General features: G+C 51.2%; 1 long non-coding RNA gene across 1 annotated transcript; it reads left to right on the forward strand.

The window, feature by feature from the left end:
• Positions 1-3,853: 3,853 nt before the first annotated feature.
• On the forward strand, positions 3,854-27,338 carry LOC123377097. The gene is made up of 3 exons (XR_006582083.1): positions 3,854-4,116; positions 12,330-12,413; positions 27,036-27,338. It is a non-coding gene; the product is annotated as an uncharacterized LOC123377097 (long non-coding RNA).
• Positions 27,339-71,435: the final 44,097 nt, after the last annotated feature.

A 71,435-nucleotide genomic window follows, 5' to 3' on the forward strand; every position in this document is an offset into this window, starting at 1 on the left:
TGTCTGCAAGGGACGTTGTAAAAACTGTTTAAATTAAGAGGTGCTTTAAGATCTTCAGATGCAAGGTTCTGTTTAAGTGCTTGGTGTTATTACACGGTCAGTCACAGAGCACACCAGGTAGGGGAGAGGATCTGTTTGGCTAGAATGAGTGCAAGCTGGTAAGAAATGGATTGAAAAGTGGCTAAAGTATTTTGTGACAGCCCAACCCCCGAATGGAACTGATGAATACGTTGTATTCTGTACTACATACACTGGGAGGCCACAACCTCCCAAGCGGAAGGCAGCAACGCGAATGCCACGGTTCTTTAAATATATGTCAAGATGAGTCAAACTCCCTATCTGGCCGTCTAATTCTCTTCCATTAGCTTGTGCTGGAAAACAGACGGTCTCCTGGCTGCCCTTTCCCTGTTGTTGGTCTCCAATATGTAATACAATGTAATCATCCCATTTTCCAGTCCTTGGGCATCAGCCAAAACCAGCATTATTAAAAAAACAACCCCGCAAACAGTCTTAGTGGAGGCAACCTTCATCTAGGGGAGGAGGCCGGATGGCTATGCAGGGAGAAGAGATTAGCTTTACATGCTACAGAGTATTTCACAGCAAACCCCTTAGCAAACCGTTTAGGAGGGTGGGACTTTGGTGCAGAGAGATTGTGCTAGTTGTGCAGAAGAATCTGCTCGTTGGAATGTGCCACCCCACTGCTCTCCCCCGGCTGTGATAGCAAACCCTGTGGGTATCCGGCCAGGGGAGACAGAGCGTACGTGACAGTGGGGTGTGGTGAACAGTTTTTATTGGCACTCACTCGGGGTGACCTGCATAACACAGTCATGGCTCTGCCACTCTTCCCAAACAACACCAGGGCCAAAGAAAACTCTCTACCCAGGGCCGCACAGCACTGCGCTGTGGCAGGGTTTGCTAAGGCCCCAGACTGCAACACAGAAACTAGTTCAGAACGGGCTTTGAGAGTTTTCAGAATGTGATTGGCTCCTGTTCCTGAGCCCATCCTGCCAGGGGCCCCGGCATTCTCAGGCACCCGATTCTGCAGAAGTGAGAAACCAGGCCAAACACAAGCCAAAACCAGATTTTCTGCAGAGCCTGAGGCTGGAAAGCCACTGCCCTGCAGCACACTGAGCCAGTGCCCTTCTTAGCTTCTGACCCAGCCTGTGATCCTTCATGGCTCCCCAGCAGGGCACACTGCCAGCCATCCGGAGGAGACCGCAACCCGCTCCTGGCAATGTAAAAAGCAGCACAACCTCCCCTGCACGGTATTTTTTCCCCTAAGAAAAAGCCGGGCAGCCCTTCTCTCTACATCCCGGAGAAGCTAAGCGGGCATGAGCCCAATTCCTTCTCCCTGTGTAGCTCACCTTTCAGCACAGCAATACGCCCTCCCAGGCAGGAGGAACGCGGCGAGTGGATGTTATTGCACACTGGCAGCAGGGTGGATGAGCTGGCTGCACAGGAATGCTACAAGGAGCCCAGGAGGAGTTAGATGACTAGGCAGCATGAGGTTGCAAGGGCAGAATAAGGTCAGTTTATTCACTGGGCGGCAGTTCATTTAGCATCCTCTGCCATCCTCTGCTGTAAAAGGCAAAACCTCAGACCCTGCAGACTGACAGTGTTTGGTTGTTGGTGACTGAAATGGGGCTGCTGACGCGAGTAACATCATCAGGATTGGCCCCAGTCTGTGACGTGTCTGGGATCTTTCAGAATGAAAGGCCCAGGAACATAAAGAAAATCAACCCCAGCATTAAAAACCAAACGTGGATGTGCCCTCAGCAAAGAGCAAGGCAGTTAGGATGCCTGGGTCTCATGTCAGCAGGCAGACAGGGGCAGGGTGACTGGAGTCATGGGATAGCAGTCACCAGCGGTCACATGGAGAGCAGGGAGTTGGTGCAAATTGTAAAACCTTTTTTTGCATTAGGCTATTGCTAGTGTCGTCTGATAACACAAAAAACGGCTGTTCCCAGTCCTTGGTGACGTGTCTGGGAGGCCAGAGCAAGCTGGGCCATGTCCCTCCCTGGACTCAGCCCTCCCCAGCCTTGCAAGGCACTGAGGCCTGACGCATGGCGGGCGCTTGGTTCAGAAAGCGGGCGGGAGAAGGGCTGTGGTGCTGGTTCTGGAAGGCTGGGTCCTGCTCCTGCTGAACTGTGGCAGAACTCTGAGTGATGTCAGTGCCTGTGGGGGCCGGTGCATTTTCTCTGGCCACTGGTTGGGGATAGATAATGACTGAATCTTTGAAAACCCTGCTCGGCAAACAGGCTGCAGGCTACACTGGCCACAGGATTGCTGACATGGGCCCAATCCTGCCTCCAGCCAGCCAGCATGACCCCGCAAGGTGCTGAACACACACAAGTCCCACTGAGGTCAATGGGGGGCTGAAGGGCCTCAGTATGACAGATGGTGATTTCCTGCAGCACCCTGGGAAATCTTCACTGAATTAAATGTAAGTGTCTCTGGGGTCCATTGTATTGAGTGGGAACGTGCTGTATTGTTGTGGGGCTGGAAGATCTTCAAAGAACTCCACTGAACAGTGTGGCACACCACAACAGGCTTTTGGGATAATGTACATGGAGTGGATTTCCTGGGAACTCTCTAAGGGGAGGTGAATGGAAAAACCCGCCTGCCCCTCTGGGTATGCAAAACTCCAGCCTTTTCCAGCTATGCCCTGAGGAGGGGACCAGCATCTGCTGGTTATTTGTGACGGGTATCTGAAGAGAAGAGCCCACACTGCAGAGAGGAGAGGAGAACCTACTCACGGGGGTGCTTGTTCTGATCGGAGGCTGTTATGAACTTACGCCTGTTGCCGGCCCAAAAGGCCTGAGGCAGCAAACAGTGATTCGTTGCCCGGAGTGCCTCGCTCCAATTAGACACACCAGGGTGGAGAAGCAAAAAAAAAGTTTATTTGAGATCTCAAAGCGCAGGATGCTTGGAGGAACACACCTCAGATCAAGCACACCCCAGAAAAGCAGCTCTCTGTCTTTATACATGATCTTAGCTAAGCATGTCTATTACCCCCAATGCCCAGCTCCTCCCTTCCCCCCCCTCTTCTCCCTCCTTTTTAGTTCCCATACAGCAAATACATTATGAAGCAGCAATTACTCTAAACAGGTTAGATCATTCTTGGCAAAAAACATTATCTCGTTAGTAACTTTTCTTGACCGGTCATTCTGTTTCACTCCCTTTAGCCAGGTGCAAGCAGGCTGTATAATTGCCTCCTGGTACTGATAACTAGTTGCCACACATTCCATTCTTTCCATCTAGCCTGTGGGGTTAATTAAAGTTTAAACATGGAAGCGGTTCGGACAAGCAGAGGCCTAATACAGGGAGCCTTCATTGGCACTGTCATTTTCCACCCCTCTGTCAACACTGGGTCATGCCTGGTGCCACCAACACGCCCACAGGCAGAGCCCTGTGGGGTTTGAAGGACTGACTCCCGCGACTTGCTGGAGCTGGGCTGATCGCTGGTAACTTATTAGCAGGTGGGTAGGTTCTTTTCTGGGTTTTAATGTTTTCTCTGTAACGTTTTCACCTTATGAATAAATGTGCTGGCATAGAAGACCCACCTCCTAGGGGACAAACCAATCGCCACATCCATCTGCTCTGCTCTGCCTTCTACACAGGCTCGTTTATTCTCCTGCCACACAAGGGCAAGAAATATGGAGAAGTGAAAGTGACAGTCCTGCCCTCCCTTTTCCTTAGGGGCACGGGCACCGCAGGGTCTGCCTGCCACTCAGGGGAGTGTCTGTCTCTCCTGACCCCCCCTCTGACCCAGCTGGCTCCTCCCTAGAGCTTCCAGCTGGGAATCACTGAGGGGAGCCAGTCATTAGCTGCTGCTGCTGAGCTGGATCAGCTGATTCCCACCTGCCTGCTGGGCGGCTCCTGAGGCCAGGGCTTGCTGCGTCCTGCTGCGCAGGCCGGCCAGGGGAGAGGCCACTGCTGCAGCTTGCTTAGGAAGGCTGGTGGGGAAGCTCTGGCCTACGCTGGCCTCTGACGTGCTGAGAAGATCACAGGGCAGGCGGGGAACTGTGCAGCCTGGAAAAGCCCCGACAGCAGGAGGGCGATGCGGGTCTCTGCCAAAGAGAGGTGACATCTGAGGCACCGTGGAGGGGAATACAGGTGCAGTTGCCCTGAGCGGTGACTCAGCGCTGTGCAGAATCAGGCCCTGGGGTAGCAAGCTCCCAGGCCCTCGGGCTCCTGGTGTTTCTCAGGAGAGAGCTGGGAGGAGGGTGACTGCAGGGCAGGGGAAGGGAAGAGGGGGAGACAGAGGTTGGAATGCCGCTGCGTCCCATTTCCTTCTCTCCAGGAGATGTCCTGGAGGGCCTGGTGCTGCCATCTCCCCAGTCTGCAGCCAGAAAGCAAAGGCCCCCCGGTCTCCAGCACGCTGCCTGTGCTCCCCCGCCCGCTCCCGGGAGGCGATGTGCTGTGTGCACCTGGCGGGGCCTGGCCCTCAGTGTGTCGCTGTTGCTGAGGGAAACACCCCAGGCCCGAGGAACAATGGGCTGGTGCTGTTCGGTTTGAGTTAATTACAGAGTCGCTGCTGGAAGCGAGATGAGCGTCTCCGGCTCGAGGAGGTAATTATGGCGTGTGGCAGAATGAGCCCAGACTAAAATAGCCCGGCCCGGAAAGCACAGCACACAGCGTCACCGCCTGTCTCCAGGAATTCATTTTCCAAAATGGTGCCTCACTTAGAGATGGGCCGAACCCCAGCCCTTGGCTCCGGCCGACCCCGACCCTGGAGGAGGGGGCAGGGTTCCTCGTCTGGATGGGAATCTCCTGGCCAAATGCGTCGCTATCGTGCGGCCGTTCAAAGAGCGTGGGGGTTGTGGGATCAGAACGGAGCTAATGGCGCCTCTCCCCTTCCCCCGCAAAGCGAGCCAGGAAGTCGATCTTAGCAGCACTGGTGCATAGGGGCTGCTGCGCGTGCCCCTCACAGCGGGCGCCCCAGTGGGGTGGGGGGAGGGGCGGAGAATCGGGGGGGTTTGGGAGAATGGCGCAAAGGCAGTGGCTCATGTCAGGGTGGGCAGGAGGGAGCAGGATGGGACCAGTGTTCATGACACAGGAAGGCCTGGGTTTAATTCCACAAGCCAGGTGCCTGGCATGGCCCCTTTGATCACAGGTGAGCCAGATGCCCTGAGCATTGCGTATGTCGTCCCCTAACTGTAGCCAGCAGGTCCTTCTCCTGGCACTGTACCGATGAGTTCAGCATTGGGGACTGCACTAGCTTCTGCCCCACACCTGGGACCAGATCCTCCAACAAGCCCCGTAAATTGGATGTGTGTGTGGGGGGGGGGGGCGGGCGGATTATAACAGATCATGCAGCTGTTCCTTTGCCGTAGGAGACGTATTTCAATGATACAGAATGTCCAAGTCTGGGGAGACATTGGGTACGGCTGCGCGTTGCTCTGCCAGCAAAGCCTGCTGCCCCCGCACCAGGGCTAGCTAATAAATGCTCTCCCGGTGATGGGGAAACCAGGTATGTACATGACCATTACTTTAGGAAGGACGTTTGAAGGGTCTCTCCTTTTTTAAATTTGATGCTCAAACATTAATCAGAATCCTCTCCAGTAGCGTTTTTTCTATGTGACTTTAGCTTAGTGGCTTGTTGTGAGTATTTTTATTGAGGCGCAAAATGCAAGAAGACAAACCCTATCTCCACCAAAATAGTCTGAGGCCGAGATGTGAGGGTCATTCCAGGCACAGAGGGGTATTATGAAGAATTAGCATCCATTGGCAAATGGGTCCTTTCTAAGAACTCTTATCTTCTTATCAGACAACTAGATTAGTCAAGATCTGGAGTGCCCTGGCCAGTTTGTATAACAGTCATTAATTTCTGCTCAGCTTTACAGGCTATTGGAACTGTAGGTATTATTTACTTCTTGTGCATTCGTTGCCCTGCCTTGTAGAACACATCCCCAGAAGGCTGTTCAGTGGATATTTATGCCTGTGGTTCCTTGTAGGATCTTTGCAAGTAATGCAATAGAGAGAGAGCTATTTTGGTACCCAACATGACACTCTCAAATGTCAGGTCTAATTAGTTATTTCTTACAAGAAAAAAACGCATCTCACTAAAACCTGCTCTGGCAGAACAATGCCATTAAGCAGTGCGTGCTGCTCATCTTGGCTTCATGAGAAAACTCTGAGAGCTAAATATGGCCCTAGAAAGATGCAAGGAGGCTATCGCTACAACCCGCTGCAGACGATTGTTCTCCAAGGGAGAGCCTCTTAAGGAGGTTTGTTCCTGCAGGTGGGGTCACTTCTATTTTGTAATCCGACCTTCTCTTCATCTGCGTCTATATATACTGTGGGCCAGAGCCTCACCCAGCAGCACTTCAGAGGAGTCACACCAGGGAGGAATTTGGCCTTGTGTTTGTAGGACCAATTTATCACCTTCACTCCTGAACATTCATCCTGATCTGCACAACAGCAGCTTATTGGCTAATGGGCAGGGAGGAGGCAGGCTGGGATATCTGTTAGCTTCATTCTCTGTTTAAAATGCCAGCTAAACTGTCCTGATGTGGCTGCATTCTTTATCAATCCCATGCTGCTTGCATGGAGTGGCTGGAACTGGCCATGTCCCCCAGTGCACCCTGGTCAATGAGTTCTCGGCTCCAGTGGGGTTTCCAGGATACACATGCTGGAAAAAACAAATTAGTCAAAACAGTGAGAGACAGAACGTATCGGGCATGTAACGTTTCCTTTGTCCCCTCCTCCCCTCGGCCCCCAGAATGAGCATTCGCTAAATATACATTGAGTCAAAGACGTAACAAACTCTCTGGTGCCCCAGAATAGCCCAAGGGAAACAAATAAAGGAAGCTAGGAAGGGTACGTCTGAAGCTGTGGTTGAACAGTTGGAGTTAACTGTCGGCTCTGCATCTAACCAAATGCTTAGATCTGAACAATGGAGCTTTGCCGAGTTCTGGATCTAAATCTAGGGTTTTGAGGGTTCATTTGTGTTTGTTTCTGCTTTCCACAGGCTTTCCAGTGTTTCATGGAGCCATCTATTAAGCTGAACTAAAGCCAGATTCAGGGTTTCATGGTGCTGCTGGAATCTCCTCCCAGTATTTCCATAAATAGCATTAAAAAAGCTTGTGGCAACCTACACACCAATATAAATATCGAGATATTTAGGTTCCCGTGGATCCTGAATGCACAGCCTCAGTCTGAATCAAGAGCTAGTGTTGCAACCTTTACTTGTGCGAGTAGTCCTCACTCATGCAAATAGTCCCACTGAAATTGCTGACACTGGGTATGAGTTAGCAGGTCTGGGTCTTGTGAGCTCCTCATGGAAGGACAGGGCAGGGAATGTTCTGTAGAGGTTTGCACTGTGGCTAATGCACTTATGGTGCTCTAACATCGTAGTAATAGTGAAGGATATAGAAGAGGTACCATGTCCACAGGGACACACTTTCAGCTGTTGGGTCCCTGCACTGCGACTTGACTATCTGAAACCTTCCAAATGCTCTTAGTGGCATGTCCATAGATGCACTTCAGCTCTGAGTCCCACACTCTGCAACAGGCTGGGAAGTTATTTAGCCAGATGGCTCTGGCTGGATCTTCCTGCAGCCTGGTACCACATGTTTTCATTTACAGGGGTGCAAAGTGGATGCAATGCCACATTTTGATTTAGCAATATTTTACCCTCCCTGTCAGGGGCGGCTCTAGGAATTTTGCCGCCCCAAGCACGGCAGGCAGGCTGCCTTCCGCGGCTTGCCTGCAGAGGGTCCGCTGGTCCCGCGGCTTCGGCAGACCCTCCGCAGGCAAGCCGCCGAGGGCAGCCTGCCTGCCGCCCTCGCGGTGCCGGCAGAGCGCCCCCTGCAGCTTGCCGCCCCAAGCACGCGCTTGGCGTGCTGGGGCCTGGAGCCGCCCCTGCTCCCTGTGCACCGGAGAACCTGATGACCCACAGTGCAAGACAGCAGAGAATCAGGCCTGTAGCATCTATGGGGCAGCCTAACATCCTACCATAGCAGTGGGATTCTCTAATTCTGGCAGTCTGGCTCCATGGAGTGAGGGGAGCCTGCATATAATGTGCTGAGCTTTAACAAGCAGGCAGAGCTGATGGTGCCACCTCTAGTTAAGGCTGCTAATGTGGTTTATTATAAGAACCTGTTTTCAGTTGCTTATAACTTTGCCAGACTTTAAACTGGGCTGCAATTTTTGTTGCAGGGTATCTGTTTCAGATTGAATTTTTGGAAGGTTTTAGCTAAAACATTTCAGCTGTTTTTGAGACAAAATTAGGAAAAAATAGTTTCTTTTACCCGGTTATAAAATTCGGATCACTATTTATTTGTATAGTTTTAGCATCTCCAGGCTTTGGGGTGGGTACTCTATATTTGGCAGAGGGGTGTCTGCAGTCGGGGTGCTTTTTGCTGCCTTTGTGAAAATCCACCCAGATTTGGCTGAGTTATATGCCTCTGGAAAAATCCCCTGCCACGGAGTCCCCGGGTGATGCTCTGGAACTGCTCCCCACCAAGCCAGTCAGGACTTTGGGGCACCTCCTCTCCCTTGGAGCAGACTTTTTCAGGGCAAGAAGCTCCCACGGCTTCACCTCCTGGGTCTCTCCTTGGAGCATTCAGCATCCTTTGCCCCTCCGTGCACTTCCCACAGCGAGCCCGCCCCAGCGGGGTCCTGGGGAAGCCACAGGGTCCTGCCCCCCCACTTTGCAGTCAGACGTGACTCTCAGCCAGCCAGTGACACAGAGGTTTATTAGATGACAGGAACAGGGTCTAACACAGAGCTTGTAGATACAGCGAACTGGACCCCTCGGCCGGGTCCATTCTGGGGGGCAGTGAGCCAGACCCCCACGTCTGCACTTCACTCCTCGTCCCCAGCCAGCTCCAGACTGAAACCCCCTCCAGCCCCTCCTCTCTGCTCAGCTCCTTTCCCCGGCCAGGAGGCCACCTGACCTCTTTGTCTCCAACACCTTTAACATCCCCTTGCAGGGGGGAAGGGCCCGGCCATTAGTTGCCAGGCGACAGAGGGTCGGCCAGGAACTGCGGCCCCCCCACAGTATTCAGAGGAAACATGAAGAACATTCCCAGTTCGTCACATCCCCATTTGCCTATGCGCTGTTAGAGCTTGTTACAAGATGGGCACCAACATTTTGGAACATTTTGTCTGCAGCGAGCATGCTCCACCCCACAGAGGGCACTGAGCATGCTCCCAGCCCAGCTGTCTCAGGCCCCCCAAGCCCCCAGCTCTCTGCTCTCCCCCACAGGCTGCCAACAGCCTTGGTACTCCAGCTCCCCCCTGCCCCGTCACCCTGGGCCCACAGACCATGTGTGAGGGGCAGAATCCCACCTTTCGCCCCACTCCCATCCCATTGCACACCAAGGGGTACGTAGACTCCCTGGCCACTAGCAAGAGGCCTCACGCGGAGCCGCCCAGGGCTGGCAGGAGTGCCCAGCTGAGGGGAGGCTGGGCAGACGAGAGGCAGAGCAGGAGCCCAGGAGTTCTTGCCCCAGCGCTGCCACTGGCGAGCGTCAGTAATACTGTGCCCCTTGCACCCGTTACTGAGCACGGCCAATATGGCGATCCGGGAAGTCGCTCCGTACGACATGGGGCTTCTGGTCGATGTGGGCTCCACCGTTCACTGGCTGGGGCTGGAGCACGTCTCTCCCAGACCAGGGACAGTGGAGAGTTGTTAACCTAGATGTTAGGAAGCCTGGGGTAGGAGAAGGAAAGAGATGGGCATGCTTTTGAGGCAGTGGGGTCTGGTTTAAAGCGGGGACCAGCCCAGGTACCAGAAGGCACGTCTAGCTGAGCCCAAAAGGCTCCATGATTCTGAGGAGAAGCCAGGAGCTCTGGGGAAGATGGACATCCCAGAGGACTCTGCCCAAGCCCCCAAAACTCTCCAGAGAGGTGAGGAACCCGAGGCAGCAAGATGCATACAGGTACACTGCTTATTTTGTATCGCTACATGCATCACTCATGGGAAGTCAAGAGCCATGCTGGTTCAGAATCCTGTGCAAAATCTGTCCATCCATCTGTTAGCTTCACTATTGCTACCCCAGAAGAGGTGACCTGTATACCAGGAGGACTCTCGCCTTTGATGGGAAACTGGAGAACATGCAGGCGCTGCTGGGAGGCTGAGGGAGGCAGCACTAGTTTCAGAGCCAAGGCATTAGAGCTGCAGAGTCCTCACTGCTAAGAGGGGTGTGCGACACCTGAGTGCATTCGAGGGGCCCCCGGCCTGGGACAATGCACAACTCTGCTCAGGCCCAGCAAGCTAAGGGCACATGGGATCCACTCTTGGCAGTCCGGCAAGTGTCCAGTAGGAGGAGCTTGACCAGATCTGCAACAGCCTCGTCCCCCACCTTGGGAGGCAGACAAGTATCGTTTCCCCATTTTACAGATGGGCTAACAGAGGCTGCCTGAGGCCATATCAGGCAGAACCAGGTCTCTAACGTGGCAGAGCCAAGACTCAGCCTCCTCCCGTCAGAGTGAATGTGACAAATCGATGATGTGTGTTTGGCGAGGCTCTCTGGAGCCATCAGACCACAGGGACCAAATTCAGGCACTTCCCAACTTTTTGAGTGCTTGACTTTTGCCTTCTTAACATTCTTTTAATGTTGGGGGGAGAGGTAATTTCTAATATAATTTCCCTTGGCCAGGAAGGCACCGCTACCTCAGCTCTTTGGAAGTGCAGTGTCTGATGCCCCTTGAAATGGTGAGCCACATGCACACTGCCGGGGCTTCAGAAAGTTCCCTGGGTTGCTATCAAGATGAGTATTTCATGAGTGCATCAATATTTCATGACCCTCTCTCTGCAGCTCCTTCACTCTGCCCGCTGTGCTGCCTTCCTTCCTTGCTACCCCCTGGACTGGCCGGGGTACCCCGCTGCTCTGGGGAAGGTGGGCAGCAGACAGGCACTAGAACAGATAGGGTTTCATGTGCCTTAAAAACACAGGGCAATTTCATTTCATACCTACATCAGCAAACAGAGCCCTTCTCCCACGGCAAGCTCGATTTAAGGATCATCTGAAGCCACAGTCAAACATGAATTCTGCTGAAATATTTAAGTGAACGTGAGCTGCTTCAGTGGCAAGCTTTCCTTCCAGAGACCGAGGGGAAGAATCTAAGAGTGAGTTAGTTCATTTTGGTGCATCCAGACCTAAGACATGATCTGGAAATGCCTGCTACAAAAGTTGTTTGCAGTGTTGTTGTGGCCGTGTCGACCCGAGGATATTAGAGAGACAAGGCGGGGGAGGGGATAGCTTTTATTGGACCAACATCTGTTGGTGAGAGAGAGTCCCACAGAGCTCTCCCTCAGACAGACATTGGTCCAGTGCAAGGTATCACCTCACCCACCTTGTTTCTGCTGCCAATGGTAGCAGCTCTTCCCCTACCTAAACATGGCTTTAATTGCCTAGAAAAGCACCAGGCCTGGCAGGAAACGCTGGAGGAGCAGAACTCTGCCTACCCCATTTTTATACTGGACAGCGACTGTGCAGGGAGCTGGAGGTCTGGGCCTGCTGGCTCTATTCTCAGCTCCGTCCCTGATGTGGTGTGTGGCCCTGGGAAGATCACAGAGGTCAGCATGCGTCAAAGACCCCACTTGCTTTGGGGAGGTCTCAGACTTGGGAGCCCAGCTGGAGACGCCTAGGGCCTGATTAGCAGAGGTGCTGAGCACTTGTGGCTCCTGTTGAAGTTGTGGGTGCTCAGCACCTCTGATAAACAAGTGGAAAACTTGGGCCTTACCCTTGTCTCTGCCTCGTGTAGCACTGAGGACGACCAGCACCGTGCGGGAGCATTGCGAGGTCTCAGGTGTTATTGGGTGTGAAGCGATCTGAGGGGCTTGATCTTCTCTCCGAGGCCCTGCTCCTGCGTTGTGACCTGCCTGGGCGGAATCAGTCACTGAAAGCAGTAGGGTTCCCAGCGAGGCTGAAGTCCGCCTGTGTGAATCATGGTGGAGGAGTGGGGCCTTAATGCAAACCATGGTTATTGTAGCTGAAGTGACTGATTTTGCTGGAAGAGCATCAACTCTCCATCTCCAGGGAGTGGCTGGCCAGTTCTCTACCATTGGCAACCCTTTCATTGACCTAAGAGAAGGAGAGGTGCGAAAGGCGGGAATATTCTCGGACACATACCCTGTGCGGTAGTTCGGCATTCTGTGTATCTTAGGAGTGGCTTTGCCTTGCCCTCTGACTTGAAGGTTGATCGTTGGCTGTGGCCACGGAGCCGAGTAATGGTGGGTGTTATTGATGCTCGTGGCGTAACATCCATTACTTCTGTTACATCCCTTTGGGGAAATTTCTCAAGCAAAAAGGTATAATATATGGAGATGGCGCACTGATAAAAATAACCCTGGCATCTCTCTCCGTCTGTTCCAGGGTTATTGTCCTGTCAATCCGTGGTCCCTGAAGTGTCATCTGGCTGAGTGAGCACACAGCTGTCATTCTGCAAAGCACCATGAGGTATGTTGCTAGGACGTTGTCATTTCGTAGCCCTTTCTGCTGCAGTCCTTTGCCCTCTCTCGGGTTGAGCAGGGCGGGGCTGGCATGTGGATGGGAGACCTCGGAGGACCCGGGGCTGGTGCCAAGGTCTGGCTCTTCCTGCGTCAGTGCAGACCCCCCCCCCCAGCCCGGTGGTAGAGGTCCCCCATCGGCAGATGCTGGTTTTCAGATGAAGCTGTAAACCCGAGAATCTCGCCAGCTTGTGGGCTTTAAGGATCCTGTGGTGGCTATGTCAGAGTGCTTGCCTGGAGCCATGCCGCCCCCGTCTGAGCTAAACCTGGGGAGGAGGGTATGGAGGGGGCTGCCCTATTCCATTTGGAGCAGGGCTGGGAGTGAATCATAGGCTCCCCTTCCCTCTGTGGCGGCCTTGTGCCAGCCCCACATCCCCTCGCCCCTGGCTGCAGCTGCCACCAGGTTCCCGCCTTTCAAGGGTGCAGGGGTGGGGAGCTCCTCAGTGCAAAATGGAAAACTCACTAATGCCCCAGATTGGGGGAGGGAGGGTGGACTTGCCTCTGTCCTCCCACTTAGCACCCCCCCCATGTTCTTCTGGGGTTTATTCAGGGTTCCGGAAGTGGGGGCACTGCCAGGGAAGTGGCTGACCGTCACCCCTTCCATTCAGAAAAGGGGAGAGTCCCCTCCCCGCAGGGACCATGCTCCCAGACTAAGGGTACGTTTATACTTACCGCGCGGGTCGACGCGGCGAGTTCGACTTCTCGGAGTTCAAACTATCGCGTCTGATCTAGACGCGATAGTTCGAACTCCGGAAGCGCCGCGGTCGACTCCGGTACTCCACCGCGGCAGGAGGAGTTGGCGGAGTCGACCTTGGAGCCGCGGAGTTCGCTTCCGCGGCGTCTGGACGGGTAAGTCATTCGAACTAGGGTAGTTCGAATTCAGCTACGTTATTCACGTAGCTGAATTCGCGTACCCTAGTTCGACCCCGGGGCTGTGTGTAGACCAGGGCTTAGGCTAGGACCAAACCCAGATGGTGGTGATGATGACAGGCACCGTACAGGAGCGTGGCGAGATCTCATTTGTTGTTGGGTGTAAAGCGATCTGTGGGTCTTGGACACAATCGACTATCTAAAGCCCTGCTCCTGCGTTGTGACCTGCCTGGGCCGCTGGGTGGACTGTCGTTTAAAGCAGCAGGTCTAGGTAGTGATGCCAGATTATCAACCCGTTCCCTGTCAGTTCACTGAACAAAGGGGGTTCCAGTGCCCTTTTGCAGGATCTTGAAATAGAAAAGAGGAAACAGACTTGCTCTGTGGTTAATAGAAAGGCCAGGCTGGAGCATTCGAATCAGTGCCTGTCTTGTTACCGTCAGAAGTGTTATCACATGCCCAGGTCTGAGACTGGCTGCAACATGCCTGACTGCTCGGGGGAGCCCCCTTGCTCCAGAAATAACTAGCTCACTGCCTGTTTCCCTGTTACACTAGTGCCCCCTCCCTTTGTTTGCCAGCCACTGAAGAGTTATACAACAGGATGTTCATTCTAAGCTGTTAGAGGACGTAATTCAGGACAAGATGCTCACAGCAACAAACCGGCTTTTCTGCCCTTACCCTGGACTCTGCTTGCCAGCCTGAGTGACAGGGCACATGCCAATATTGCCACATGAAAGGTGCTGCTTTGAAGAGGTTTGTGCAACTATTTTCTTTAGTTTCTGACCAACTGGGTTTCTTCACTCCTCACCCACAAGCTTCACTTGAGTTTCTTGTTAGAAGTTCAGCTTTCATCTGCTTTCATGCTGAACCCATACAAAATGGAGAGTGTTGCATGACTTTGATACCGAACCAAAAACCATCTTGAGTTGGCTTGAAACTGGGTTTGTTCAAAGCTCCCAGAAGGGATTGCAGACTGTTGGGTCAGAGATGGACCCAAGCTGCAAACTCGAATCTGGATTTTGAATCCCCCAAAATTAGGGTGTTTGGATCCAGGGGTTTTGTTCAGCCTTTTAGGGATTAACTGCCAAATCAAGGTCTCAATCCAGGTTCACATTCAGGGGTGTTCTCGTGCAGGGCTCTGGTTCTGATTCAGGCCCATCTCTGATTCTGATGAACCTGGGCTGATTTTGGCACTAACATCAATCACAGGAAGTTGTCTTTCCAACAAATAAAGTGCCCAGGGAACTTTGCATAGTCCCTGTAATGCCATAAACAGCAATAATTCCCATGCAGATATAGTTATTCTTTCACTCTCTAAGGAATGTTATTATCTGAAAAAGTGCAAATGCAGTGAAATTGCCCAATTAAGTAGTTTGGTAATTGTCAAAAAGGAGAACTTGTTTTCTTTGGATTGCAACACAAAATTGCGTAATGTGACTTGCAGCATATTCTACTCTTCAGTGTTTCAGGCAGAGGCTTTGGAGCAACTTAAAATTCAGGCTGTAAAAAGAAAAATAATTCTGAGACTTATGGACAGTTGGGGGATAATATCTGTGAGAAACATACAACAATAAATATGAAAATCAGAGCTTGGCTGCACACTGATGTGTGGTGCTGTTATTACTTCTGTGGATATTCTCAGAATAACAAACCTGGAAACCATAGAACCCAGAATACAAGATTTATATTAGAAAGAAAACAGAGGCAATTTGCATACTAATGCACACAGGACTGAATGCCGAAGCCTTTCCAATCTTATTTGAAGGGAGTTTTGCTGGAGTAAAGGGGATTTTTTTGCTGGAGATTTGGCCCATGGTACAGTTACTTTTGCCAAATTGTGTGCATGTGAGTGGAGACAGTTGTGTCTAGCTCCGTTGTGCATGTGTGAGTTGAGCAGTGGCACAGATCCCATTTCATTGTGTCTGAGTCTTATTTCCAGCTGCAATGTCTCATGTTCTGAAAAATAGTCTCCTTTGCTCAGAGGGGACTGAGGTCTTCACGATTATGGCGCATATCGTAAAAGCCGACCTGTCCCCTTGCGAAGGGGATCACTCACCACAGGTGCCACTCAGTGGTCAGGCAGGTTCTCTCTTTTCCTGGCACCTCCTGTTGACCGTCACTCTGCTCCTGTGGTGATCTACCCCTTCCATGTCTCAGCCCTCCGGCCAGGTCACGTGTCTTAGGTCTGCCCCTTTCAGACTCTAGCAATAGGGAAGCCCTCTGGGTTAGACAAGGCGTCTCTAGGTCTGGCACCTGGGTTGAGTCTCAGGATCTTGACTCTTCTGTGCTCAGGGCCTTCTCTGCTTTCGACTTTCTAGATCGGGGTTGGCTTCTGCCTTTCACCCCTCCTAGAGGTTGGTAGGGGAACCCAGGCCCACCCTCTCCGCCGGGTTACAATGTAGGGCCCAGCGTAAGTAGCGAAGTCCTGCACCACTCCAGGGCTGTCCTGCTGCCTCCTTATATCACTTCCTCCCAGAGCCCTCTTTCCCACTGGGTTATGGGTAATGTACAGGCATCAGACACCTGGCCTCACAGATAGTCTCACAAGTCTCTTCCCTTTGAGTCTGGCAACACTGCTACAGCCAGGTGCTGGAGCTCCGTCCCCGTCACTCAGAGTGCAGGTGCTGGAGCTCCGTCCCCGTCACTCAGAGTGCAGGTGCTGGAGCTCCGTCCCCGTCACTCAGAGTGCAGGTGCTGGAGCTCCGTCCCCGTCACTCAGAGTGCAGGTGCTTCACTTCCACTGCCGGAGCTGGGATGCTCACCCTCGGAGCTCCTCCTCCAAGGCACGATGCTTTGCGGGTGTGGCAGCGTGGGGCTGCCTGGGCCAGAGCAGCTTTCTTAACCCTGGTGTGGGGTTTGTATGCCTTGTCACGTCCCCCTTTATACTGATTCATTATATGAGAACAAGGGGGGGTCACTTGAAGAATTGAGCAACGGGGGAATTAAAACAGGTAATCAGGAATGTATCCTCAAGGAGCAGGGCGTCAGGCTGTGGAGCTCTGAAAGTTACTCGCTGTAGCTGAAGGGAAGGCTGGTCTTGTGGTTAAGAGATGGGACCGGTACTCAGGAGACCTGTTTCCAAGTCCCTGCCTCTGCTACAGGTGCCTTGTGTAACTTGGGCAAGTCACTTTATGTCTGGTCTGGATCCTGCGCCCATTGAAGTCAATGGTAAAGCTCCCATTGACTTGAATGGCGCAGAAGCAAGTACCTTGAGCCTCAGTTCCCTATCTGTAAAATGGGGCTAATCATACTGACTGTGATGGGGTGTGAACCCCACTCCGGCCCTGAACAGGTGAACGTGGGTCTGAGGGCAGTAATACACCTGGAGGGAGAGCCAGGCTCAGCTGATGGTGAAGCCCCCCTGGCAGAGCAGGCTGCTTAGTATGAGGAGAGGATACTTGTAGCAGAAGGGAGCCAAGTGCTAAACTAGGCTTTAGCTGTGAGCCAGCTGCTGGGGCCATCCTGTCCGGTTCCTTATCAGGGCTGCAGGCAATTGACAGTGGTGAGTCTGACCACAGACATGATAGTCTGAATGTGAACAGCCCCAGGGGTTCAACTGGATGGCACCATCGTAATAGCAGGGATCCTGGCGCGTGCCGGGCTAGCAGGCAACGAACTGGCAGACAAGCAGGCAAAAAGTTCTATTAATCACGAGCAGGTTGACCGAGGGATCCCCTGAAGCAAACTGGAATTTAAACACCTAATAAAAAATGAGCTAAGGAAGGAATGGCGAGACCTGTGGGCAAGCTGAATGCAGGGGAAATAATTCCGAGACGTGTGCCCAGCCGCTGAAAATGTTGCGGTAATCCAAGGCCCTGCGACGAAGAGTGAAGTGGCTCTGTTTGGAACTCTAGCAAGGCATTGTGGATTAAACACTAATTTATTTCTAATTAACAAACATAAAGATGGATTATGCGTCGCTTGTAAAGTCCAGGAAATGATAGATCATCTCCTCTGGGATTGTAAAGACTGTACCAGTGACAGGAAGTGTTTGTTTAGACAGAAAACTCAGAGGCCTTAAAGTAACAATTTTCCTTGCAGCATCTATAAAGAATACAAGGAAAATGGGGCCCCCAAAAACGTTTTTCTGCAATTCTTTAGGAATATCTGGCGAGGAGCGAGGCTGTAAGTCCCGAACAGGTCACCAAGTCCCAGGCATGGCGGCCTTCTCAAGAAGAAGAGTGAGGTGCAGGGAGGAAGCCTGCAGTCCCTTTCTGCTGGTTTTGGGGTCCCGGGCGTGGAACCCGGGGTAGAGAGAGGGCCTGGGTTCCCCAACCAGCCACTGGCAAAGTGGCATGAGCCCAGAGTCGGGCCAGAGACCTGACCCACGGTCTTGGAATGATTTGTTGGGTTTTCGTTTGTGGAACTTTGCTAGCCTGAAAAGGGCAGATATAAATATTGACCTAGCTGGAGGGCTGAGTTACAGAAGAGAGACCAGCGGAGCAGGAGTGCTAGAGTGAACGACAGCTGCTACGCCACGCCTGGCCATGAGGAGACGCTTCTGCAGTGAGTGAAATCCATTACACAGACCTATGTAATGGGGGGACAAATGAATTGATGCTTGTGACGTGCTCAGCTGCTGTGATGATGGGTGGCCGTATAAACACACAGGGGGGAGAGCGACTCCCCTCCCAGTTAATGGCTACACTCCAACTTCAGTGGGAGCAGCGGGATCAGGCCCAGTCTGACCCACACTAACCACCTGGCTGATAGATGCCAATGATAACAGTCCTCTTCTGACCAGCAGATGTGATTTGGTGCAGCCCCTAGCACAATGCGGCCCAATCCTGTCTGAGTCCTTTAAGTGCTACAGCAGAACTGCTCCCAGTAAACCTACTGCGAGACTGGCCCTTCGAGCCTCACCCGTCGGCGCCCGCCCTGGCTGAGCACTGCAGGGGTCCAGAAGGAATTCTTTCCTTCTCTAGGGGCCAGCCGCACTCAGGCTTCCCCCCTTCCTCTGAGGTTCTGAGGATTGTGCTCTGCAAGAGGCAGAGGGCTGGGCGTGACGAGCCATTGGGCAGGTCGGACGTGGCAGACGTGGCTGCCTGAGTTGTTGGTGTCCCTCCCCACCCCCCAAAGAGAGGTTTATTGAAAATCTGAAGGCGGCTCTAACACAGGACAAGCTACAAGCAGTCCCAGGTGTAACTGAGTCCTATTCCCCCTTGTCACGAGGGCGGCTGACAGAGTCCCCACCAGCACTCAGCATCTTGTGCAGTGATCTGCACCATTCCCCCCCCGCATACATTTAGCCCAGGTTTTAGTAATACACACTCTCAAATGTTGTCCGCATCCCGTTAACATGGCAATAACTCCCTGTAAGCGAGACTGGCAGGCTTTAGTTAGATGTTATTGAAAGAGAGAGAAGTGCTGGGCTCCAGGTGGATTTTTTTTTTACGCTCTCAGTTGTTCTCAGACTTAGTGAGTATAACACACTAATGCATCAAACCACTGAGCTGTCCAGTGTTTCAAATCAATACGATTTCAGCTCATCAGAAAGCAATTCCACTAGTTGAAAATATATATATATATATATATATATATATATTTCCTTCAGCTAGGCACTGTGACAGTGCCTATGCTTAGTAATTGTTATAGATCAGATACTTTCTGCCATCCACTTTGTCTGGAGTATGGCACCTTAGCCAACTGAAAAAAGGCTCCCATAAAAGACACAGAAAACATATTTCCGATTTCAGTAAAGACATTGATGATCTCCTGACTGAGATGGTGGAGATTTCTGGTGAATTTCCAAGTGTGTCCCTTTAACAAATAGTGACCTGGTCAGAAGTAGAAGATACAAACTCCTAACTGCATGAGTGATTTCCCACTGCTTTGTTGCCATTGTGTGGTGTAGGGTTCCAGCCATGAATGAGCCATGCTCAGCTGTGTGTGTAAATGATGCAGGCATCGCCTCCCCTGGCTCGATTAGAACATACAAGTAGGTGACTCGGTAGCGTTCCCCTGCCCAAAGGGAGACCGGCTCCAGCACCTCGTAGCTGGAAAGGGAGAAGATAGGGGGAAGAATGGAGTGACTGATTGAAGAATGGCAATGATTCAAGAATGAAGCACCAAGAAAATGGTCTGTCTGTGAAGATGAGTATAGACATAAGATTTGCCCTTGGGAAGGCCAGATTTACTGAGCTGGCACTTACTATATGTGGCAGATAACCCATGATCTGGAGCGTAGCAGCATTACAAGAGTAATCAGGCATGTAGTGTCTCCCCTCTTCCTATCTTATTTCTTTAACATATTTATATTGCATGGAAACCCAGTTTTTGATGTAAATTTCTCATCTTTCCTCTTAAAGGACCCCACAGCTTTTCAGTGTCTTTATTTTTAAAAGTATTTTTTCCGGCGAATGTAGTGCTGGTGAAAGGTGCTGGATTGGCAGCTCTGGGCACTGAAATTCTCTGCTTATACCCAGAAAGTGTACAGAAGAGCACTGGCAATGCCAGCTTCCCCCCACCAGCCTGCCAGTGTGCCTCTTTGCGGTGCCCATTGGCTGGGAATGGCGAACCGCAGCCACAGGGAGCTGAGGGGCTCCGTGCCTGCAGACACTCCAGGTAAACAAAACGTCCCGACCCGCCAGCGTTTTACCCTGACGTCCGGGAGCCAAAAGTTTGCCAACCCCTGAAATATAGGGTCAGCTTATGAAACGGTCATACAGTTTTTGCTATTTTTACCTAACCATCTTGGGGGGTCGGCTTATAAACGAATGGGCTAATGAACGAGTATATACGGTAACTGCGAAGGCGAAAGTGGTCGGGAACTTGGGAGGAAGTGATCATGATCTGATAGAATTCAAGATGCTAAGGAAAGGAGGACACGAGAACAGCAAAACTGGACACTAGACTTTCAAATGACTCAGAGAAATAGCAGGCAGGGTCCCATGGAAAGACCAATTAGGAAGAAAAGGAGTCGAAGGGGGCTGGTGGTTCCTAAAAGATGTAATACTAGAGGGTCAACATCAGGTTATTCCGACGCAGAGGAAAGATAAGAGCCACAGGAGACCGATGTGGCAGCACAAGGAGCTTTTCAGCTACCTGAACCCAAAATGAACACATACAGGAAATGGAAGGAGGGGCATGTGACCAAGGACGTATACCTGGGAATAGTGCAAGCGTGCAGGGACAAAATCAGGAAAGCCAAGGCAAAGAATGAGTTACAGCTGGCAAGAAAAGTTAGCGACAACAGGAAGGGGTTCTACAAATATGTCAGACAAAAAAGGAAGATCAGGGACAGTGTGGGTCTGCCGCTCAATGGAAAGGTGAGCTGATCACGGAAGATGATAGGAAGGCAGAGCCGCGCACTGCCTACTTTGCTTCAGTCTTCTCACAAAATATAAGATGTGACCGAACAACTGGTGAAGTTACCTTAGACAATAAAGGGGAAGGCATGCAGATCGCGATAACTAAAGAATACATCCGAGATCTTCTGACCAATTTGAATGAATTCAGGTCAGCAGGGCCTGATGCTATTCACCTGAGGGCACCGAAGGAATTAGCTGAAGAAATCTCGGCGCCACTGGCAATAATATTTACAAACTCATGGATGACAGGAGAGGTCCTGGAAGACTGGAGATGGGCTAATATGGTGCCCTTTAAAAAGAGGAAAAAGGAGGAGCCGGGAAACTATAGACCAGTCAGCCTGACCTCAATACCTGGGAAGCTACTAGAGCAATGTATAAAACATTCAATTTCTGAACTGGAGGATGAAGGGGTGATGAGGTTCAACAAAGACAAGTGCAGAGTTCTGCACTTAGGACGGAAGAATATCATGCACTGATACAGATTAGGGACCGACTGGCTAAGCAGCAGTTCTGCAGAAAAGAACCTAGGGGTTACAGTGAATGAGAAGCTGGATATGAGTCAGCCGTGCGCCCTTGTTGCCAAGAAGGCTAATGGCATATTGGGCTGCATTAGGAGCATTGCCAGCAGATTGAGGGATGTGATCATTCCCCTCTATTCGGCACTGGTGATGCCATATCTGGAGTATTGCGTCCAGTTTTGGTCCTCCCACTACAGAAATGATGTGGACAAATTGGAGAGAGTCCAGCGGAGGCAACGAAAATGATCAGGGGGATGGAGCACCTGACTTACGAGGAGAGGTTGAGGGAACTGGAATTGTTTAGTCTGCAGAAGAGAAGAATGAGGGGGGATTTGATAGCAGCCTTCAACTACCTGAAGTGGGGTTCCAAAGAGGATGGAGCTCGGCTGTTCTCAGTGGTGGCAGATGACAGAACAAGCAGCAATGGTCTCAAGTTGCAGAGGGGGAGGTTTAGGCTGGATATTAGGAAAAACTTTTTCTCTAGTAGGGTGGTGAAGCACTGGAATGGGTTCCCTAGGGAGGTGGTGGAATCTCCTTCCTTAGAGGTTTTTAAGGCCCAGCTTGACAAAGCCCTGGCTGGGATGATTTAGTTGGGGATTGGTCCTGCTTTGAGCAGGGGGTTGGACTAGATGACCTGCTGAGGTCTTTTCCAACCCTAATCTTCTATGATACAGCTTATGTTGCTTCAGCAATTGGTATCCACTATAGCAGCAAAAGCACTCTCTGCTGATATAAGCTCTCTCTCCACTAGGAAGGTGTGCAGGCGTAGCTACACCCATCACTCTTTCTGGTGGAGACTATGACAAACCAGCTCTGATTCTGTCCCATTTCCTTCCTGTAGATAGTACAATTGATAATGATACAAATAATCCCACTGGCAACACCCTGCACTCCACCAGGGACAGACTGGCTGAGTCACAGGCAGGGGCGGCTCCAGGCACCAGCACGCCAAGCGCGTGCCTGGGGCGGCAAGCCACGGGGGGTGCTCTGCTGGTTGCCACGAGGGCGGCAGGCAGGTTGCCTTCGACGGCTTGCCTGCCGAGGGTCTGCTGGTCCCGCAGCTTCGGCGGACCTCCCGCAGGCAAGCCGCCAAATCCGCGGGACCGGGACCTCCCGCAGGCAAGCCACCGAAGGCAGCCTGCCTGCCGTGCTTGGGGCGGCAAAATACCTAGAGCCGCCCCTGGTCACAGGCCAGGCTGCTAGGCCCAGACTCGTCTGTGCAAATCCAGAGACTCAGTGCTCTGAGCAGAGCCTACCGTCTGTGAGCAGACTCCCGACTGTCAAGTTATTAATACCTTCTTTTTTCAAAAATGGGGAAGAGTGTTGAATTGTAAAAGTCCCCAGCACATGTTGGTCTTCAGGTGCCCTTCAGGCTTATAGAATCTGGGGTTTCTGGGGTTTTCTGGTGGAAAGGGCAGTGGAGGAAGCTAACAATTCCTGGTAAAAAATTATTTCAAGTCTTAGTTGGTAGGTGCTTCAAATGCGGCTTGTTAATAGAGCGGCTTGGAAATTCCTGATGCAACAGAGTTTTGTTGGATTGTCAGATCTGAAACCTCCCATGAAAGTAGGGTTGGGTTGCCAGCAGTCCTTTGTTACACGGGACCTCCCTTCTTTTTCATCTCAGTATAACAAGATCGGGAGTTGCTCCTAAAAACAACAAAAAATACCCCTGGCAAATGTACGTGAGTCCTGCTTAGTGTCATTAAATAATAGTGGTGATGATGATAGTATTGGGAGGAGTGCTGAGCATTGACTGCCTGGACCCTTGCAGCATGAAGGCACAATCTATCTAATGTCCTCAATTTCACATGCCAATTTCCTGAATCTGTGTCCTGTACCAGGAGATACATGCTGCTTGGCTGAGCAAAATTGTTCACAAGTAGTTCCAGCCAGCACCCATCAGATGCACCAATAAAAAATGGGGCAAATGGAATTCCATCAGACTTGGTATAGATACAAAACTGTGTTGTTTTTTTTACTTTGTTTCACAATCAAAGACCAAGCCAGAACGAGAGGCAGGTTGTGGGGCTGGTCGCCTAGGTAAGTGCTGCGTGGCATGAGTCAGGGCTGTGGGTGGAGCTGGGATTTCAGAAGCATTATGTCGGAGAAAAACAGAGTTCTCACTCTCAGGTTGGGTGCAGCAAGTCAGAAACGAGGAGTCTGAGCCTGGTCCTGCAAGGTTCTGGGAGCCTCCTGCTGCCGGTGAGGTCGCTGGGCGACAAAGGTGTCCAGCCTCTCTTGGGAAGGGCTCTGCGCCTTGCTGGGCCAAGCCCTGGGATCACAATTTGTCCCAAACGAGTCAGAACAAAACTTGTTGCATGTGCAGCCCGGAGCTCATCAGACACCGACCATGCTCCATGGGAAGCACCATCACTGTCTGCTACAGCCCAATTAGCTTTGTACTGTAGCCCCACCCCCTTTGTGAGGGGCAGTACCCCAAGAGAAGAGACACCCTTGCGCACCCCTCAGGCGATACCCCCTGCAGTCACTCTGGCAACACCCTCTCCCTCAAATAATGGGAGGAGAGGAGACAACAGCAATTCGCAGCAGCCAGTTAGCGAGCAGGAGACAGGCAGGCAGACTGCCAGCAGTCTCTGACCCTGGGCAGAGCTGGGGCGGAGGTGAGAGGAGGGCTCCCTGGAACCAGCCAGCTCAGCACAGCCAGGCCCAGCCACAGGCCTGTCTGTAACCCCAGCCTGCAGACAAGCCTCGGGCGGGGACAGTCTGCTCCTACAGACAGAAACCCTTACAGCACCGCACTTACAAGGTACCCGAGCTAAACTAACCTCGCTAACTGGAGAGCTGTGATTTTCTTTTAAAATGAAGAATATAAACACAGGGGTAAACCCCAAAATATCTATACTTATAATGCCTTACAAAATCCCTACAGGGACTGGGACTGCTGCGAATTGGAAATCAGCTGTCACGTAGACTCGCCCTAGGTACAATACTGACAACTCGAGAAAACATTGGGTGTGCACAATAACCAGTTGTTTCAGCACTCGGGATGTTGAGCACAGACACAACTTTTAATAAGAAAGACTGACAATGGCTGTAGCTGTTAGGGTCACACAGTGTCTGGTTCAGTGATGTAATACACCTCATGAAGGCATTTGGCATCCAGTCTGCGATTGCTCTGTTATGGTGTTGTCCCAGTCTCAATCCCAAAACCTCTAAGGAAGGAAATTCCACCACCTCCCTAGGTAACCCATTCCAGTGCTTCACCAGCCTCCTAGTGAAATAGTGTTTCCTAATATCCAACCTAAACCTCCCCCACTGCAACTTGAGATCATTGCTCCTTGTTCTGTCATCTGCCACCACTGAGCACAGCCGAGCTCCATCCTCTTTGGAACCCCCTTCAGGTAGTTGAAGGCTGCTATCAAATCCCCCTTCACTCTTCTCTTCTGCAGACTAAACAAGCCCAGTTCCCTCAGCCTCTCCTCATAAGTCATGTGCTCCAGCCCTCCAATCATTTTTGTTGCCCTCCACTGGACTATTTCCAATTTTTCCACATCCTTCTTGTAGTGTGGGGCCCAAAACTGGACACACTACTCCAGATGAGGCCTCACCAATGTTGAATAGAGGGGAATGATCAGGTCCCTCGATTTGCTGGCAATACCCCTACTTATACAGCCCAAAATGCCGCTAGTCCTCTTGGCAACTAGGGCGCACTGTTGACTCATATCCAGCTTCTCATCCTCTGTAACTCCTAGGTCCTTTTCTGCAGAACTGCTGCCCAGCCATTCAGTCCCTAGTCTGTAGCGGTGAATGGGAGTCTTCCGTCCTAAGTGCAGGATTCTGCACTTGTCCTTGTTGAACCTCATCAGGTTTCTTTTGGCCCAATCCTCTAGGTCCCTCTGTATCCTATCCCTATTCTCCAGCATATCTACCACTCCTCCCAGTTTAGTGTCATCTGCAAACTTGCTAAGAGTGCAGTCCACACCATCCTCCAGATCATTAATGAAGGTATTGAACAAAACTGGCCCCAGGACCGACCCTTGGGGCACTCCGCTTGAAACAGGCTGCCAACTAGACATGGAGCCATTGATCACTACCCGTTGAGCCCGACAATCTAGCCAGCTTTCTATCCATCTTATAGTTCATTCATCCAGCCCATACTTCTTTAACTTGCTGGCAAGAATACTGTGGGAGACTGTATCAAAAGTTTTGCTAAAGTCAAGGAATAACACGTCCACTGCTTTCCCCTCATCCACAGACCCAGTTATCTCCTCATAGAAGGCAATTAGGTTAGTCAGGCATGACTTGCCCTTGGTGAATCCATGCTGACTGTTCCTGATCACTTTCCTCTCCTCTAAGTGCTTCAGAATTGATTCCTTGAGGACCTGCTCCACGATTTTTCCAGGGACTGAGGTGAGGCTGACTGGCCTGTAGTTCCCCAGATCCTCCTCCTTCTCTTTTTTTAAAGATGGGCACTACATTAGCCTTTTTCCAGTCATCCGGGACCTCCCCCAATGGCCATGAGTTTTCAAAGATAATGGCCAATGGCTCTGCAATCACATTCGCCAACTCCTTTAGCACCCTCAGATGCAGAGCATCTGGCCCCATGGATTTGTGCTCGTCCAGCTTTTCTAAATAGTCCCGAACCACTTCTTTCTCCACAGAGGGCTGGTCACCTCCTCCCCATGCTGTGCTGCCCAGTGCAGCAGTCTGGGAGCTGACCTTGTTTGTGAAGACAGAGGCAAAAAAAGCATTGAGTACATTAGCTTTTTCCACATCCTCTGTCACTAGGTTGCCTCCCTCATTCAGTAAGGGGCCCACACTTTCCTTGACTTTCTTCTTGTTGCTAACATACCTGAAGAAACCCTTCTTGTTACTCTTAACATCTCTTGCTAGCTGCAACTCCAAGTGTGATTTGGCCTTCCTGATTTCACTCCTGCAGCCTGAGCAATATTTTTATACTCCTCCCTGGTCATTTGGCCAATCTTCCACTTCTTGTAAGCTTCTTTTTTGTGTTTAAGATCAGCAAGGATAACACTCATCACAGTACTATCTGAAGCCCACTAATCCCATGGATACAAATGGTACTGGTTCCCCTGCTGCTTACTCTCTTGTAAATCAGGAATAACTCCACTGTAGTCAGTAGAGGTACACCCATGCAGAACAGAGGGGGCCTTGTATTCATGAAACCGTTAAGCAGGAGACTAGGTTCTTCTCTCCCCTTCTTGTCATGGCAGGTGGGCTGGCTGGCTTCTCCGGCTCATAGAATATGAGAAGAGAAGAAACAGGAGGAGTCAAGTTTGGAAGAAGTTTTGACTCTCCATTTTCTTGGCTACATGACACTTTTTGGCGAAATCGCCTACTATTTACTGACCGCTGGTGCAGCCCCAGTGCTGGTAGCAACAGCAGGAACACGGGAGTAGAGAGGGCAATGTTGTTCTTGCTGCTGTCTCCTGTGGACATGTTCCCAGTGGGTTTAGACAATGTGGGGGTAAAACCCAAGTGCCCTGTCTACAATACTCTCCCTCTGCTGCTGCTGCTAATGAAGCATTGGGCGGATTATGTTGTGATAACTGGGCCTAAACATTTACCCTCATTGTAAGCTTAATTGTCAGAAGTATTTGAAAGTTCCCAAGATGTGACAATCGCCTGTAACCGATGTGGGTGGAATATAGGTTAAGTTGTTTTCTATAATGAATGTTATAAATGGGTGCAAGAAAAGGAGACAGAACAGCGGAATTGAGTGCACTGAAAGGCCTGCTGGTCTGGTTTAAGGACTATGTTAAAACTGTGCTGGGTAAAAACAGAAGATGTGGAGCCAGAAATTAATGAGCCAAAATTGGTGTGTTGGATGTTAGGCCAGATTGGTAGACAAAATAATAAGGGAATGGACTGTTTCACTCAGCACTACCTTTGTAGGGTCCTTAAAGGAAGAGACTTACGGGGGGAGAGACCAGACAGAGGCTACTGCAGCAAGCTTAACCAATGGCTGCCACCCCATGGTCTCCTGGGACCCTGGACCTTCTTTGTCCTAATCCTGAGGGATGCCCTGGCCAGACCGGGCCAGAGAGAGGGACCCACACGCCATCGCCACCTCTACTAGCTCTGGCTGAATCCCATGACACCCCCTGACAGCCAGGCAACGGGATCAGACTTTAACAGCAACATCAGCGTAGCTCATCTCAGCTAACTTCTTCTCTGTTCCCCAAACTGACGGTTATTATCCCCTCAGAGACTGTCACACAAGGGCTTTCTCCTTCGAAAACCCTCGCCAGCTGAAGGGAACAAGGGATGATGATAAATGAAAGCCTTACTTAAAGCATTTGAAATGCATCGTATTAACTGGTTCCTTCTTTTCTCTGTCTTTAATAAAAGGTTAAAAGGATTGTTACCAGTGTTTGCACCATGGGGCTGAGTAGGCGGAAGACTCTGTATGCCAAACCCTGAGCCTTGTTTAACACTGCTTTATGAGGGTAACGCTAACACCTTTGGCCCATATATCCTGTCGAAATTAATACAACTTTTCCCAAACAGTGCGGTATCAGCATGGTCCCTGTCTGGACTGCGTCACTGGAGGGAGAGGGGGCCACGCTTGGCTTGTGAAACAGCCACAGTTCACTTTATGATTAATTCATTTCAAAGTAGGCTACTGGGCGTTTAAAAATAGAATAAAAAATATCAACCCTCCAGCTTTGTTCCAGCTTTAAATTGTAAATCCGTGCTTTGTGCCCAGCCATTGTTGGGAAATTGAAGCACTCACTGTATATCGCCTTGCTGAACCCAGGGTTAACTGTGCAGAATTAAGTGCAGCTCAGAATCAAAGCTTCTGCTTGCCCTAGAAACCCGAAGTGTGTGAACATTACCAAAAGGCAGGTAACTAGGAGACCTGTCTTTGAAGTAGAGCAAGGCCATCAAAATCAAAAGCCAATAATCCCCAAAGAATTGCCTGGATGTGCTGCTTCCCGTGCTGATAACTACACTGTTCAGCTGGGAGATTGTTGTATTTTGCATTTGTGCACTGCTTTCCGACTGACGGATGTGGCCTAGAAATGACTGGTTCCTGCCTGTTGCTCTTGGCAAGATAATGATGTTTTTGAACTGGAGGGGAGACGCCAGGAAGCTGGATTCCACCTGGCAAGATCACCCCAAAGATGACTGGAGCAGGTTGTTTTTACTTAGTTAAAACATCTGCATCATCCGTGTCTGATTGGTATTTAATTGAGATTCCCTGGTTGTGTGAGCCGCACGTCACTGGCAATGGAGATAAAAGGCCCAGTCCTACACACACTCAGTGCATTGACTTCACTGGGGACTCAGTGTGTAGAGATCTCCGGGGATCAGACGCTACCTTCTGTTTGTCTTTTAGGGTGATATTTCCACACCACATGAGACCACGGGGTCATTAACGGCCTGACCTGAGAGGTGCAGAGTCTCTGCAGCGCCCGTGACCTTTAAGTATGCTGCCTCCTGCTGCTTTAGGGAAGGCACTCCCCCACTCCAAAAACCTTCACAGTGTTCCCTGCGGATTGTGCAACTCATCTCTGGGGGAGCATATGCCCTGGGCCAATTGCCTCTGACCTCAGCCCTTGCAGGTAGCCAGGCTATGCCCTGCAGCATGGGATTTGATTATCCTTCTCTTGCCTGGGGCACTCTGCCAGGGTCAGCACCACGGGCACGTGCAGCTTGTTTCTTTTGCGGATTTCCTGGTTTTTTTAACCATGTAAACTCAGTCAGGTAGAAACGTCAAGAGCAGAATAAATTCTCCCCCAGGCAGTATCCACTCAGCACCATGAGATGAGGGGAGAAGAAGTCCTGAGCATCTCTGACAGTTCACCTGCCAGGATCCATTATTCCGGGAGATCTATTAGCCCTGTGGTAGGTGTTGATATCTACCCATCTAACAATAGCCACAGTGCTTACAAATTCTGCAGCCTGGAGTTAAGCACTAGGACCATCCCTATTGCAAGCTGGGGTTATCGCCTTTTTAACCTCAAAGGCATCAACATTTCTTCAGTGAGCGGGATCATTTGGCCCGGCTTGAGCTGTAGAATCTGTATTTCAGCTGCTCAGGGAGTATGTTTCCATGTAAATGTCTCCAAGATCCAGATCCGGATCTGGAGCTGGGGCGAAGCTGGGCTCCGTGCCGCTCAGGAGGCATCCATGTGTCTCCTGCAGGCCTTGTCCACACTGACCAATTCCCAGCCTGAAGGCTGCTCTAACTTGTGCTGGGGCCAATCCCGCAGCCAGGGCTCACTGGGGCATCAGGCCATGCCCCCTCTCTGAGACAGCATCTGGGAAGGGGGTGATGTGGTGCGTCTATGGCACCTCTATGCCACCCAGGGATCCTCTCACAGAAGGATCCTACGGTGTTAGCTTGGTGTGTGGCTAAATGAGGTTGAGTTAATTACATTCTGCCTACTTAATTTCTCCTACTCTCATCTGGATACATGTCCTCAGCTGTTGGGTAAGATTGCTGTGCAGTGTTCACAGCTGCCTCATTTCACCCCAGAGGCGGCCACAATTTGTTGGTGGGTGAAGTGAATCATGTATTGTTTGTACATGGGATTAAGTCATTAATCAAGTGATTCTAGATGGTGAAAATCACCCTGCATGAGAGACCTGGCTACCCTGTCCATTGTATTTCTCCCCAGAGATGGTAGGGATGGCGCTGCTGGCAGGCAGGTAACAAACAGAAGATAATTCACCTGTCAAATAGCTCTTCTGCAATTATGTCTCATTATTACTGTGTTTTCTATTTCTTTCAGGCTTGGAGCAATCTGTTCCAGCCTGTGATTCACGCTGCTCAAAAGAATCAAGCTTGTGAGATGTTTAACCAGGAGCTGTAAATAATGAGTTATCAAAAATCTTGAATTTTGATACCAGCGAGGAGGAATTGTGACTCCCCCCGCTCCTGCCCCAGCAACGCTAGGGCATTTACCTGTGGACTTTGCCTCTTTTCAGAAGAGAATGTAAAACTTTGACAGCAAAGTTCTGGGCCCAGCTGAGCCTGGCAAACTGATCACTGGGCACTCGAGCTCTCGTTCTGGGAGGGCTGCGTGGGGCCAGAGACTCTCACTCCCCAGGATGTGGGGCTTCCCTTGGGGTTAGAGGTAAGGGAGTCAGCACAGATGACAGTAGAGCCAACCCAACCCTTCGCCCACTGTCAGCCAGCCCACTGGGTGTCCTGGCATCAAGCAGAGGGCCCCCTGCCTTCCATCACTCGAGTCAATAAAGCAGGTCACTCAACTCTTTCTTTGGGACCCCTCATCTCTTGTTGAACCTCCTTCCTCTGCCTCCCCCCTGCAGCATGTGCCCGTGGGGATAGGTCCCCCAGCCAGCCAGCCGGCCTCCCCCTACAGGGAACTCTGCTCTGACATCTTGGGCTGCCCCCTGTCCAGTCTGTGCCCAAAGCTTCTCCTGCCAGATCAAATCCCCTCACTCTTCGGCATGCCTAGGTTTGGACAGAACTGGAAGCAGAGCGACCAGATGCAGTGAGACGGGCTTCTCCTGGGTACAACTGTCTGCCTGGAGGTACCCGACACGCAGGGAGCAGCTGGCTTGGCCCTGCACCACCTCCTCCCCAGACTCCCGGCAGGGTGCTGGCCACGGGAAGGAGGGCCCTGACCCTGCAAGGTGCTGAGCACTTCCCGGGCGGTGCTGAATGCCTGCTGAAGTTGGAGTCTGCGTTTCCCGGAGCTGGAGGAGGCTTGTCGTCCTGCACTGGAGTCACTCGTGGGCTGGAAGTGACACTTCCCAGCTGTTAGAAGGGTCTGGACTGCTGGCATCCATCCCTGCCTTTGCCCCTGCCCCAGTGCGTGTGTGGGTGAGGCTCCAGATGTCAGAGGGGGATAATGCTACCATGACCACACTGCTCTTTGTACCCCCGTTAGCTCGAGACGAGCTGACACGGGGATGTGTTCGTGAGCAGGGAGCTCACACCTCCAGATCCCAGTGTAGACAGAGCCTAAAGTAGGAGTCACTGCGCTGAAGTCAGCAGAGTTACACCAGAGTAAAGTGGTGTGAAATCAGGTTCAGGCTCTTTATTTATTCATTCACTTTGGCTTAGCCTAGAGACTGTCTGTATCTGAGGAGAATAACTGAGAAGGCTGAATGCTCATTCGTGTGGGCATTTGAGAAGCACAACAGAGCAATGGGCTCAAGTCTAAAAGGATCTTAGAGCTCTAACCAGTCTAAAGCACAATGCTTGGATGGTTGATATGGTAACACTGCACTCATGTCACAGCTCCCCGACGGGGAGACAGCCTGGGGACTGATGGAAACCTCATGAAATGGCAGCACCCGTCTCACAGGTGAGCTTGTGAAGCTTCACCAGTTATGCAGGGCTAAGCCTGGCCGGTACCTGGGTGGGGGCGTCTCCATGGGAAACCCAAGAGGACACATCATGCTCAAGGCAGCAGAGCAGCAGGTGTAAATGAGCGTATGGCTTGACCCAGGAGGTGCTGACCTAATATCAGAACAGAACTGATGTGTCACTAACTGCCCTGCCTGGTCACTTTGGAAGCTCACAGCTGCTCCCCAGGCGTAGACTCCACTGGCACGAACCCCTGGAGGGGTTGCTGTCTGGGGGATTGAACCCGGGGCTCCTGGAACTAAAAGCAGGAGAGTCTACTGCATGAGCACACGAACCAGCTTGCATAGCGTGAATGCTTTAGCATCCTCAGACACCTGTCTCTGTAGTCTAGCCACACCATGGCAGTGTGTTGTACGCTGAGGACATGTCTGGACGGCAGTTCAAGCTGACGTACCCCAGCCAGCTTTAATCGAGTGAGCTCGGGTCCTGGAGCAGTGAATCCTTGGCAGTGCGGTGTGGTCCGTACAAGGCTGCCCAGAAGGCTGGGTAATTCCTCATGGGTTAGCCTGCACCAAAGCCAGAAGCTGCGCTAGCTAGATTAAAGCTAGCTCAGGTATGTCAGCTTGAGCTGCAGTCACAGCCAGTGATTGCAGTCCAGACCTACCCTAAGAACAGCATAGGTCCTATGACACACAGCTCAGCAATTCTGATTCCATCCAGTAGAGGGCAGTGGTGCACACCCTCCCAGCCAGCGACCCAATAACCTGGCATGACATCAAAGGCAGCTGGCTGCTGCAGAGTGAATGGGAAGGGAGCTGTCCCTGTGCTATCAGCACACCAGTGCAGGAGGAGGGGGTGCTGTGACCCCTGATCAAAGGGAGCTGTGCCATTGGAGGTGCTGCCGTCTGGATGAGGATCCTGGACAAATTCCAACTCTAGTAACTGAATTTTGTCCCCCAGATTCTCCCAGCAAATCCTTTACTCTACACTGGCTTCCCCCTCTTCACTTGCTGAGCAGCATCGTTCCAGCCTAGCGATCCCTGCAGCGCAAGCATGCATAGGCACCGACTTCCCCTCTTCCACCGCGGTGGGTGCTCGGCCCCCAGCCGCCCCTAGCCCCACCCCTGCACCACCCTCGCCCTGCCTCATTCCACCCCTTCCCTCCCCCATTCCACCCCCTTCCCCCAAGTGCCCACCCCTGCCCCGCCTCTTCTCCGCCTCCTCCACTGAGCGGGCTGCCTCCCCGCTTCTGGCAGGGGGAGAAGGAGGCGAGGAAGGGGAGCTTGGCTGCTGGTAGGTGCGGAGCACCCACTGATTCTCCAGCCCCAGAGCACCCACAGAGTCGGCGCCTATGCAAGCGCGCTGGGGCCCATGGCATGGCAGGCTCGACATAGGTGTGTGTTGTGCTAATGTCCGTCGCCGGCAGCGGTGTGCGTACTTCTGTGCACAGCTGAGCCTTGGGCTTTGCCACAGCGGTTAGCACTGGTGAGGGATTCGGTCTGAGCTGTGGGTTCTCTTGTGTTGGGCTCGACGCCATGGGGAATACGGCAATGCCGCCTATGGGAACTGTGTGGCGGGGCTAAGCAAAGGGATCAGAGAGTGGCCGGGCAGTGAATTTCAGAGTAGACCTGAGGGTTAATCCATTCTCTCAAATGTGTATGAAAGTGCGTTCGTGGCAGGCGCTGAGGGTCACATTCGTCCCCGAGGCAGCTCATTTCACCTCCTTGTTGTGCTTGCTGATGCCAGGGCTGGCCCGGGCTGCCAATGGCACATGTCAGGAAAAGGGGTGACTCACACGGGAGTGTGGGGAAATGGGGAAGAAATAGTGCAGCTGGCTCTGTTCAGATAGGGCCTGTTCTGTGCTGCCCGGCTGCAACTCCTGTGCCCCTGTTGGCATCAGTGTTCCCACGGCATGAGACGTTTGGCAGACGAATTTCCTGACCCACTCAAAGAACGTGGTTTGGGGCAGGCCAGCTGGTCACCCCATGAAGAAACCAGCACAGGGGCGATGACCCGCCGGTTGGTCTCTGAAAGGGGGCGGAAGGACATTAGGCCACCAGACTTCCCCCTTCCCCTCCTCCCACAGAAGAAGGCAAATGACCCAGCACCTGGGCTTGGGGAGAGGCTGGCTGGGTACCAAAGGCCCCCACGCTGGTCTGGCCTAGCCAGACACATCTGGGAGTTTGCTGGAAGTTTGGTTTGAAAGGCCACGAACCTGGGCTGCCTTCTGAGTTTTAAAGGAAACATGAAGCGAGGTGAGTTTTGTCTGAACTCAGATGGACAGACAGGCACTGCTCTTGTCCCAGCTCCCACTGCCCAGCCATGCCACCTCCCTGCTCGACGATGAAGAAATGTGGGGTGATCTCCAGGCACAAAACCTTCAGCCAGTGACTTACCAGTGGAAGCAGCAGCCATGTCTCTCCCCCAGGGGTTAAACCTCATTCTCGTCTTGGTAGCAAAGTTTCTTTACAACATTCTGCTGGCTTAGGCTCCTAAACCGGTACTGCCAATTGAGAATTGGTGCGCCCGGGCCCATCTGCATTGACTTCAGTGGAGCAGCGTCTCCTTCAGCCAGGCTGGCTGCAGTGAGAAACCAGAGGCAAAGCAGTTGGGTTTGCCAGCACAGTGGAAGGCAAGAAACAAGGTTGGATCCTGGGCCCAGGTTGCTCACCTTGCTGGCTCAGTAATCAGTGCTGGAAGAGGAAGGATTCAGTGGGGTGGTTGTTCAGCTTTCTCTTTGTGGAGAAGGTCACGAACTCCATGATGCTGATGGCACTGCAAGAGTCTGGAGCATAATGCTTGTTTATAGAACTGCAACACGCCTCGGCAATCAGAGAGGGTTAGCAATATGTTCCTTCGAACAAACAAAGTGCTATTCTCAGCTCCCTGGCCAATTTGGCCTTGTTTCCTGGTAAACACGAATGTAACATACTGACATATTTGGATTCATTCCAGTAACTGGGCTCTTGCATCAGTGACTTATGATTTCTTGACCTACCATAAGTACTTTGCCAACCTAATATAATTAGTTTAGAGTTGTACAGTCTGGTGGATCCAGGGAGCCCCCCAATGCCAAATGGCAGAGGGCACCTCATACCATAACTAGTATCGGACCTCATACGCTCAGTGTTGTCAAAATCTGTATCTAAAATGTATCAGATAAGGTGCCACACTGGGTCAGACCAATGGTCCATCCAGCCCAGTGTCCTGTCTGCTAACAGTGGCCAATGCCAGGTGCCCCAGAGGGAATGAACAGAACAGGGCAAGTATTGGGTGATCCATCCCCTATTGTCCAGCCCAGGTGTCATAAACAGTTAGTTAAGGGTTAAGGTTTTTGTCTACCTGTAAAGGGTTAAGCTTCTGGCAGTCAGAGGGTTAGGGACACCCAGAGAAAAAATGTTTTTCTTAACCTCTGAGGATAGGATGAGAAGCAATGGGCTTAAATTGCAGCAAGTGGGGTTTAGGTTGGACATTAGGAAAAACTACCTAACTGTCAGGGTGGTTAAGCACTGGAATAAATTGCCCAGGGAGGTTGTGGAATCTCCATCATTGGAGATTTTAAAGAGCAGGTTAGACAAACACCTGTCAGGGATGGTCTAGATAATACTCAGACCTGTTATGAGGGCAGGGGACTGTATGAGACCTTGATATTTTCTGTCTTATTATCTATCCCTTTCCTAATGGCTCCTAACATTCCATTAGCTTCTGCTGCACATTGAGCAGATGCTTTTGGAGAACTATCGGTGATGACTCTACGATCTGTTTCTTGAATGATAACAGCTAATTTAGACCCCATCATTTTATGTGTAAAGTTGGTGCCCCAAAGACTCCCCAGGGATTGATGAACTAATGAGGGGCATTGCATTCAGGGTGTTCATTGCATTCTGTGTGATCTGTATTCTATTCCCCATGCTGTGTAGAGACCCTCAAGGTCCCTGCTCAGGCTGTTGTCTCTTCTCCCGTTGTCCCAAGGTGCCACCAGAGGGTGTGTGCTCCTTTTCACTGCTGTCAGTCTGACCTCCCGCCACAGACTGGTTTCTGGGCTGAAGCTGCGTTCTGGTAGATAGCCCAGTCTAAGAACCCGTCTCAGCACTGCAGAGCCATGGAAATGCATTCCAGCTGGTTGGAAGGGCCAAGGGCTTCCAATCTGGGAGCCTAAATTTAGCCTCTTCATCCCATACATAAACCCTGAAATGGGAGGGGCCTGATTCTCAGGGGTGCTAAGCGCCCGCGTCTCTCACTCACTTCAGCCCCTCTGAAAAACAGGGGACATGGCTTTCGGGGCCCATACATGCAGTTAGGGCCCACCTGCGGGTTTGAAAACTTGGCCTAGGTTTCAGAGTCACGGTTGATAATTTCACGTGTGCTTTAGCAGACTCTCACCATGCTGCTCCTCTCTGTCCCAAGGGCAAGTTAGATTGTTTGTTGTTTTGTGGCATGTCAGACTCCTGGGAACTAGCGATTTGCTCTCCTGTCTAATCCCACAAAGGGATTCCATTCGCTCTTCTGTTAGCCTGGGAGTTTCCTTTCTGCCCATTATCAATCTCAGCCTTTATCAGTCTCTTGCAACTTCTGCCTTATTTCCTCCATTTCTCTGTATTGCTTTTCCCAGCATGGGAGACTCTGCATTTCCTCCCATGTGTTTCGGGAGCGTTTTTCATCTGGAGCAAGTTAGTAACTCCTGGTTCTTTGGGCAGGGCGTGGGCTGCTTCATTATCATCTTATGTAATAACATAAGATTGGCCACACTGGGTCAGACTGACGGTCCATCCAGCCCAGTGTCCTGTCTCCGACAAGGGCTGGGAGAGGTGGCTTCAGAGGGAATGATTGTTTTGTACAATGATTTGCCGGCGAGCGAGAGCGAGAACCTCTTTTCTGCTAAACGCTCCCGTTGGTGGAGGGAAGCAGCAAGCAGCTGATGCGACTGCTACGCTGCTGTGATTGGCTTTCTGTGCCATGCGGCCCTCACTGCCCTACCTCTTGCCCCTTCGCTCCACTTTGCCTGCCTGCACCAAAGCACCAAAGGACCCTTCCTGGCCAAGCCTCAGGGCCTCTTCCCCTTCCCTTCCACCTCGAGCTATGTTCTGCCTTTGACCCTGACTGCAGCTACCCTGAACAATTAATACCCAAATGCCAACACGAGCCAGCTGCCCCAGTGCAGAGAGGGCTCAGATGCAGGAGGGAAGGCAGCTCACGCGCTGTTCGCACTGCCTGCTATTGTTCCTACCAGTGGTGCAGCTGCACCAGTATTGGCATTGCTGAAATGTGGGTCCATAAGGCCCTAGCAGTGGCTCTTTCCCAAGGTCTCCTGCTCCGCCAGCTGATTCATCTGCTCCTCTCTTGGGCTCGATGCTTGGCCCGCTCCGCTTCTCACTCTCCTCTTTCTACCTGTGCAATCCTGTCTGGTCCCGTGGTGGCTTCAGAGGGAATGATTGTTTTGTACAATGATTTGCCGGCGAGCGAGAGCGAGAACCTCTTTTCTGCTAAACGCTGCCCCTTCTCCGCTGACTAGTCACAGATCTCTCTCGCCACCCCCTCAAGACTCTTCTTCAGCTTCCTCACCCTCAGCTCCTCCTGGACGTTCTGCCACCAGCTCAAACTGCACGTGGCCATAGCTGTCCTTGCTTTGTCTGTGAAACACTGTGTGCATTTCTGACTCCGTCTGAATACCAATGGTCTGGCCACTGGCCTGTGTGCAATGGGTAAATCGGTTCCGAGTGTGATCCGAGTGCAGGCCAGCTCCTAGCGACACCCAGGTGTGGCCAACACAAAAACCACCCTCACCACAGCTGGATGGGAATGGAAACTCCTTAGGGGTGGCTCCTCCACATCACAACAAAGGCAGATTGTTAAGGGGGGAAGCTCCGTTGGGAAGCCCAAGCCCTGTCAGGGCCCCTCTCCATTTCCCAACCAACTTCAAACTGAAACTCCCCTGTAACCTTCCCAGGTCAATACTCCCCACTCAGCATTCACATAACACATTAAGAACATTCCCACTTCGTCACACGGTGCTGTTCTGTTCCTTCCTTGGAGAGAGAAGCTCCATGCACTCTGAAAGGGTGACGTCTGCAGACTTGCTCAAGTGGATGCAAGTGCCAAGTACCCAAGGTGTGGGTGTGTTCAGAGGCACGTCCTTGATTTGGTTCATTATGGGCCTGACATCAACAGGAGCCTTTCCATCAACTGCTAGGAGTCCCGGAGCAAGGCTTAAAGAGAGAACAGCCGCGTACAGAATGTGGCCCTGGGGATGCCCTTAGAACCCTCTGGAGCTTTCCTGGGGCTTGGGCTGAGGGAGGCTGAAAAGTAGGAAAGTGGTTTGCACACTTGCTGGCTGGGAAATGTTCATTCGACACTGTCACTGCTGGCCAGACCTGACCTGCTAGAGAGGCCAGGGAGATGCCTGCTCGGTGCGATAAAGCAATGTGGTGCTCTGTTCATGGGCCCCCTGCAAGGCTGCAAATGCTGCCTCTAGCCATTTGCTTCTGCTTTCCATTGGGCAGAGCCCTGTTGCCCCAGAGCTCGGGCTGATAAATGCAGGAATTTATACCCCTGACTCACTGGAGAGTTTGAATTTGTTCCTGTGGCCTGGTAAGAATGTCGCTGGGAATTCAAGCGTCTCCGTCCCAAGTCAAGAGCTCTTTGGGCTGGGTTTGCCTGGCGTCTTTCTCTGGTATTGGTCACCTGGTCTGAGCTGTGTGACAAGTGAATTCTAGTTGAGACAAGCTTAGCACAGCTGCCAGGGGACAGGTCAGACAGATGTCCCTATCCTCGCTGGCAGGGCTTCTGCCTACAGACCACCAGGTCCATCCTGCTTTGAGTCTCTTGAACAAATAGGAGAACATGCAATTTTGTACCTGTTTAAAATCAAAAACTGATCTGTGGCCAAATGAAACTGTGAAATGCAAAAATGGTGAGGTTTTTCTCTCTCAAACGGGTCCAATTTTAATCAGGACCATTTCTGAGACAAAACAAACTATCTTCAAAACTCCCCAGAAATGTCCCAAATTTATCATAAACTTTGTCCGTCTTTGTGAGTTCAATTACATGGCGAAACCTCAGACTTTGAGGTTTTCAGATTTTGCTGTAAGTATTTCACACAGCCCCAGAATCCATAACGACGGGCCCCAATCCTACAATCAGGTCCATGTGGGCGTCGGTCCACCCAGATGGATCCAGCTGCAGGTTTAGGGCCATGATGAGCAAACCCTAAAGACTCCTGCAAATGAGCTTGAATGGACAGTGCAAGGAGTTAAGGCCACGAGCAGCATTAGCTGGGCCTTGTCTTTATTGGGAATTGGCCCCAAAAGCAGCCCAGGCACATGCCCCAGGTGTAGACCAGGAAGCTGTGGTTATTATAATGCTGCCTAAAACCAGGGCAATTGGACCGTGTGCAAATCACAGCGTTTTCTCATCTATTCCTGGGGCTTGCAGCAGTGCAGCTAGATGGTGACCAGGATGATGGCTGGATGCAGGCCCCTTCCCAAAACCTCTGGTAGTTCTGAGCTAGCAGAGGGAGGGAGGTAGTTACTACAACATCTCGGGAAAAGCACGGAGCTTAGTTTCGGTCAAACAGAGTCCTTGTTTAACACATTGCAGTTCTGCTTCTCACCAATGGAATGAGATGGGAATCTGTGTTGAGTTGTTAAGTCCTTTAAACGCCATCTTTTCAGGTTCATTTATACAATGCAACATCGTTACATTGTAATGGAAATTGAGGAATCCCTGGGAGGAAATCAAAACAGACCTTCTGCCTGAGCCTTTTCATGGCACACAAACGGGAGGGAAAAGGACAAGTTGGCAGAAACTGTTTTGCTGCAAATGTCACAGCACTTCTGCTGCTCTTGGGCGGATTACATTGGGAAGGCTCGAGAGCGGAAATCGCTGGAGCGTTATTGTTGTAACATGTTTTGGTGCATAACCTGCTTTCCCCTTCAGTGCTGTTATTACCAGAGCTACTGGTTCCGACATAGCGAACAGAACAAACTCCTGTTAACAATGGTATTTTTTTAACAGCGAAAGTGAAACCGGATGAAAGGGAGCTGTCTGGAGTGGTTACTTCAGGCCAAAGTTCTGTGCACACAGATCCTGCCGAATCTGCTGCTGTCCTGCTTGTACCTTGTTAAATGCAAGTAGAATCTGCACCATGGAGCTAAGCTGTCCATTTCAAACAGCCCAGTATGTGTATGGCCTTTGTGGAGACAATGAAACCTGCACTAAGAACCAGCTCCCAGAAGCAACCTCGAGGAATGGTCAAAATAAAGTAGAATCTCAAGTGCAAACCCCATTCACATTTCATCAGGTTCAGGTTTTTATCCACACTCTCCAGTTTTGATTCTGGTTCAGACCCCACACCAGCAAGGGGCCTGCTTTGTGAGCTCTGATCACAAGATGGGTGAACATGTGAGATTTCTGCCCTGTTGGGCCAAAGACCTGCGAGAACAGCTTGTGCGTCTTTGGCACCTTTGAATCTGACCTCGACCTTATCAGCCCTGAGTCAGCCTGGAACCTGATCTCCAGGCCTGGGTGTGAACATCACCGTAACACACCACCACCCGCAGTGTTTCCAGTATGGCTGTGCTTGGCCTGTAGTTACCTGTGTACCAGTCCTAGGTGACTGATTTCTACTGGTCCGTCGTGTGCTCCTTTAAGGTGAGATTCCTGGTGTATAGCGAAGAGTCATCTCAGCAGAGCAGAAATTGCTGTGGAACTGAAGGTCAGTCCTTGAGCATACTGCTGCATTTACAGTGTGATTACGCCATGTCGTGTGGCTCCGTGTTCATTGCCTTTCGGTCGCGATTATTTCTGTCCCCTGCAAAGGGAAGGGGGGGACCAGTTCACAAGTGCCACTGAAAACAGAGCTCAGTTGGGTTTGCACAGCCTTTCTGGGTGCTGTCATACAGTCACGCCGAGCAGCAGAAGCTCTAGGGAAGGGCAGGGTCTGACTTTACCCGTGGCATGTACCTTGGTATTGTAGAGACTGAAGACCAACCTGGTGTGTGTGATCTGACATACATTCTGGTCTGTGGCAGGAGTAACAGACAGACATTTAGCTCTAAACTTCCCACATTTTCTGAACTTGTCTGATTTACACATCTTTTAACACCGCCTTTAGCACAGCTTTCTGTTTAATTAAAGAACAAACCTATAGATATGAAAGCCAAGAGCTAGTCTAACACGTGTAATTCAACTGTAGATAAAGAACTATCTTTGAAATACTTAATTGGCCAAGCTTGTCAAGTCCTTACATTCAATTTGATGGCAACTCTCTGTCTGTAATGTGATAACTTCTGAATGCTGTATCTAATCAATTCCAAAGATTCAGAAAATATTCAAGGCATCATTCCCAGGAACCCTATTGATTTTGGGGAAAACTGGAAAACCAAAAGAAGGAAAATGGGGGACACATGGAGCCCCTGCCATCTGATTAGCACAGCCACAGCTTCAAGCACCTCTGCAATTTATAGAGCAAACAACTGGCTGATGGCACCGAACAGCTCCTTCCAGCAAAACACCACCCCACGGCTGCCCCTCCTCCCCATAGAGTGTGAGATGGTGACAACCTGCATGAATTAGTGCCCCGATGGTTTACACACAACAACTCCTGCACCCTTGCAGGGGATTAGACTAGATGATCCTTGCACCCCCCCACCCCCCCCCACTCCCACATGGGTCTATGATTGTAAATCCTGCTGGTGGGGAGGGGAAGGGGGAACGGAGGGGCCTCGTGGGAAGAGGGGCATGGGGTGTGCACACAGCCCATGGCATGTGGGGGACAATGGGGAACTGGTGTGGGGGAAGGGGACGGGCAGAGCCCCTGGCATGAGGGGAGGTGGGAATGGGGGCAGACATGGGGTGGGGGCAGAGTGTCGGACCCTGGTATGGGAGAAGGGGGACACAGAGCCCCTGGCCTGGGGGAAAGGTGGAATGTGGGGAAATGGGAGAATGAGAAGAACCCAGTTGCTGGCGTAGGGAGGAATGGGGGGCCCTGGATGGGAGGAGCTGGGAATGGGGGGGTCATTCAGAGCCCCTGGATTCCTGGACTAGAGCGGGTAGGAGGGTGGCACACAGGGAGCTTGTGCAGCGGGAGGGATTCTGGCTTAGGTGGCTCCGTACTCAGTAGGCTGGCTTCTGTGTCGACTTTCCCCACGCATCGCCTAGGGAACCGGGGCACCTGACTCGAGGCTGTGGATTCCTCTCAGTGCCCGGGCACCTAACGTCAGGCACTGCAGCACCGAGTCCCTTTGTGGAACACTACTGGCCTGGTTTACAGAGGTACGGAGCAGCCGCAGGACTGGCGTGTGCCCAGAGCAGTGCCAGCAGCAATGGGGCAATGTATTCCGGGACAGCCTATGGCACAGAGTGGGACAGGGCAACCTGGCTACACAGGCGTGGCCAGAGGGACTGAACTGGCTAACTGCTAGGTCTCAAAATGTAACTGTAAGCATGGAATAGTCATTGTGTGGGTCTGTTTCATTTGGGGTCCTGCAGGGATTGGTTCTTGGTCCTGTGCTATATAAACCTCTTTAACAAGGACCTGGAAGAAAACATAAAGCATCACTGATAAAAGTTTTCAGATGACACAAAAATTGGGGGAGTGGTAAATAATGCAGAGGATGGGTCACTGGTTCGGAGCACTCCCGATCACTTGGTAAATTGGCTGCAAGCAAACAATATGCAGAGGTTTTCATCTGCGGGGCCATGTCATGGCTACATTTCCTTAAATGGTGCATGTGAGCATAGCACCTGCACTTCCTATGCCTTGATAGTCACACGCAGCGTCTGTGCATGAGCCTGGGAACCTCCGGGCCTGCATGAGTCGTGTGGGGTCAGTTCAGCCAAGCAGCAAATCAAGGCCCAATTCTGGCCTGGGTGCAAGGAGCTGCCCCACCAACCCTGCCAGGCACAGAGCACAGGGGCCCAACAGGCGCAGTCCCTGTGCTCAGGGCACACAGTGAGGGCTCTCGGCTAGTGCTGCTGTGGGCACAAGTCACACCTGAGGGCGGGAAGGAGGTGGGGTCACTGCCCTGCTCTCCCGTAGGGCTGGCACAGGGCACAGGCTGCCCCATCCAGAGGGATGTTGTAGTGCGCACAACCCCGGGCACCAAGGAGTTGGGGACGGGGCAGGGCTGCCTTTGGGGCAGTGCGGTTCTGTGGCCTCTGGCCCGTAATGAAGTCGGTTAGTTGGTAGCTTGAACTGTGACTTGGCACAGGGTGTAGGGTGCTGTCTGTATCTGGCCTGTCTCTCTCAGTCTCTCCAGACCCTTTCCCCACCCCCAGTGCGACCACCTCCCTTGCAACCAGCACTCAGAGTCTCTGAGACGTAATGATTTATTAGCCTCTGAGTTAGGAGGCCAAATGCCGCTTCCAGTGACAGTGGTGTAAATCAGTGTAACTCCACTGAAGGCAACTGAGTTACTCCAGGTTTACCCTAGCGTTATAAACCAGAATGTGGCCCAGCCAATGCCTCTTCTGTGGCCTCTCTCGACTATTTGTTGGTCTGGGTTATGAATTTCAGTGATACAATTTACTCATACTTTTTCCTGTAGCCTCTGCATAGCTCCCTCCTTCTCCAGGGACTCACAAATAATAAATCACTGGCCATACGAATGGCGATACAGGGTCAGACCAATGGTCTATCTAGCCCAGTATCCTGCCTTCTGGCCATGGCCAGTGCCTGATCCTTCAGAGGGAGTGAACAGAACAGGGCAATTATCGAGTGACCCATCCCCATCATCCAGGCCCAGCTTCAGGCTGTCAGAAGCGTAGGGACATCCAGAGCATGGGGGTTGCGCCTCACCATCTTGGCTACTAGCCATTGGTGGGCCTGTCCTCCAGGAACTTATCTAGTTCTTTCTTGAACTGTGTTAATTTAATTGGGTGACCCCTAGTTCTTGTGTTAGGGGAAAAGATAAATAACAGCTCACTATTCACTTCTTTCTCCACGCCAGTCATGATTTTACAGACCTCTGTCATATCCCCCCTTAGTCGTCTCTTTTCCAAGCTGGACAGTCTCAGTCTTTTTAATCTCTCCTCATACGAAGCTGTTCCACACCCCTTATCATTTTTGTTTCCCATCTCTGCACTTTTTCCAGTTCAGCTTTATTCACCTTTTGGACCAGGGTCTGTCGCCACTTAGGACTAAATCAAGAATCGCTTCTCCCCTGTGGGTTCCAGGTCTAGCTGCTCCAAGAAGCAGAGCCACTTGCTGATGGATCACATTCAAGCCACTCGCTAGAACTCTGGTTATCACTTGAAAGAGAAAACAAGAAAACCAGAGGGTGTACTTAATGCATATAGTTAATGCATTATCTCGACTGAATGGATTCTGGGCCCCAGTCCGATCTCCATTACCCTGTATAAAATCCACCCCCAAAACCAATTCATTGGCGTTACTGTGAATTGGCAGAGGGGTAACAGAGAGCTGTGGTTTTAAATGCAGGTGGCCTGATTCCCCTCTTGCTGACACAGGTGTGAACTGGGAGAGACTCCACTGAACTCACTGGTGCAACTGAGCAGAATTGGTGACCAGCTGGCAGCTGTGAAGGTGACCAGATGTAGGTAGGGTGACCAGACGAGAGGAAGAAAATATCGGGACACATGGGAGGGAGTCGCCGGCAGAGCAAAAAAAAAAAGCGAAGTGCCGTGAAATATCGGGACAAATTGCGTCCCGACCAAACTGTCACCCTAAGTATAGGCCTCTGGAATGCTATAATTAGAGGTGGTGAAATTATTTTTTCCAATATACTAATTTTACCCAAAAATACATTTTTCAGAGTACTGAAACGATTTGCAAATTTGGGTTGAATTCACCAAACAGTTATGGCAAAAAAAATTTTTTGTTAAAAGTCCAAACCTTTTGTTTTGACGGTCCATTTTGAAATGGTATTTCATTTTCACATTTGGCCTATAAAAAACCACTAAAGGTCAAAATGTACCCCAAAATGGACAAATCGAACCAAAATCGATCCTCCTTCCAGCGGATGAGCCGGGGTGCTGGCAGTGATGCGTGATCTGACGGAGATGTGTCACACAGGGCTGCCCCATTCCGAGTGTGTTTCCACCTTGCACAGTGTAGGTAGGTTTGTGATGGATGCACACGTGCTCCTCACTAGCTCCAGGACAAGGCTGACTCTGGGTTTGGGAGCTGTCCAGCTGAAGCAGAGGCAGTTTCCAATCTGGAACCAGCTCAGGTGAAGAAGGGAATGGTGGCAGGTCATTCAGCCTTGCTCCAAGTAGGTTGCATTAGATTAAACAGGTTCAGCAGGATGCTGCATGAATATTATAGAAACATGGGGCCCAGTTCTCTGCGAGTGCGAGCGAGAGAGTGGAGGCCATTCAGGTCATCAGAGCTGCTGCTTTTTTTGCCAGTACTGAATTTGGCACAGCCCTCTGGAGCTGGCAAAGCCCTCACAGATCATCCAGCCCATCTCCTGCCAAGGTGGGATAGGCTCCTGCTGTTTTCTCTAGGCAAGTTGGAGATGTGCCTGCTATGGGGCTCCCATCCCTTCCACTGCCTAATGCTCTGTCTCCTCTGGGGAGCTGGAGCAGTTGGATGGAACCAGTTTAAGAACAGCTGGTTCAGTGTGTACTCGCCACCCATACTGATTCTCTTTCACACCCTATCCAGGCTCGCCCTGTGTCCATGCCAGCACTCTACTAGGCAGTCAGTGACAGTGCCCTCAATTCCCAGCACCACTGGGTTCGGGGAGATTTTGAAGGGCCATCTGTGCACTGTGGGATGATAGAGACAGGACTAGCCGAAGCTTGTCTGCACCCCTGGGCACTAACCTGGGTCAGACAAAATGGTTCAGCCCAGGCTAGTTCTTAGTCCTGCTCCAAGCCCGGTGTCCTCCAGCTGCCTTGTAGAATGTGTGTGAAATTGTTCAAAGTCCTTTACAAACATGCTGTGGGATTAAAGCTGATCTTATAATGGCGAGTTTCTCCACCAAATCCACAGCTCAATTCACTCTCAGCGTGTTTCCTCTGATATTCAGCTTAAACCTCTTTCCTTTGCTTCAGCCTAGTTCTGCCCCTTTCTCGTTTGTACTCCCTGCCTGTGCTTGGAGCATCATCATGTTCCCAGCCACAAGCCTTGCGCAGACAAGTGACACAGATTTTACTCTTCACCTTCCCTTGTCTGCCAGTCCCGCCATCCCTCCAAGGTTGTGGTTTTCAGGGTCACAGACCTTCGAGAACAAGAATGTGGGAGGCTGTATCCCACTGCTAGCCCGAGCTGCTGCAGGCACACTGCCATTTTCAGCACACTAGGTCAAGCAGAGCTAATGCATCTGTGTCTATCTGAGCTGAGAATCACATCTCCCAGCTGCTGTGTAGACATGCTGTGTGTGTGTGTGTGTGTGTGTGTGTGTGTGTGAGAGAGAGAGAGAGAGAGAAGTGGTTCTAAAAGGTATTACTAATTATACAGTATAAAGCCTCAAAAACGCTCTGTGCTTTTACTCAGTGTGATCTCACGACGCCCCAACCCCTTTCATTATATTTAATGATCTTTCAGCCAAAGCAGCCGCCCTCGGCTCCATCATACAGCATCTTCCATTTGTGCATCTCAGAGCTGTTTACAGAGGAGGATATTGGCACTTTAAGTAATAGCAGGGAGCGGGGGAGGGGGGTATTGGGTGTTAAACACTTTTAAAGCTAACAGTTTAAAAACAAATCAACGCAGCCCGGGAATCTGAGGGCCTGGAAATAGAAACGGAAGGCAGAGGGGGCTGCATGAGGGAGAGCGGGAGGGAATAGTCACGTTCTGGAAGTACAGAGCTGTGGTCCAAGTGTTTGTGGGGCCTTCTGTGAAGACAGTTACGCAGTGTCTCATCCATCTGCCACCCCACCTGCAACTGGGCCTCCGCACACTTACTGCCCGGTCACACACCTGCTCACTGTCTGCCAAGTGAGTGTGGGACGAGTGAGGCTCTGCAGCTAGGGGCTGTAAGAACTCCTGTCCTCTGTGAGTCGGGGGCTCACCCCCACGGGTGGGTTACAAATGCAAATGCTGCTGGTGCATAGCCAGTGAGCAAGGAGCACACTTGGGACATGATCCTGGCAGAGGGAATTTTTCCAGTGAAGCAGGATTGGGTTGTTAAGTGAAGCTGAGCCAGAAATGAACAGGAAAAGCACCGGCTTCTTGCTAGCTTGTCAACAGAGCGGGGAGGCGCACGGCACAGGCAGTCCATGAGTCGCCCTTACTGGAGCTGTGAGCTGGGGAGTGGTGGGGTGCTGGGACCCAGGAGCCACAGGCCTAAGGTGATCACTAACTGTGCCAATGAGACACAGCTTAGTGTCCGTCTACACTGCAGGCGGGAGGTGCGCTTGCAGCACATGTGGGCATACCAGAGCTAGCTGTGATATTTAGTGGTGTCAGGCGGCACTGCAGGCAAACCAGGGTGCGGGTGGGGCTCAGCCGGGTATATGCTGGGGCTCAGCTGGGCTGTCACCCATGTCACCATGGCTATGCTGATATTTTTAGCTCGATCAAAGCTACCTCAGGTATGTCTGCATGTGCTGCAGCCGCACCTCCTGATTGTAGTGTAGACAGAGACAGACTGAACGACAATCTGGAGTGACCCCAGAGTCAGCTGATGGAATCTGGCCTACTGGAAGCCAAGAGGAAATGGCATTACTAGCAATAGGTTAACTGAGCTGATTATCATTTTCGCTGTAGCTAGACAGCCAGGCTCTTGTCAGCTCTTCGGGGTTACTAGTCTTTGGTGGTTCCCCTTTGCATACAAATAGTCCAGGGTCCTGCACACGCAGGGATGTGGGATGAAACCCTCCCAGCACTGAGAGGCAGATAAAAGGCATCCACACTGGAGGAGTTTCCACCTCTCATCAGTCAGACACTGGTGCATGAGCCACATGGGGGTCCCGTCAAACAATGCAAGGGATTTGATGTGTTCTGAGCTGCACCTCTTCACCCCCAGCAGCCCAACAGCTGCTGCAGGATCATAGGCATGGCAGCAGGAATCCCCTTTGTGAGCACTGGCTGTCGGGGATAACAGAGACAGCTCAGCGTGTGGCTGCCATGGTAGGGCGTGGCTCAAAGGAGGCATTTGTGCTGCTTCAGCACAGTCATTTTATTTAGAAAGCACCCAAGCCTGCTTGAGGGGCCACGCAGCAGTTCGTCTCTAGATACACCTGCATCGCATAAACCAGAAACCCAGCCTGCAGGCTAGCGATAAAAAGGGCCAGATGCAGGAGCTGGCAGTGATTAACAGCTCGTTCAGAAAGAGCAGCGCTTCTAAACCTTTATTAAACCAGAGGAAGGATGGGCAGAGGCAGATGCCTAGATGTGAGCGGTCGCCTGGTCGAGTGGCTGTTCTTTGACTCTGCCAGACACTGGGTGGGCTTGGCAGGCCCACGTTTTCGAATCTGGGTGTTTACATTTTCAAACCTAGACGTCTGCAGTCAATGGAAGTTTTGAATGCTCTGGATCACTGAAAATCAGAGCACTTATATTGGGGAGCCTGAATATAGAGGTGAGTCTAACTTTGGACACCCAGGTTTGAAAATTTTGGCCTAAGTGACTTTCTCAGGGTCTCACAGCAAAGTGGGAGGTCTCTTCCAACCCCTAATCTTCTATGATGCTCTGAATTCTGATCTCCTGATGCCCAGTCATGTATATTAACTACTAGATTATGCTCTCCGAACAAGCGTGATAAAGGCAAGGCATTAAGGTATCTGGCCACATGGTCAGAGATGTTCTGTCTCTATGGTCGGAGTTAGAAGTAGCTGATGTCTCTTTGTTTTGTGTTTGTAGAGTGGAATCCTGGGGCTGTGGAACTCTATGATGATACGTTATTATTTATTATTTGTATTTCTTCCATTCTTGGTCTACTCCCATGTCGTTCTAAGCTTGTACAAGACATTCAGATGATACAAAGAACAGGTTATCTTTCAAAAATTGCAGGAGTTCTGTTAAAAAGTAACTTTGATTAGATACACATCAAGGGGGAAAGCCAACTTCATTAGTATACTGGTGTCTTTGCCCTCTGAAATCGGATTTAAAATCCAGATTGCTCCAACACAGTCAAAGACTTGGCAGTGCTTGAGAGCTGATGGAGCCCAGGCATTAGCTGTCACTCACTTCTGTGCAGAGAAGCAACAGGATCCCGTGGAGGTGGCTAACTCCAATTATGGTGAGGCTTCTTCCCAGGATGTTTGATTAGCTCATAATGGACCAAAATTCACCCTCAGAGGCAGAGTCAAGGCAGTTTCTGGATCACAGCATGGCTTTCTGGGATGCAGTCAGGCAGCCTTGCTAACAAGTCGGCAGTGGACATAAAAGCAATCCAGAGCTGGGTTTAAAGCACTCCTGGTGTGGAGGTTCTCTCATGCCCTGCCATGCCTGTGCTGTCAGCTAGAGAGCACATGCCTTCCTGTGCCATTTTCAGATGGTAAAGTCTTGGAGAAGCCAACACCAGGGATTTATGCCAACTCTCTGAATAAAACCTCCACCTGCCCTCTCCCCCAAGTAGCCAGAGCAATGTGTTGCATCATGTCTGTAGCACTGTCCGTCTAAGGGTCTCAGACCACCCTGCGAGCATGAATGAACTGAGCCTGTGAAGTAGGAAAGTGCTGTTCCCCGACGGTACAAATGGGAAGGCTGTGGCACAGAAAGGTCAGTAAGTGCATGTCTGTAGGATCTCTAAGGGTGTCTCGGGGTAACAGTACAGACCCCTGTTCAGCTCCATGAAGAATGAAATCAATCTGCATTAGTATGTAATGAAACACTGGTGCAGCTGTACTGTGCAGGCACTGCAATACATTGGATAGTATAAACCAACATGGGAGTCACAAACAGGTGTCAGGGAGTCGCAACCACCTCTGCCCTTTTTCTATTCTGCTAACTGGCTGGACTGTGACTCGATGATGGGGCAGGATCCCAGTAGGGGACACGCTAAGGACCACAGGGGAACACTTGGAAGCCAGCAGTTGCTAGAAGAGGTTTTCTTGTGCCATCTGTGATGCTGTTGCACTGTCTTCCTGCATATTTCAGAAGAGACGCACCTTGACACTGTGGCCAGATAGGTTTGACTAAGCTAAATTTGAGAGCTAAAAGTTTCCCAAATTCCAGACGACCAGGTAACAGACCCATCTGAGTAGGGCTCTAGCTGTTCTCCAGGTGGCCACAGCATCTGGGCTAGCTGGCCCATGAGCTACAGCGTGTGTTGTGCAGGAGGCAGATAATTAGCGGTGAATAATGTATTCTGGGAATGGAACCGAGCATAAGTTGTCTGTGAACAGACTGTGAAATTCTCATATGTACTTGTTGTTCTGAATTATTTATGAAGTCCGTCAGCAACTCGTTCTTGGGCTACGGATTCTGTGCTTGACACAGTCGGAGACATGCTGTCAGCATGGTAACACTGCTAGCCCACACAGCAGGAGTTTCTAACGGTATTGGAACCAATCCCCTCTTGTCCAGATAGGCCTGAGCCTGAGGCAGGGTGAGCAGTGATGCCCAGAAACTGGTAGTGACCAGGGTGGTGACAACTGCACCGTGGAGGTGAACGCCATAGATCCCACAACTCGCAGTCACATGGGCGTCTCAGAAAAGTGCGACGCTCCTACTGACTGCTGATACCAGGGGCACATGGTCAGCAGACTGGCTCTGCAAAGCAGTTTCTAGACTTATTTTGGGAGGAGATGTCCAGGTGCCAAGAACTCTGAGCAGTCCCCTGCCACTGATCTTCTCTAGGCAGAGTTAACCCAATATTCCTATTTCCGGACACGGGGATTTCCTGTTAGTGGAAGGTTAACTGCATGGTTGGTATCATTAGAAACTACCAACCTCGAGGGGTGGGGGAAGGAATTGCTAATTGGGAGTCAGGGTTTGTGTAGTGAGAAATCAAATGACAAACATTCTATTCTGACCTTTAGGAGATAAAAGCTATTGGTGATGTGTCTCTATTCACAACAAAGGGTTCAAGAAATTCCAGCAGAGCCAGAAGTGGTGGCTGGAAGATAAATGCGCTCAGAGATTGTCTGGAACTGTAACCAGCACCACAGTTTGTATTATGCAGGCCAGCAGGACAGGTCTCCTCGGATGAAGGCTGCTCTGTGTGTTAATTCAAAAGTTGCCTTCATGCACTGGGTAGCGTTCGGGGCCAGCCATTCAAAAGGGCTCAGGTCCCATGTAGGCACTGAAGTCCGGCCCCAGGTGCTGCAGAAATCTCAATGCCCATTTTGGGGGGATGATTGGGATGCTTATTGGCACCTTTCCCAGCACTTAACCCTGGGCCCAGGGTGCGGAGAGAGACGTGATTTTGTGACATGCAACCCACTGGGCCAGGGATAAGAGCCAGGTCAGTGATAGTCCCTCCACAGACACCTAACAGACAAGAAAACAGCCCATGAGGAGACACCTCTTAGCCCCACTGGCAGCACTGGGCTCCCATCTTCACGAGGAACTTCCTGCCGTGCCCACCAGACAAGGAAACCCGCGACATGTTGATCTTCCTCGCAGGACAACAGAAAACCTTAGTGCAGCCACATGCTTCCCCCTGGACACCTTGCACCCCTACGCTGGCCCCCGTGGGCTACTGTCCTCCCTTCTGTCCAGCAACGCCATGGAGAGAGCAGATGGGGGCGCACCCAGGGACTGGCAGATTCTCGCCCCTCCAGCGCGGCCTGGGAAGGGAGGGGCTGGAGCACGTCCCTTCGTTGACAGCACAGAGCAGTAGGGAGGGCTGCACGTGCTCACAGGCTGCCTTTCCAGGGCTCTTTGGGGCAGAGTCCCGGTAACCCCCCCCGCCCCGACATACCCGGTAACACCCGGAGCACCCCAGGGCCCAAGCCGGGAAGCTGAGGCGGAGGGAGATGGCAGCGTGTGAGTGCAAGGGGGCAGTAGGTGGACGGGAAGATGAAGACAGATCGGTGACCGGTTGAAGGAGGAGGCAGGGAGCAGCGTGATGGGCTGCCCGGTCACTTCCAGCTGCAGTGATGGGGTCACAGTGGTGAGTTTGTGGGGTCAGGATGTATCAGCGGGGGTGGGGAAGAGCCCAGACTGGTTGCTTGGTCGACTGACCAGAAACGATTGTGTTCATGTGGGATGGGTTACCAGCCCCACACTCATTTTGGGCACCAGCCAGGGTTGCCTGTCGCTATGGGCTGTAGCTCTCTGTCCTTGGGCTCCTCTGCAAATCCCAGCCAAGACCACTCCACTGGTTAGTTAGCCACAGTGCAGCGCTGCACCTCCCGCAGAGTGTCTGAATGGGGAAGCAATCTTTAGTTTAACAGTTTTCCTTCTACTCTGAGAAACCACCCCAGGATTTCTCCCATTACAAGCTACAGCTCATTGCAGGACTTGGCCAGAGTGAAGTGAAATCAGCGAGGCCCTTTGAGTAACAGCTGTAGGAAAGTATGAAATTCTCCGCTGGGCAGAGACTCAGGATTGTGAAATCTCCATGAGAACAGAAACTTCTCAACCCTTCTGATGCTTTGGGGTGAGCTGGCCAGCTGCACCCTGCCGGCACATCTCTGCCTAGAGAGGTTTTTGGATACCATGGAGCCTGCATCATGCCAGACTGCACAGCCCTGACCTCCCACACTGAACAGTTTGTGCCATTCTACTATACCAGGTTCAAGGTTTTCACAAACCTCCCCAGCTCTTGCTGTTTGTGTGTGACCAGAGAGGGGCTGCGTTGCTCCAGGACTGCTTGTGAGAGGGGAGAGGGCAGGGAGTCAGTTAGCAGAAGGGGACACTGTCCGATAGGTGTGTTTTGTGAAATGTGTCTGAACAGGAAAATCCAGTGCTTAAAGAAATGAAGGAGCAGGGCTGTCCGGGGGGAGAGGGGAGGTGCAGCAGAGGGGTCAGGATTTAAACATTCTCCTTAAACGCTGGAGCAGACTGGCTGTCAGGGCTCCTGGGGTCAGTTCCTGGCTTTGCCACCGAAGTATGTGACCTTGGCCAATCAAATGTGCTCTGATTCTGGGTGCCCACCCTGAGGTACCTCGGGCCTGACCGTCAGAGCTGATAAGTTCCCATGGAGCCCGTTCTTAGCTGAGTAAATTGGCATCAGTCAGGGAGCAGCAGTTATTTATAGCTGCTGAGGGTCTGGGTTAGAGCTGTGTGTCCTCAGCATCTCTGAGCAGCAGGGCCCAGGCATCTCCATGGGGCATTGAAAGCAATCCTATTCAACTTATTCATAAATGATCTGGAGAAAGGGGCAAACAGTGAGGTGGCAAAGTTTGCAGATGACACTAAACTGCTCAAGATAGTTAAGACCAAAGCAGACTGTGAAGAACTTCAAAAAAATCTCACAGAATTAAGTGGTTGGGCAACAAAATGGCAAATGAAATTTAACGTGGATAAATGTAAAGTAATGCACATTGGGAAAAATAACCCCAACTATACATACAACATGATGGGGGCTAATTTAGCTACAACGAGTCAGGAAAAAGATCTGGGAGTCATCGTGGATAGTTTTCTGAAGATGTCCACGCAGTGTGCAGAGGCGGTCAAAAAAGCAAACAGGATGTTAGGAATCATTAAAAAAGGGATAGAAAATAAGACAGAGAATATGTTATTGCCCTTATATAAATCCATGGTACGCCCACATCTCGAATACTGTATTCAGATGTGGTCTCCTCATCTCAAAAAAGATATACTGGCACTAGAAAAGATTCAGAGAAGGGCAACTAAAATGATCAGGGGTTTGGAGAGGGTCCCATATGAGGAGCGATTAAAGATGCTAGGACTTTTCAGGTTGGAAAAGAGGAGACTAAGGGGGGATATGATAGAGGTATATAAAATCATGAGTGATGTGGAGAAAGTAGATAAGGAAAAGTTATTTACTTATTCTTATAATACAAGAACTAGGGGTCACCAAATGAAATTAATAGGCAGCAGGTTTAAAACAAATAAAAAGAAGTTGTTCTTCTCACAGCACACAGTCAACTTGTGGCACTCCTTGCCTGAGGAGGTTGTGAAGGCTAGGACTATAACAGGGTTTAAAAGAGAACTGGATAAATTCATGGAAGTTATGTCCATTAATGGCTATTAGCCACGATGGGTAAGAAATGGTGTCTCTAGCCTGTTTGTCAGAGGATGGAGATGGATGGCAGGAGAGAGATCACTTGATCATTGCCTGTTAGGTTCACTCCCTCTGGGGCACCTGGCATTGGCCACTGTCGGTAGACAGGATATTGGGCTAGATGGACCTTTGGTCTGACCCAGTATGGCCGTTCTTATGTTCTTATGTAAGTAAACACTTGAAAACATCAACCATGACCTTTCTGTGCCTCAGTGTCCCCATCTGTGAATATGGAGATGACATCTCATACGGTGATCTAGGTGGGGAGGGAGACGTGTTATCACTAGTACTGGTGTTAATTTAGTAATCACAACAGCATTGTGCTAGCCCCTGCCACGGAGTAGTGAGAGGGGCTGGGAGCAGACAGTGCAACGGACCCCACAAGTGCCAATGCCTATGACAAGCAGAGTGCAAAGAGGAGATTGGGTCGGTTTGTTTTGCAGCATTCACCTGCCTCACCCCATTGACTGCAGATGAAGGGGGAGCTGCATTGAGCATTCAGCCTGGTCGTTGCCAGTCACAGAGCCTCGCCGCAGGCCCTTTGAGCAATCTGCATCCAGCCTCCAGCGCAGGGCCGCCCAGAGGGGGGGGCAAAGGGGGCAATTTGCCCCGGGCTCCACAGGGGCCCCCAAGGGAAGAGTGGAAGCTCCCGCCTCTGCCCCTCTCCTGGAGCCTCAGCGCATCAAGCGCCAAGTCTCCGGCCGAGCCCCTGAGCCCCGCCCCGCTCAGAGCGGCGTGGGGAGGAGGCGGGGCAGCTGCCTCCGCTGGGCGTGGAGCTCACAGCCCCGCCCCCTCACCACGCGGCTCTGAGCGGGACAGAGCTCAGGCCCCGCCGGAGGCACGCTCGGTAAGAGGCCGGGGCCGGGGCCGGGGCCGGCGGGGGGAAGCGGGACCCGCCGCCGCCGCCGCCGAAGCGCAGCCCGGTCTTCGGCGGCGGGGGCCCCTTCTGTTCCGGGACCCGCCGCCTAAGGGCCCGGAAGGCCTGCGGCGGGGACCCCCCCCGCCACCGAATTACCGCCGAAGACCGGGCTGCGCTTCGGCGGCGGGTCCCGCTTCGGCGGTAATTCGGTGGCGGGGGGCTCCCGCCGCGGGTCTTCGGGGCACTTTGGCGGCGGGTCCCGGAACGGAAGGGCCCCCCGCCGCCGAAGACCCCGGGCCCCCGGAATCCTCTGGGCGGCCCTGCTCCAGCGCAGGGCTCAGCTGCTGGTCAGTAAAACACCTGCGGAGCTTTTCGGTTTTTACCAGTACTTTGTGATTGGTTTGGAGAGCTCAGCCTGGGCTCAGACGGTTTGATAGCCGCTGCTCAGAAGCCCCCTCACTGCTGGGATCCAGTGCTCACAAGTGATTATTACTGGAACTGTGTGAAGCTTTCAGGTGAAAAGGGAACTGGGGAAACTCAAAAGCAGGAGAGGCCTCTGCTGAGACTCCGACAGCCAGACAGCATGGGAGCCCTGGGTTGCTTCCTCCCAGCCGTTCTATGCAGTGCTGAGTCACGGTGGCCAGGGGCCTTTTAAACTCAAAGGGACAGAAGTTCCCTTCCACAGGAATAGCAACCCCCGTGCTGCTGTGATACAGGCCCCATCGCCGGCCCCATCACTGTGGGGCCGTGAGGCCACCTTCTGCCATGTGTTTCTCTGCCTAGGCCTCACTGATGCCTAGTGGCAGCCATGTCAGAGGGCAGTTAGAGCTCTCCGCTGTCTGGCTGGCAGAGGCACTGGGGTAGGCTGCAGGAGGGGCCATTCTTACAGGGAGGTAATTCTGTAGCTATCTCCACACCAAGTGCACACGCTGAGGAAGCAGAGGCAGGGGCCATGCTAGGACACTGTGATTGAGGCCTCTGCTGAGACAGGAAAAAGCTGCATCTTGCTTCATCCAGGTTCCAGCTGTTGATTAAGGCAGCGGCAGGAGGGCTGGCACGATGCAGAGCAGATGCTGTTAGGGTTAGGAGTGGCGCCTGGTGTGTTTGTAGGTCTGTATTTTAGGACTGTATGTCTGGGTTCCCATCTAGGGTTGCCAGGTGTCCGGTTTTCAACCGGAACGGCCAGTGGAAAAGGGACCCTGGCGGCTCCGGTCAGCACAGCTGACCAGGCAGTTAAAAGTCCAGTCAGCAGCACAGCAGGGCTAAGATAGGCTGCCCTGGCTCTGTGTGGCTCCTGGAAGCATCCGGCATGTTCCTGTGGCCCTTGGGTGCAGGTGCGATCAGGGAAGCGCCACAAACTACCCCACCCCAAGCACCGGCTCCGCAGCTCCCATTGGCTGGGAACCGTGGTCAATGGGAGCTGTGGGGGTGGCGCCTGTGGGCATGGAGTTGCCTGGCCACCGCTGCCCTCCAGGCTGGCCAGGCCTAGACAGGCTCCTCCAACAGCCCCTGGCCCACCATTCACAAGTAGGAATTTTCAGGCAAAAATGGCTTTTCACGTTTCCCCCCTAGGCTCCCGTGTGAACCACCCCAAGCCCCAGCACACCCCAAACACCCCCACAATGGGGCTATGCAACCGCCTGACACAAGACAGCTAAATTAACCCACACAGCTGCCTCCAGTGTTTATCTCAGATTTTCCCTGGCTCTAATAATGAATCGAACTCTGCCTCTAACCAATGAGATAACTTGGAGAGAAAGAATAGCTGAGTAGGACCACAAGAGATAAGCCACTTCAGTCCTGTAGTAGCCACAAAAGAAGCATCATCTGCAGGTTCAGATGCTTAAGATGGCTGAAGTCCACGAGATGGCTGTATTAGTGGTGTTTATTAATTGTCTAGCACTGACCGTGTTCTCTGTGCTGCACAGGACACAAAGATAAAGACAGTCCCTGCCCCAAAGAGCTTTCAGTGTAACAGCCTGACAGAGAGAAGACAGGACGCATTGGGAGTTTACAGTCTCGGGGCCAACGGAATCCGTGCAGGTGGACCCAGAGCACCACCGAAGGATCAGGACTGGGCGGGGGGGGATGCAACACAATGTTTAGCAGCCTGTATGGAACTTGGAGGGGGTGAAACTAAACATGCCCAGTATTTTTAACCTTTCCTCAGACATCAGGTTTTCTAAACCTTTTATCAGTTTTGTTGCTCTCCTCTGGACTCTCTCCAATTTGTTCACATCTTCCATGAATTTTGGCACCTAGAACTGGACACAGCTCTCCAGCTGAGGCCTCCCCAGTGTCGAGTCGAGCAGGACAATTACCTCCCATTCTTACATAAGACACTCCCATTAATACACCCCAGAATGATATTCGCCTTTTTTGCATCTGCATCATGTTGTTGGCTCGTGTTCAATTTGTGATCCACTAGATCCTTTTCTGCCGTATTGCTGCCTCACCAGCTAGTCCCCATGTTGCAGTTGTGCATTTGATTTTTCCTCCCTAAGTGATACACTTTGCACTTGTCTTTATGGAATTTCATCTTGTTGATTTCAGACCAATTCTCCTATTTGACACAGTTGTTTGAATTGTAATCCTGCCCTCCAAAGAGCCTGCCCTCTCAGTTGGTGTCATCCGCAGATTTTATAAGCATACTCTCCACTCCACTCTCTGAGTCATTAGGAAAATATTGAATAGTACCAGACCCAGGACAGACCCCTGCAGGACCCCACTTAATATGTCCTCCCAGTTTGACAACAAACCATCCAGCCATTAGTACCTCTCAGTGTAACAGTACAAGGCAGCAGAAGGAAACGGTTTTTGGAGGTGAGGCTGTAACTCAGGACCCTTGGTCTAAGGACCCCAAATATGGATCACTAACACTACCCTACCCCCCACGCGGCACAACACATTTCAAAGGGATCCGAGGAACCACGTGAGATTTTGGCTCACTTACAAGAGTTGAGTTTTAAAGCATATGCCGTGGTGGGAATGGGAACGTTCTAGCCATTTTTCTGTATTGGCACCTGTGTGCTGTAAAAATATAATGTTTTCTTAAATCCTCTTCTCTGTTTGGGTTGCCCAAAGATTTATTGGGTGTCATGCACTAGCCTGGGTGACCGATTGAGACCATTTTGACCTGCATCACATCAAATAGTTTGATCTCTATGTGCAAGAAACACCCCACCGAGAAATGTTTTTAAATGGGCATTGTGGGGGGCTTATTTCTGTTCAACTCCTCCCTCAAATGATCCCAAACTTGGGCCACTAGCCCTCCCCTGCGCCCGCCTGAGGCACAGCCCGTTTCAAAGGAATCTGAGGAAGTGCCAGTAAGCCCGTCAAAGGAAGATAGGTAGGTCTGACATGATTTGTTCCTGACAAATCCATGTTGGCTATTGCTGAACACTGTTACCCTCTAGGTGCTGAGAAATCACCTGTTTAATAATGTGTTCCAGGATCTTTCCAGGTATCGAAGTCAGGCTAACTGGTCTAGAATTCCCTGGTCCTCTTAATCTAGGTGCTATGTTTGCCCTTCTCCAGTCTCTGGGCCCTCAATCAGCTCTCAGGATAATCGCCGACAGTTGTGAGCCTGCTCCAGCTAGTTCCTGAAGTACCTGGGGGTGAATTTCATCAGTGTTCCCTGTAAACCGGGCACATGCACAGGTCACGTGGCTGGGAGCATGGCCGGCACCCGGGTCCCAATCTGCATGCTGGGCTATCAACCTGCCAGAGCCTGTCGTGCCTCCTGGCACCAGGGACCAAGACGTGGCAGGGACCTGAGCCAACGGGGGAGTAAGGAGCAGAGTAGGGTGCTGGGGGCTCATGGGAGGAAGGGGGGTCCCTCGAGGGTTAGAGGCTCCTGGGCGGGGTAGGGGGAAAGGCAGAGCCGATGGGTGTCTAGAAGGGAGGGCTGCGGCCCCAGCTGTGGGGAAAGGGGCCCTGGGCTGGATGGCAGCTGTAGCAGCGGCCTGGACGTCACTACCTGCCTCACCCTCTTGCTGCTTAAGGGGCTGTGTCCCCCCACAACCACATTGCGCCCGCACCAGCCTGGAGAGAGACTATTAATAATACAGGCAGGGCTGAGCCTGATTATCACTGGTCCTAGCAATTCTCTCCCGTTCGTCTTGCTATTTATTTATTTCCATTTCCCCAGATCTTGAACTGTTTACAGTGACGTCAGGTTTGCTGCTCAGAGGCTTTTGCTGGCTCCCATCCAGCACTGCCATTTAATCAAATACGTGCCTCATTCTGTAAACCCTTAAGCTTGTGCTGGAAGAATGTAATGGGGTTCTTTTGTAAGGATTGATGCTTAGCTTGTCCCTCCCTTCATGGCATGGCTGTGTGCACACCCAGAATCCTTTGCTTGCCACTGAAACAACTGGTTGGAAGCAGGGTGGCTGCTGACAATAGCGCTTGTGTGTGTTTTGGTCTGAGGCAGCCAGGAAAGTCAGGCTGCAAGCAACAGAGCCACAAGACGGTAACACAGGGAGGGCACTTTTCAGTCTCCCTCCGGCCTGGCTTCTTGGACCAGTGCAGGCAGCATGCATCGTAATTTAATTGCCCAGGAGGAGAAACTGGAGTGCAAGAAGCAGCTTCAGCAGGTCCTAGTAGGGCAGGGAGAAAAAAAGGTTGCAGAAAAATAGCACATAATAAAAATGTTCCATTTTGTGGCATTTGGGGGAAATGACAGCTGCTGTGGCTGCAGAATCACAGTGTCCACAGGGCTCTGATTGAGGTGAATGGGGCAGTTCACCCTCTCCGAGCCATTGTTTCAGGCTGTCTGCAGATTCAGGCAGGGATCACTGCTTCCATTTATGCTAGATTCACTTTTTTGAGGTTATCTCCACAACCATAAGGGCTGGACACATTTTTTTAAATGAAAGGGAGAAAACTGGAGAAGAATGTAGGATTCCAACAGTCAGTGCATTACCCCCAGGGGCCACGGCCCACCTGGTGAGATTCCCACTTTAAACTGTTCAGATGTCTTTATTGGTGAAGGAGTTTTGAGCTTGTGGGGTATCACCTGCAAATAGAGCCCCAGTAACTACATTGTGTGCAAGGGATTTCAGGGAGCTGCCGTCACGCTCCAGCCACACGGTTAAAAGATTTTAAAAACTGGGCATGTTTATTCTTGAGAAAAGCTGACTGAGGGGAGAGTCGAGAACAGGTTCAAATATGTTAAGGGCTGTTGTAAAGAGGCTGGTGATTAATTGTTCAGTTGCTCTCCATGTCCACAGGAGGTAGGACAAGTAGTAATGGGCTTAATCTGCAGTAAGGGGGATTTAGGTTAGATATTAGCAGGTCCGGTGCTACCATTTAGGCCAACTAGGCGGTTGCCTAAGGCATCAAGATTTGGGGGCGCCAAAAAGTGGCACCCCCCAATTTTTTTAAAGCATTTCAGCGGCTGCTGCGCTGGGAGGGAGAGGGAATCTGAGCCGCTGCCGGCAGCCCTGGGGTTCCCCCGGGTCAGTGCGCTGCTGGTAGCCCAGGGGTTCCACCGTGCAGTCGCTGCTCCGCTTCTCCTGCCTCCCAGGCTTGCAGCCCCAATCAGCTGTTTGGCACTGCAAGCCTGGGAGGAGAATTAGAGTGGGGGCAGCGTGCTCGGGGAGGACTCAGAGCAGAGGTCAGCTGGAGTGGGGAAGTGCTGCACAGCTCCCGGGGGGGAGCTGCCACGGGGGGGGGGCGTCTCAGGGCGGAGGGGTTGGGGTTGGGCGCTGCTGCAGGGCTGGGGTGGGGGCGCAAGGTGGAAGTTGCACCTAGGGTGCAAAACTTCCTTGCACCGGCCCTGGATATTAGCAAATACTTTCTAACTCTAAGAGTGGTTAACCTCTGGGACAGGCTTCCAAGGGAGGTCGTGGAATCCCCGTCACGGGACAGGAGGTGTTTAAGAACAGGCTGGACAAACCTCTGTGGGGGATGGTCTAGGTTTACTTGGTCCTGCCACAGTGCCGGGGGCAGGATTTGATGACCTCTTGATGTCCCTTCTAGCCCCACATTTCTGTGATTCTATGATGCCTGTATTTCTCTAGGGTGACTGGTGAGTTAATAGCCCAGCTTTCAGAAGGGAGTTTGACTTAGAGCACACAGAGCAAACTCTCCTAATATGAGAGGGGTAGCCGTATTATTCTGGATCTGTAAAAAGCAACAAAGAGTCCTGCATCCAACGAAGTGGGTATTCCCCCACGAAAGCTTATGCTCCAGTACGTCTGTTAGTCTATAAGATGCCACAGCTGCTTTCTCCTAATATCATATGTAAAGGTTCTAGTAGCTAAATCCCATGTGTAGTGCTCTGAGTCCCAGCCTAGCATCTGTATCATCTCATCAGGAAAACCCGAAAACCCAGCCAATCCCTAATGGTCTCTGTGGTCAGAGAGTAGCGTAATTCAAGTTCTGCCTAATGAAAAGCTTGAGTGAAATTACACAGAGTGCATTTGGTGCCCCAAGAGTGTTTTTCTAAATAAATCTGAAGGTTTACGACTGCACTTTAATACACTCTAAATATGTCTGTTATGAGTGTAGCCTCGAGCGAAGCAAAGGCATAAAATACCTTGTTCAGAATACAGGAGCAGTCCAAATGAATTTTCCTCAAGTGGTTCCTGGGGCTCAGGAATGGCCTGTCCCTTCTGGATGCGAAGAATTCCGGTTCCAGCAGCTGGGCTTCATACATTATTCAGTTGTTTGCAAGCGGCAGAAGCAGCCCTGGGTTTGCTAATGTGAGGGCCGTGCAACCAAGCCAGAGCCGAGAAGTGGCAGTTCAGCCGGGTAGGAACAGTGGCCTTTTTATCCATCTCGAGCCCAGTTGTGTTTTTATTGTAGGCGCATTCTCAGAAGTGAGAACTAAGAAATCTGAATTTACCAGTTCATGCCCAAGATCTCTCCAAGAGCCATATTCCTCGTCTCATTAAGGGCCTGATCCTAAGGGGAAAAGAAAGAGCTGAACTAGGAGTCCAAAGATGGACAACAACATATTAGAGGCACAGGAGGGTTCCCGTCGGAGGAGAGAGCAAAACTTTGGAATGCAGTACTGAGATCCCAGCACGACGCCAACATGAAAAGCAGCCGCAGACACGGACTTTGCAGACCTGCCTGTAAGCTGCTCGTGCAAAACGTGCACGTGGATGCTTATTTGCACACTTGCTACAGGATGAGTGCTTGCAAATTCCAGACGTGTACACGCACGGCGAGGTGGGCTCAGTGCAGTCCTAGTACTGAACAGGCAGCACGAACGTGCTCGGAAATGCACATCTACTGTCCCAATGAGAACAAGTTCCTGTCGACAGAAATATGGCCCTAGGCCTGATCATGAAAAGTGCGGAGCACTCACAACTCCCTCTGCTCAGGATCAGGCCCCATAGCCCCAGCCTCCCATCTGGGAGTTGTGTGTTCCTCTGTACAACATGGGCCTAGTCCTACGAAGCCATCGGTTACGTGTACACCATGAGCTGGGGTGTGACTCCCCCGCTTGTGTACACACATTCGTGCCAGCCCTCGCTGAGCTAGCGAGAGTGTAACTAGCTGTGTAGCCAGGCTGAGCCGGGCCGAGTAAATGGGTGGGTATGTCCTGGGCACAGCTCAGCCCTGCCTCCACTGCACCTACCCGAGCGACCACAGGTCCAGGGCTGGCGCGAGTGTGTGAACACCAGCCGGGGAGTCACCCCCCTAGCTCGTGGTGTACACCTAGCCATAGTCACACCCACTGTCCTAATGAGCCAGGGGGACTCCCAGGTGAATCGCTAGGGCTGCTGTACACTGGACGGATACAAGGGACCAGCATGTGCAACTCGGTTCCTTTAGGCTGCAGAAATGATATTCAGGAAATGAATTCGGCAAAACCAAACTCTTGATGGTGATGTTAAATATTATTCTGAACCTAAAAGAGCAGCTGATTACAAGCTGTGTAAATACTAACATGCAGTTACCTTGTGAGAGCCACGCAAACAACACGAGTGTTCATAAAGCCAGGATTAGTCAGCTTTCCATGCACCACAAGTGTTCACTCGAGCATTCTTGCAATGAGATTTTGAAATTAAGATTGATGATAGCTTGATGTAATAAACTCCATGTTTTCCATAATGGGTCCTTCATTGCATTGACTCCTGCCTCTCTAACAGGATGATACATTCAGTCAATTCACTCAGTATTGGTTGATTAGCCCTTTTTCTTGCAACATATATTTTCCACAGATCCATTCTGTGCGATGTAGACTGATCTGGTGGCAAGAGCATTTATCAGAGGTCTGTCCTGTGGAATGAAGGTTTAATGACAGAAAGGCTGATTGGTTTTGCTGTCAGGAAAGTTTTGTTGCCTGAGATCAAAACACATAGGATACGTCTTTATGTTTCGCAAATCTGTGTTTTGCCAATTCTTTTTCGTGTTGGAATATTGACTGAGGCACCAGGGAAGCCGTGTGTCTGCGCTGCCGGCCCATTGCTCACAACTGACCTGGTTTCATTTTTCATTTCATGTCATTAACGCTACACTGTTATATTTACTTAGCATTTCCTACCATCTCTGTCACTGGAATAGCCTTTGTTTAAAGGATCATGTATTTAATTACCAAGAGTTACTTGTTATGAAGCTAAGCAGTGACCTACTGGTGCTCTCACACCAGGTGTATCCAGGGCAATTGCACCAACCTGGATGCGTTTACCCGGGAGTGACTGAGAGCAGTGTCAGGCCTCTATATTGCAAACTACTGCTGGGCCTGAACCCAAATCCTGGAACCGAACACCTGAACTCGGGCTGCTTCAGAGTCTGGGTCAGAACTCTGGGTCTGGGCCCCATAGCGGGCTGAACCAACCCCCCAGATCCAAAGACCCTCAAACTGTGGAACAACACTGACCCCATCTCTAAGAACGCTCGTCTTTGTGTCCCTTCTTGTTCACTTGGGGGTCACCATCCATGGGCCTCTTTTCTCCAAGGTCCTGGACAAACTTCCCGGAGCCCTGGCAAACCAACTTTGGGCATCATCTGATTGAGAGAAGCCAAGGCGCTAACGCGGGGGGATGGCTGGTAGTGCAGTCCAGAGAACACTGATAGACCATTTGTAGGGTCTCTAGGCACCTCCTGCTAGGCGACATTATCAACACCGTCAGCACACAGCTGCTCTGCACTGGTGGCAGGAGAGAACACCTGCATGACAATGCAACACTGGGGGAGGAGGAAACACAGCCAGATATTGATACATGCGAAGGTGGCCCTGGCTGGCTCTAACAAAACACTCTCCCCGTCTTGCCTGGCGTTAATCATTTACCTAAGTATGTCTAGTGCTGCAGGTGGGATTACTCCTGGCCAGAGCACCCCGCTCAGTTCTGAAGGTGCCTCCCTTGCTGAAGAATGGTCCTGACATTTGGGTCTGGGAGATGCGCAGGGAGCCATGCACTGAAATGGATGGGGAGAAGGTGTGGAGGGGACCCCGCGTGTGGGGCCAGGAGTGGAGCCCCCGTATTCTACTTACAAATGTAGAATTATGTACAAAAAAACCCACCTGCATTCAAAAATAAAACAGTGTAAAACTTTAGATCCTACAAGTCCACTCAGTCCTACGTCAGGAGATAATGCTGCCCACTTCTTGTTTAAAGTATCACCTGAAAGTGAGAACAGGCATTCGCATGGCACTGTTGTAGCCAGCGTCACATGATATTTACATGCCAGAGGTGCTAAAAATTAATATGTCCCTTCATGTTTCAGCCACCATTACAGGGAACATGCATCCATGCTAATGACGGGTTCTGCTCGATAATGATCCAAAGCAGAGCAGACCGACGCATGTTCATTTTCATCATCTGAGTCAGATGCCACCTGCAGAAGGTTGATTTTCTTTTTTGGTGGTTCAGGTTCTGTAGTTTCTGCATTGGAGTGTTCTCTTTTAAGACTTCTGAAAGCAAGCTCCACACCTCGTCCCTCTCAGATTTTGGAAGGCACTTCAGATTCTTAAACCTTGGGGTGAGTGCTGTAGCTATCTTTAGAAATCTCACGTTGGTACCTTCTTTGTGTTTTGTCAAATCTGCAGCAAAAGTGTTCTTAAAATGAACAACATGCTGAGTCATCATCCGAGACTGCTATAACAGGAAATATATGGCAGAATGCGGGTAAAACAGAGCAGGGGACATACAATTCTCCCCCAAGGAGTTCAGTCACAAATTTAATTAACAATTTTTTTTTAAACAAGCATCATCAGCATGGAATCATGTCCTCTGGAATGGTGGCCAGCATGAAGGGGCATACGAATATTTAGCATATCTGGCATATAAATACCTTGCAATGCCAGCTACAACAGTGCCATGCAAACGCCTGTTCTCACTTTCAGGTGCATTGTAAACAAGAAGCGGGCAGCATTATCTCCTGTAAATGTAAACAAACGTGTTTGTCTGAGCAATCAGCTGAAGAAGAAGCAGGACTGAGTGGACTTGTAGGCTCTAAAGCAGTGGTGGGCAACCTGTGGTCCACGGGCCGCATGCAGCTCAGCAGGGTAATCCGCTGGCAGGCCATGAGACAGTTTGTTTACATTTACCATCCACAGGCATGGCCGCCCGCAGTTCCCAAGGTCCGGGAACGGCGAACCACGGCCATTGTGGGTGGCCGGGCCTGCTCTAAAGTTTGGCATTGTTTTGTTTTTGAGTGCAGTTATGTAACAAAAAACCCCTACATTTGTAAGTTGCATTTTCATGATAAAGAGCTTGCATTCCAGTACTTGTATGAGGTGAATTGAAAAATACTTTTTGGTTATCATTTTTACAGTGCAAATATTTGTAATCAAAAGTAATAATATAAAGTGAGCACTGTGCACTTTGTATTCTGTGTTGTAACTGAAATCAATATACAGTAACTCCTCACTTAAAGTCGTCCTGCTTAACGTAGTTTCGTTGTTACGTTGCTGATCAATTAGGGAACATGCTCCTTTAAAGTTGTGCAGTGCTCCACTCTTACCTTGTTTGGCTGCCTGCTTTCTCCACAGCAGAGCCTGTGGATCAGCGCCTTCCCCCTCCTGCCCACGGCAATCAGCTGCCTTGCAGCGTTTAGGAGGCAGGCGGGAGGGGGAAGGAGCGAGGACTCAGCATGCCTCTCCTCTCCCTCCTCTGCCTCCGGAACCCGGCAATCAGCTGGCTTGTGGCGTTTAAAAGGGGGAGTGGGGGGAGGATCCAGGACGCAGCATACGAAGTAAAGGGGGAGGAGAGGCCGGTCAAGGGTGGGGACTTGGGGGAAGGAGTGGAGTGAGCAGGCTGAGGGTTGAGCCCCACACCCCTGGTTCTTGCAAAGTAGGGAAAGCTGTCCTGGAACCTAACCCCTGCATTTACATTAATTCTTATGGGGAAATTGGATTCGCTTAACATCATTTCACTTAAAGTCGCATTTTTCAGGAACATAACTACAACATTAAGTGCGGAGTTGCTGTATTTGAAAATGTAGAAAAACATCCAAAAATATTTAATACATTTCATTTGGGATTCTATTGTTTAAAAGTGCAATTAAAACTGTGATTAATCATGATTAATTTTTTTTATCTCAGTTAATTTTTTTGAGTTAATCATGTGAGTTAACTGCGATTAATCAACAGCCCTAATTACAAACACAGGTTTTTTAGGCAAAAATGTGCAATTGCAGTGGGATGATGTTAGCATAGCACTGTTGCCAATGACAAATTTCATCTATTTTTACAGAAGGGCTCAGAGGTGCCCCCCCCCTGCATTTACACACACACACAGATTGAACTCACAAAGCAGGCACAGCTCATCCCATGCAAAGGAAGTTTGAAGATAGAGATCTACTTGTGTCCTAGAGGGCCACACGGAAAGGAGCAGGAACAATTCAACCAGGTCGTCTCATCTGCTGTTCAGGATCTTCCACTGTGCAAAAGGCTCCTTCATAGCAGCCATTTGGTTCCGAGTCACACCCCATTTAGCAAGCTACCCAGCTCTTCCTGATGTTGCACCCATGAAATCGGTGGTGCATATCTGTATAGAAGACATACAAGAAAAGGTGGATCCATTGTGCAGGGGCTTTTGGGAACTGCTATGGGGTAGCATTCACGCCTATGTAGAGGGCCAGCATGAGGACTCGACCCTCCTGGAGTCCCATCTTAGCCCCCACAAATGCAGTCTGGGCCCTCTGCATGGGGGTGATTTCACCCCTGATGATTATGCTGTAGCTCATGGGAACTTGAAGAGGGAACTGCAAACACCTCGAGTCTCCTAGACTGAGCAAAAACTGGAGTAATGTTTTTGAATTCTTTGGAGTTATTCCAAATTTGCACCAATGTAACTGAGATCAGAATCATTCTCACATGGCGTAGCATGTACTGACGACAGGAAAAAATAGTTGGGACGAGCATATCCACTAAAAGAGTGGTCCCCAACCTTTTTGTGGCCAGTAGCACATTCATGTTTTCAGAAGAGTGTGGCGGGCGCAAGCAATTTTTCAAGGCTTATTTTGTATTTGTACATTAAATAATATGAAAAACATTATATTTAATATTACATAATATATGAATCGCTAAGATAAAAAGGGTAATTTTACATGTAAAAGGTATTAAATTAAATTATTCGGCAATAACTCTTTCACCTTACCATGTGAATTTGCTCTTTTTTTATCTACCTGTAAGAAAAATTAAGGAGTTTTTACAAAATAAATATCATAAACAGTTTTCATCTTATTTCGTTTAAAAAAGTAAAACATTGTTTAACTGCTGGTCCAAATATATTTATCATTCTTACTTTAATATAGAATGAAGCCTGCAGCCCCAGAGTTCTCTGTCCCCGGCAGGGGCGGGGCCGCGTCTTCTCTCCAGCTTCGAAGCGGGCCTGCATCCCTGGAGAAGCCGGAGAGAAGCCGCAGCCCCGCGCCTGCCAGGGACAGAGAAAGCTGGTGCCTGCAGCCCTGGAGTTCTCTGTCCCCAGCAGGCATGGGACCCCAGCTTCTCTCCCCTGCTGGGCACTAGGCGGGCACACATAAATGCCCCGGCGGGTGCCATGGCGCCCGCGGGCACCATGTTGGGGACCACTGCACTAAAACCTACATTTGGGGCCAAGTTTCAACTCCCAGTGTCCTTAGAACTCAGTACTATCATGTATAATTGATAATCCTTGACAATTTTATTCCTCCAGCCTTAACTAAACCGTCTGGAAAACCCCATGTTGTGAGCTATGGCATACAGCAAAGCTTCACAAAACACTGGGGCATTCTTTGCAGCCCACAGGCCAAAGTAAATCCAAGCTGCTCGTGAGCAGGCTGGCTGCCAGCCACAGGAAATGCCAGACTGAAGTGCTTTGTGTGCTTGTTGTAATGTTTGTGGCACTGAGGCACAAGAGCGAAGGTTTCGGATGCTGAGAGATGCACAGAATTGCAGTGAAGCATCTCCATGGAGTTGAGTTGTTTTGCCTGGAGGAGAACCTCTCTCTTGTTTTCATGCAGTCTAAGCATTTGGTTTCAAAATAAAAGCTCTTGTGCTTCTGACTGTTCTCTTGCGCTGTCCTTTGAATAAAGAGAGGCCAGAATTCCATCCTCTCAGGCTGAGCAGCAGAATTGTGTCTGTGTCCTTTCCTGCTGTGTTGGGTGGAAGAAATGACCTTGTAAATGTTATTTTCCAAGCAACCAACTCTTTGTGCTGGATTTGTCATGTCCTGACTCCCCTGTTTTACCTGGGGGACTTTGATAGTCCTTGGAGGAGCCAGAAAGCAGCATGGCAGCGAGGCTGAAAAACAAGCCATGGCTCTCCCAGCCCCCAAACAAGAGCTCTTAGGCCCTTGTCTTGCAAACATTTATGCACGTGAGTAACGTTACTTATGAGTAGACTCATGCTAACATGAGTAGAGTTACTCATATACATCCTTGCAGGTTGGGACTCATTCCCCATAGCTGCAACTCTACCAGTCATACCAGTCTCCAGGTCCTCAACCACCATCAAATGGGCCCCGGATCAGAGACATAAGCCAGAGCTTGAGCTTCCGAGTGTAAAATACAAGAGGAGAAAAGCTTTCGGAATGAACTCCGGACTTTCTGCAGGGTGAAGGAGCAGCAGTGGGCACAAGCAAACATTGCTCTGTATGCCCACTGCTGCCAAGTGGCTCTATCACACCGCGCCACCACTTACGCTTCTTTCCTGATGGGTCTGTGTGACAAACTGAGAATGTTCTGAATGTTTTCTCTGAATACTGTGTTGGTGCCTCAGTGTCCCCTCTGCAGTTCTTAATATCTAGGTGGTGGGAGAAGGGGGTGTGATTGCTGCAGAGCAAAGGGCCAGTGCACCTACATGCCTGACACTCTGTCTCCTAGCAACTGCTGCCCTGGGCCCTTCCTCTGCAAAGGTGCCAACTGAAGGTGTTGGAGACAAAGAGGTCAGGTGACCTCCTGGCCGGGGAAAGGAGCTGAGCAGGGAGGAGGGGCTGGAGGGGGTTTCAGTCTGGAGCTGGCTGGGGACGAGGAGTGAAGTGCAGACGTGGGGGTCTGGCTCACTGCCCCAGAATGGACCCGGCCAAGGGGTCCGGTTCGCGGTACCTACAAGCTCTGTGTTAGACCCTGTTCCTGTCATCGAATAAACCTCTGTGTTACTGGCTGGCTGAGAGTCACGTCTGACTGCGAAGTGGGGGTGCAGGACCCTGTGGCTTTCCCAGGACCCCGCTGGGGTGGACTCGCTGTGGGAAGCGCATGGAGGGGCAAAGGATGCTGAATGCTCCAAGGAAAGACCCAGGAGGTGAAGACGTGTGAGCTTCTTGCCCTGAACAAGTCTGCTCCAAGGGAGAGGAGGCTCCCCAAAGTCCTGACTGGCTTGGTGGGGAGCAGTTCCAGAGCATCGCCCGGTGACTCCGTGACAGTCTGACTCTGCACTCGCCCACGGTGCTGTAAACCAGGGGTCGCAGGGAACTGATGACATGAAATACACCCTGACGATCCTGGCAAGTGACCCGCACCCACACGCTGCTGGGGCAGGCGAACCCCCCACACACAAGGTCACTGCCAGTCTGACCAGGGGAAATCCCTTCCCGACCCCCCATGCAGCAATCAGTGAGACCCTGAGCAGTTGGACAGATCCTCTCCTGCACTGGCAGCAGCCAAGGGCTCTTTCTGGACAATTACATCTGTCCTTTTGGCTGAGGGTTGCACTTCAGCTATCTGGGCCAGAGCCTCAGCTGGTGTAAATCAGTGGCGACACCTGATTTGCCCTAGCTGAGGATCTGGCTGTTCCATGTCTTCGTCAGCTGGCAGCTAAATTTGTGCTCTGCACTCTCGGGGACGGGCAGGAGGGTTTCCATCATCCCGTGCAGAACGGAACCCGTTACACCTGTGCCCTGTGCCCTGTATGGACATCCAGCATATTTCCAGGTTGATACAAGCAGCTGGTTCTAACCTATAACTAGGTCCCTACCAAATTCATGGTCCATTTTGTTCAACTTCAAGGTCATAGGACTTTAAAAATAGTAAATGTCATGACTGCAGCTATTTTTCATGGCCATGAATTTGGTAGGGCCCTACCCATAATGCCTAGATGGCTTGGACCCTAACGATCTAAGAAACTGTCTTCTGCCCATATGATCCCGTGGCAGCTGCGACCAGCTGAAGCCTTCAGTTTGTACATGGAATGAAATTGTTGCATTTTGATTGATTCTGGCCCCTTATCTCTAAACTGAGCCAGCAGAGCAAGCCCAAGCAGTGTTCATTCTGCAGGGCTGCAGCCATTCAAAGCAAACTTCTTTTGCACTAAAATGGTTTTCTGTGCCAGAGACGACATTGTTATGACTGTGTTAGAGATCACGCTCTAGCCCTGCCCCAACTGCTTGTAAGTTTGGGGAGGGGGAGGGCAGGGGGGAGAAAGTGTAGAGCTGAAATACTGGCTCCTCTAGAATCTATGTGGAGGTTCTGAATCGCCCAAACTAGTCAATTCAGTTTATGCTCCGTGTTCCATTTGCCCATTGCTGATGATCTAAAAAAAGATCCCGATGTATTTAATGTTCTGCTGTCATTTTGAGAAAGATGAAACACGACTGTTCAACGTACTGTTACCACATTGCAAAGAAAAGTGTATCAAATAAAACAGCATGACTGGAGGATCAAACGGGATTCCATTATCTATCATTTGACTCTTTCAAACTGATTTACACATGGCAGGTTAACGGGATTGTCAGTGCACCAGAGAGAAGCAAGCCCTGGGCTGTTCGTTTCTTGGTATGCAGTGAAATTGCTGGGCAGACTCCACCAAAGTGTTTGCAAAGGAAGGAGTAGACCAACGGATGCAGGGTAGGTGAAAGGACCAACCACACATTGCGATAAAACAGGGGCAGATATCAGCTATCCCAGCTGCCCCACAGCACTAGCCAACCACCATTGTATCGCTAGCACCTTGTGCGTGCCATGGCAGGCGTGGGGCTGAGTCAGGAGCCGAGGGGTCAATGGGCAGTGGCTTTGTTGTGTTTCAGCACAGGTCCCATTGGCTTTGCTGAGACTCCAGCACACGCGGATATGCTTTGCTGAGTGGGGCAGAGTGCTGGGAGGCGCTCCAAGGGGGGGACATGGCGCATGCTCTCATGCCGCAGAACCAGAGCACAGCAGGGAGTTACCCAGCTCAGGGCCTCCACCAACGGTAAATGTGCTGCTGGCCCTTCACCCACGCTCCTGTCAGCTGCCTGGCCCCTACGGATCATGCTGTGCCCTGAGAGATCCAGCCCATCTTGCTCCTGATCTGAGGAGAGCTCTGAACCAGCTATGGGGAGACAGTGCAGAGCCCCACGTGAGGTGCTTCCATTGACCTGCTTGCTTAGGAGACAAGTTGTGGCACATTGTGCCAGCGGCAGTTTTCCAGTCGGTCTCCCAGTCAGGCCCAGGCACTGTGGCTAGCTCAGAGCCTGTGAGGCCGGGGCTCTGGTTCCTGGCTAGACGTCCACAGAAGGTGTTGGTGACTGAAGGCCCAGAAGTAGCAATGATCTGTGCATGGCCCGGAGACCCGGCACCACCTTTCAGCCTGGGGGCAGATGCCCTCTGTAGATGATGCAGCCACAGATTCTGCCAGTTCCTCTGAGTTCTTCCTCTCCGTGTCACCTCCACATCCCAGGGGCTGGAGCTAGCATCCGCTGCTCTTCCTCCAGGAACTCACTTTGCCCCGTAGCACACGA

This window comes from Mauremys mutica, chromosome 9, assembly GCF_020497125.1.
Source record: "Mauremys mutica isolate MM-2020 ecotype Southern chromosome 9, ASM2049712v1, whole genome shotgun sequence".
Classification (NCBI taxonomy): domain Eukaryota; kingdom Metazoa; phylum Chordata; order Testudines; family Geoemydidae; genus Mauremys; species Mauremys mutica.